Source organism: Rattus norvegicus, chromosome 1, assembly GCF_036323735.1.
Source record: "Rattus norvegicus strain BN/NHsdMcwi chromosome 1, GRCr8, whole genome shotgun sequence".
Classification (NCBI taxonomy): domain Eukaryota; kingdom Metazoa; phylum Chordata; class Mammalia; order Rodentia; family Muridae; genus Rattus; species Rattus norvegicus.
The window spans coordinates 219,085,601-219,157,689 of record NC_086019.1 but is presented as its reverse complement, the minus strand read 5'-3'; the positions used below and the strand labels follow the sequence as shown (position 1 = coordinate 219,157,689).

General features: G+C 39.2%; 2 protein-coding genes across 12 annotated transcripts; both read right to left on the bottom strand.

Annotated features, from left to right (window-relative positions):
- Positions 1 to 8,074: 8,074 nt before the first annotated feature.
- Positions 8,075 to 28,892, bottom strand: Glyat (glycine-N-acyltransferase). 9 transcript variants are annotated; one of them, XM_063286980.1, is made up of 8 exons: positions 28,673 to 28,892; positions 26,381 to 26,465; positions 22,784 to 22,976; positions 22,388 to 22,482; positions 15,262 to 15,369; positions 13,051 to 13,177; positions 9,898 to 10,069; positions 8,075 to 9,055 (listed from the first exon to the last, which is right to left on the bottom strand). In XM_063286980.1, exons 4-8 carry the CDS (start codon positions 22,466 to 22,468, stop codon positions 8,653 to 8,655), a joined length of 891 nt encoding a protein of 296 aa, XP_063143050.1. In that variant the 5' UTR covers positions 22,469 to 22,482; positions 22,784 to 22,976; positions 26,381 to 26,465; positions 28,673 to 28,892; the 3' UTR covers positions 8,075 to 8,652. The 9 variants fall into 9 exon arrangements, 8 of the variants coding, with proteins under 8 accessions (XP_063143050.1, XP_063143049.1, XP_063143048.1 ...); XM_063286979.1 differs by having other exon boundaries at positions 22,784 to 22,965; XM_063286978.1 differs by having other exon boundaries at positions 22,784 to 26,465.
- An 11,434-nt stretch (positions 28,893 to 40,326) lies between these two features.
- Positions 40,327 to 65,703, bottom strand: Glyatl1 (glycine-N-acyltransferase-like 1). 3 transcript variants are annotated; one of them, XM_039079883.2, is made up of 6 exons: positions 65,546 to 65,703; positions 55,561 to 55,656; positions 51,527 to 51,634; positions 46,072 to 46,198; positions 45,088 to 45,262; positions 40,327 to 41,757 (listed from the first exon to the last, which is right to left on the bottom strand). In XM_039079883.2, exons 2-6 carry the CDS (start codon positions 55,636 to 55,638, stop codon positions 41,355 to 41,357), a joined length of 891 nt encoding a protein of 296 aa, XP_038935811.1. In that variant the 5' UTR covers positions 55,639 to 55,656; positions 65,546 to 65,703; the 3' UTR covers positions 40,327 to 41,354. The 3 variants fall into 3 exon arrangements, with proteins under 3 accessions (XP_038935811.1, XP_038935814.1, NP_001119750.1); XM_039079886.2 differs by lacking the exon at positions 55,561 to 55,656 and having other exon boundaries at positions 65,546 to 65,693; NM_001126278.1 differs by lacking the exon at positions 65,546 to 65,703 and having other exon boundaries at positions 55,561 to 55,642.
- Positions 65,704 to 72,089: the final 6,386 nt, after the last annotated feature.

Genomic DNA, 72,089 nt, shown 5'->3' with positions numbered 1-72,089 from the left:
GGAAAGACCATCCAGAGACTGTCCCACCTGGGGATCCATCTCATATACAGTCACCAAACCAGACACTATTTTGGATGCCAAAAAGTGCATCTTGACAGGAGCCTGACAAATGCAGAGGAGGATGTTCACAGCCAACCATTGGATCGAGAATGGATTGCCAGTGGAGGAGATAGGAAAAGACTAAAGGAGCTGAAGGGGTTTGCCACAGCTTAGGAAGAACAACAATATCAACCAACCAGATATCCCAGAGCTCCCAGGTTCTAAACCACCAACCGAAGAGTATACATACATGGAGGGACCCATAGCTCCAGCTGAATATGTAGCAAAGGATGGTGTTGTAGGGCATCAAAGGGAGGAGAGGTCCTTGGTCCTGTGAAGGCTTGATGCCCCAGTGTAGGGGAGTGCCAGGTCAGGGAGGCAGTAGAGAGTTGGTAGGTGGGTGGGGGAGTACTCTTATAGAAGCAGGGAGTTGGGGGTATGGGATATGGGGTTCCTGCTAGAGAAACAGGAAAAGGGATACCATTTGAAACGTAAATAAAGAAAATATCCAATAAAAGAAGAAAAGAAAAAGATATTTTAAGTAAAATTTTAGAAATGAAACTATTTAAGACCCTCCAAATCACCTTTTTCCTTCTGTGCACATTAAATACTCAAAAAAGCTTAAGCTATTCCATTTAAAGCATTAACAAACTATTCCCAGTAGCCTACACATTTATTCAGCAAGTAGAGACAAAGCCAGGTGAATCTCCATCAGTTCAATGACAACCTATATCATGACTTCTAAGATAACTGGGCTTCCCAATAAGACCTTGTATAAAACAAAACAAAACAAAACAAAACAAAACAAAACAAAAAACAAAAACAAAAATACAAACAAAACCAAAGAAAATAAAACAGGCAAAGCTACTCAAATATTCAACAATATATGTAGCCAAGCATTTATAAGACATATGCTTGAAAACCATAAAATGCTGACATAAAATATTTTAATAAATGTAAATGCATCCTTTGTTCATGAATTGGAAAACTCAGCACTGCTAAGGAATTCCACAAGGAATTCCATTGTGATCATGAACCAGTCATCAAAATGACAGTGCCCAGCCTAGAGAAACAAACTATAAACAGGTATAAAAATGTATGTTGAATTGCATTGAGAACTTACTAGTCCTAATCATTTTGAAATGAAAATATAATAGGCTGTCCCACACTTCCCAGTCTTATAAACTGTTATGAAGCTTAAGTATTCATGATGGTTTAAATTTAGACTACAAACAAAGAAATGGACAATTGAACAGAACAATCTAAAAATACGAACCCATGAACTATAGGTTACTTAATTTCCTATCTTTACACTCTAATTTGCATATTATACAAAGATAGCAAAAATAAAAATGAAAAGAATAAATCTAATTAAGGGTAGACTTGTATTCATAGTATTTTAATATTAAAACAGCCTGGAGGCAAAGTCTTACTGAAGTACTTGTAGAGAAAATGTAAGAATTTGAGTTTAGTTTCCAGCCTCACCACAAACAAAAATCCATACTATGGTGCTCCACATTCATTATTCCAGCACAGAGGAGGTAGAATCTGGTGCAACCCTGTATCACCCTAGCATAATCAGCAAGTTCTAGGCCAGTGAATAACCTTGCCTCAAAACCAATGTAAATAGTAGAGTGAGGAACAACATTCAAGGTTGAACTCTGACCCTTGTCCATGTATGCTTGTATAACAGCAAACACATGTTTGCAGACAAATACATAAATATACTCACAAAAATAGTCAAATGAAGTATAAAGCGTAAATGTCAATATACCAATAAATGTGACACTATTAGTCACCTTATTAGTTGAATGTTTACATTATTCTAATGACTAACACAATCCTACATCTTGAAATAATGTATAGCATAATTAACAAGGATTGCTATTTGTTGTAAAATTTAAATGTTTCTTTTAACTTGTCTACTCTTATTTATTTTGTTTTATTTTGAGATTATAATACAATCACAGTCATTCTCCCTTCCCTTTCCTCCCTCCAAATCCTCCCATAAACCTCTCCTTGCTCTCTTGCAAATTCATGACTTCTCTTCTCATTAATTGTTGTTTGGGGTATGTGTATACGTAAACATATATTCTTAAATACAACCTGCTCAGTCTGTAAAATGTTACTTGTACTTATGTTTTCAAGGTTGGCCATTTGGTGTGGGATAACCAACGAGTGTTCTCTTCCCTGGGCATGAATATTTCTCCTACTCTCAGCATTCCTTAGTTGTCTGTAGTTCTTTGTACAGGATTGGGCTTTGTGGTGTCTACTTGGGCATATTTATTAGTATTGTCCTTGTTCAGCTAGTGTTTAGACAGTCGTTAGTGAGGTATTATGGATGAAGCTTCTGACATTACTAGGAGACACAAACTCACAATAAATTCCCTGGTCCTCCGAATCTTACGATCTTTCAACCCCTCTTCTGCAATGTTCCCTGAGCCTTTAAGTATGAGAGTTGTTTTCTAGCTTCGTCCACTGGAACTGAGATCCACAACTCTGTATTTTAATTGGTTGTTATTTTCTGTAATGATATCATCTTCCAAAAAGAAGTCTTTTTGATAAGGCATGAGAAAAAAATACAAAATTGCTACTAAATTAATTTTGTGTTGGCCAGCTACTGCTGGTCCTAAGGCTTAAGAGTGGTTTATTTACCCAGTGAGAGTTCATCAATTAGAAAAAATGAATTTTTCATTCATGAGTGGTTATCAATTGAAGATAGCTTCTTGGCTAGGGATGTGGGTATGTGTCCACTTCTACTCTCAACAAAGTTATCATAACAGCCAAACCTTGTGCAGGACCTGTGTTTGCTGCCTCAGTCTCTGTGTTCACATGAGCTTCAATCACAATGATTTAGAGGACCTCGTTTTCAGACCCTCTGGCTCTAGCACTCTGCCTTCTCTTCCACAAGTTCTATGAGCCCTGAGAGGAGAAAATTGATGATATCTTGTTTAGGATATTTCCAGGTCTCTTACTCTGCACAAAATTTAGCCATGGCTCTCTGTATTTCTTACCATCACTGTAGCAGGGGTCTTCCACGATGATTGCTGAGTAAGAGATTGATCTATGAGAATAGTAGAATGTGGTTAAGAATCTTTTTATGGCTAGATTCCTTTACCAGAACAATAGTATCCCTAGGTCCCTGGGTCTCAGGATCTTGGCTGAGTAAAATTGTCAAGTATGAGTTCTACCTCTGGAAGTGAATTTTAAATACAATTAGATATTCACTAGTCCTACAAGCTCTGTGCCATTATTGTATGAGTACATCTTACATGCAGGTCACCACTGTAGATCAAAGTTCAAAGGTTTGTGGCTGGGTTGGTGTTTATCTTTCTCCTTTGGTAGCATGCCAAGTACTTTCCAGTCCTCCTAGTCAGTAAGAATGAAGACTCTAAGTTGGCAACACCTTGGCTTCTCCAAGTTCAATGTGTTATATAGGTGTTGGCTTCAGCAATGTTGATCTTACCATCAATTTGTGGAGAGCTGCCAATATCATTGGCAACATGAGTTGTTGGGGGTTCCTATGGGGCCTCTTTGGTGAACAACTCAATTAGATGTAGCCCATTCATGAAACTGGTAGCTGCATTTGGTGACAAGAGATGTCGACTTGGGGCTTTATCTCCCCTGATATTTCATTATTTCCTTTAGCTCATATCCATATATGCATATAGTTTAGGTTGCTTCTATTGTATTAGGTTTCCATACAACCCTTAAAATGCCCTTAGTTTTAGCCGTCCCTCCCCATATTCTCTTGCTCCTCCCCCTCTTTCTCTTTGCTTTGACCCTCCTGTTCCAGTATCCTACTATCTATCCATAATTATACATTCAATTTACCTTCCTAGAGTAAGCCAATCTTTCTCTGATGCCCTTAATGTATGCCTAACTTTTCTCCTTAGAGATCTTCTGGGCACATTGGCCATGGAACCAGGTAGGCAAATTTCACTCTCCTTTCCATAGTACAATTCCAATTCACCAGTCTCATCACCTGCCATATAGCACATCACCCTCAGGGACCCATTCCTTCTTTCCCTTTATTCCCTAAGGATTCCATAGTTCTTCATGGCCAACTCAACTTTTCTCCCCCTAGTGGACCATCTCAGCCTACACCCTGCTTAACCCATCCCCATTCCTGCATGTCAGCTTCCAATACAGAAAGACAAGTTCTACCTGGGACCCCAGTGATCACACTTGGAAGGAAATCAAGAGCAGCCTTACCAAAATACCCACAGCCATCACATGGTCCTAAGATCCAGATAGGGCAACAGAAACTGAAGACCACATCCCTAGTTCAGGTTCCAACCAGAGGGGAATATAGAGACTGAAGTGGCCACCTAGTGGTCAGGCAGGATTTCCAGAGCAGAGAGGGAGACATCATTAATCCACCCATAAAACCTTCAACCCAAAATTTGTCTTGTCTATGCAAGAAAGAAAAACAAGCTATGCAGGGATAAAGTTAGAGTAGATACTGAGGGAACAGTCAACCAATGACTGCCCCAACTTGAGACCCATCCCATGTGAGAGAGCTAACCTCAGATACCATAAATCATACTCTGCTATGCTTGCAGACGGGCATCTAACATATTGTCTCCTGCGAGGTTTCATCTATCAGTGGATGGAGGCAGATACAGGGACCCACAGTCAAACATCAAGAGGAACTCAGTCTCATGGAAGAATGGGGATAGAATTGAGCAAGCTGGAAGGGTCAAGGATACCACAAGAAGATTCACAGAGTCAACCAACCTGGGTCCAGAGAGCTCAAGGACTCACAGAGCCTGAGCCACCCACCAGGAAGCATTCAGATGCTGGACCTATACCCCCTATACATGTGTAGCAGATGTGCAGCTTAGTCTTAATGTGGGTCGCCTAACAAATGGAGAGGACCTTGGTCTCTGTTCTCTGTCATTGGATCTCTTTCCCCTACCTGGACTGCATGATTGGAATTCAGTGAGAGAGGATGTGCCTAGTCTTACTGGGACTAGATCTCCCAGGGTGGGGTAGCACACAAGGGTTCTCTCCCTTCTCTAAGGGGAAGGGAAGGGGTCAATACAAGGAGGAATTCGTAAGGGTGGAACTGTGAGGAGGTGGAAGGGGGCTGTGATTGGGATGTAAAGTGAAAAAAATAAATTAAAAAATACAGAACATTGTCAAGAGTCTAAGAAGAGGGGGGAGGAGGAGGAGGAGGAGAAAGAAAAACAACCCGACAACAAACCATTCAAGAAGGCAAAAAGACAAGGCAAGATATCAACACTGAGACGATCATCCAAAACTTAGATGCCTAGATATAGGAATAAAAATACAGATCAAAGCAGGTAAACATATAGAAGCTCTTAAAGAGGAAACACAAAAATCCCTCAAAGAATTACAGGAAAACATAACTAAACAGGTGAAAAAGTTGAACAAAACCATCCAGGATCTAAAAATTGAAATAGAAACAATAAAGAAATCACAAAGGGAGGCAACCCTGGAGATAGAAAACCTAGGAAAGAGATCAGGAGTCATAGACGCAAGCATCACCAACAGAATAGAGAAGATAGAAGAGAGAATCTAAGAGGCAGAAGATACCATAGAAAACATCAACACAACCATCAAAGATAATGTAAAATGCAAAAAGCTACTAATCCAAAACATTGAGGAAATCCAGGACACAATAGGAAGATGAAACCTAAGGATAATAGGTATAGAAGAGAGCAAAGATTCCCAAATTAAAGGGCAAGTAAATATCTTCAACCAAATTATAGAAGAAAATTTCACTAACCTAAAGAAAGAGATGCTCATAAACCTACAAGTGGCCTACAGAACCCCAATAGATTGGACAGGGATAGGAAGTGACTCATCCAAGATCACATCACATGCCTGTGTGTGTGTGTGTGTGTGTGTGTGTGCACCCACACTCTATTGCTCTCCACCTTATTTCTTGAGGCATGATCTCTCAATAAACCTGAACATAACTGACTTGGCTGGGGATGACTGGCAGTGAGTTTCTCCTCTTTCTCCAATGCTATGGTCACAGGAACACATAGCCATACCAAGCTTTTACTTCCTTGCTGGGAATTTGACCCTAGGTCCTCTTGCTTTCAAAGCCTCTTACTCACAGAGCCATATACCCAAGCCCTAATAAGAGCTTTAAGTCTCATAGCTTGTATCTCTTTGTTATGCTCTAGGTGAATCATGTGTAGTTATTTAATCCTCTAAAACTCCATTAAATTGATTAGTCACTGTGCCCATTTTTTACATTAAGTAATTTGTTAACAAAGAAATTGGAAAAATAATTCAGAATCATGCAGAATTTCAGACTGAGCCAAACTTTAAATCCAATCAAAGTGTTATTCAACTTAAACAATGTTGATACATTTAGGTTGATTTTTTTTTATTTCACTTAATTATTGTCTCGAAATTATTGTCTCCATTTCCAAAGCTTGGTGCATGCAGTTGCACAATAGAACAATTAATTTAAAAGTGAATGCCTAGAATAAGCAGTGGATAAAGGCTGCATTTCAGCAACACACAAACAGGAAAGTTAATCCTGAGGAAAATGTATGGCTTCTGGCATGAGATCTAGGGTTCTGAGAACAGCTGCATTTGCACAGTTATATACAGACTCTTTCTTTCTTGGAGAAATTGGCTCGTAACTGAAGTTCCTTGCTTAAATGTTATCCATCATCTTATGTTACCCAACACCAACATGAAGGTAGTCTGATGCCTGCCTCCAAACCTTTCTATAAGAGTTATTGATAATGCATAGCTCACACTATAGTGTGTATTATGTGTTCATCATAATGCCAGCCAGTTTTAGCCGTAGCTCTGTTATGTATACAACAGCTCTGGGTGGATGCTGTAGACATATATGAGGATACAAATTTAAGATACAAATAGTTTGTAAATCAGGATAATCAGCTTTAATAGTTCCCCTTTAAATTTAGGAAATTATTGATGTAGCAATAAAGATGACATTCAGCATATTCTGTCAGTTAACTGGAAATGAATCTGGTAAACATGACTTCTGATTTAGACAAAAAACAAAGTCTTCCCACCATGATGATAATGGACTGAACCTCTGAAACTGTAAGCCAGCCCTAATTAAAAGATTTTCTTTCGTGATCATGGTATCTCCCCTGCCAAGTGCAGACCGACAGGAGCAGGATGTAGATCACTCCTGAGAGACACAGCCAGAATACAGCAAATACAGAGGCGAATGCCAGCAGCAAACCACTGAACTGAGAATAGGACCCCCGTTGAAGGAATCAGAGAAAGAACTGGAAGAGCTTGAAGGGGCTCGAGACCCCATATGTACAACAATGCCAAGCAACCAGAGCTTCCAGGGAATAAGCCACTACCTAAAGACTAGACATGGAATGACCCTGGACTCTGACCTCATAGGTAGCAATGCATATCCTAGTAAGAGCACCAGTGGAAGGGGAAGCCCTGGGTCCTGCTAAGACTGAACCCCCAGTGAACTAGACTGGTGGGGGGAGGGCGGCAATGGGGGGAGGGTTGGGAGGGGAACACCCATAAGGAAGGGGAGGGGGGAGGGGGATGTCTGCCCGGATACCGGGAAAGGGAATAACACTCGAAATGTATATAAGAAATACTCAAGTTAATAAAAAAAAAGGAAAAAGAAAAAAAAAGAAATGTAAACAAAGAAAAAAAAGATTTTCTTTATAAGAGTTCATAGCAATAAAACCATAACTAAGATGTCCACCAACACACTTTCCTTGACACAACTCTCTATGTTTAATAGACTTCAAGCATCAGAAGTAATGTAGCAGGAAGAGATGGGACAATAAATGTCCAGGCTTGGCTTCTGTCCTCAACTCCTACCCTGATGCATCCATATTGTACTCTCAGTAACTTACTTACCCCTTGCTGTCCTTAGCACAAACCATTTAGCCCATGCCTGTGCAATCAACTGCAGACTTCATTTAGTCCTTCAGGTTGGCAATAGGTTGGGAAGCCAAGCCTTTGAAAGCCACATTGCATCATTTTCTCAGGGCAAAGAAGCGACTGGAAAACCTAAATTAGGCTGTTACTTGGTGTCTTCTTTTGATGTTTTATATATATTGTGTTTAATCTGATAAAGTATATGATCCATGTATAATGATGTATTTAACATATCTATGAAGCACCCAACAGAGGGGCAGCTACTTCCTTAAGACATTATAAGGAGAATTCACTTGCTGATCACTGAAGGAAAGGCAATAGACAGAGGGGAATAGGCACAGTAGTCAGAAAACATACTCTCCCTATTGCTAGTAAGGGTAGCAGAAGTTTCCAAATTTTGTACTATGGTTTCTAGGAGGAGCCATTTGGAGCAGATGATAAAGGAATGTTACATAAATCCTAGAAATATGAAGGGGCTAAATTACATGAGTCCAGTACCGAAGGGTATAGGCCTGCTTCAAACTCAGGAACTTAAGGGAAGTCTAGGAGCAATCTGACAAAAAGGAGTTATGGAGATCTGTTGGCCATTCACACTGCTTCCCCAGAGCACAGACAGCAGCTCTCTTTTGCAGCTGGCTGCCATTTATTCTCTCTTTTCAATCACCTTCACTCTTTGCTCACCATCCAATTACATCCCCCGGCCCACCCGACATCATCTTGTGTTTGAGTCCAGCTTCACATAGGTACACATATCCACTGGTTCCAGGCACAGGGCATGGGGAGATGCTGCAGTGAGTAACTCATTTTTTGCATAACAGTATTGCTTTTGTCAGTGTGAGAATAAACAGGAAAGCCACGTTTCTTCATAATCTGGTCTTGTGAATAGATAACAAAGGAGACAAGACCTTGGGCCCGGTACTGAGGCACGGTGCCTCCCATTCGCATCTCTCCAGTTTGGTCCATTAGAGTCCAAGATGCAGGGGTTCCCTCAGGCCCCAAGACACAGGAACTTGGGAAGTTCTTTATGCAGCGTTCGATGAATCTCTGACTCCTCTCGTTGCCACCAAAAAGCCAGAATTTATTCACCAATGCAGCATGGGTAACATCCAAAGATGAAAGTTTAAACATCTCTTGATTGCTATAGAGGACCCAAAAAGAAAAAGCAAAGTCTGTGAGTAGAAGGGTATATGTCATCCTATCCCTATTATCTTGAGAAACAGAGCATTGGAAGCAACAAATGCAAAGTCCTGGAATATAGACAGGCTTATACTAGAGGGACAGAAAGACAAGTATGGTTGGAGGAGATGAGTGAAAATGATAAAGTTCAGAGTAGTGGACAGTGGACTTTGCTCTTATAATGATGTAAACAAGGAGGAATGTGTCCTGAATTATACTTATTCTGATCATTTTTAATTAATTAATTTAATAATTATTCTGATCATTTTTTCCTTTCCATTATGTAATGATTGGAGTGGTAGGTATGAGGAGATGGATATACACATACTGGGGATCAGAACACTGTGGGAGATGGTCCTCTCCTTTCACTATGTCCATCCCAGGTATTGAACTCACTAGCTCAGGTAGTCAACCATGTCCATCAAAACCCTTACTTGATGAACCATCTTGCTGGCACTATTATAATTACAATATTTAAAAAGCTTATTATTTATAATTCCATGTATGTTTATGAATATGTGTGAGAGAGAGACATATGTTGGTTTTTACACACTGTTAGCTACCTTCACTCTACCCCTGCCCATACACACACACTCTAGTGGACATCTTTACAAAAAGTAAATTTTATTTCTTGTGTGTGGTGGGGAGATGTGGGCAACTAAATTTAATTAGAGTTGCTGGCATGAGCATAGATGGGGGTCATCTACTAGAGCATGGGCAGCAAAGATCAGAGAAAAATTAGGGTCAGGCAGTGAGGTTAGGAGAAAGATGTGAGGAATATACAGCAGGTCTTTTCAAACTCACATAGCCTTGGGCTTGCCACTTCCTGGTGATAAATTCTTTGTATCCAGCAGGGAAGGGAACAGTTTCCTAACTGTCTCTGATACCACATAGAGGATGTTTTCTGAGTGTTTGACTTGGAGAGAATGGATGCTTGCAAGATTTTGTATTGCTTTATTCAGGTGGGACTGGGAACCTAGATGGGGTTATAAGGAAACATACAGTGAACTGATAAGGAGAGAAGCAATGGTTGGTGCATTCAGTGGGCTCTCTAATGGGGTAGAAGTGTGAGATTTAAGATAACATCTTGATTGATTGTAGCTGTGCTGTCGCTGCTGCAGTGAGAATGACCATATATAGTCATGGCTGACATATGCTCCCTGTCTTACAAAATTGAAAACACAAAAGGGAATAAAATAACTCATAGTCACTTTGTGAGCAGACTAAGGCTGGAATGAAGTTTTTAAGCTACTAGATTGTATAGATTTAATAAATCAAAGAGGTTAAGTTTTAAAATATGATAGCTCATCTTCTGAGTTATGACCTCAGTGTTACAGATCATTGAAGTAATGATTCAGGATTTAACCATAATTCCTAGTATCTGTTTCCTGGTGTACTCTACTTCTATATCTCATATGACAAACATAAAAAATAGAATTATGCAAAAAGAAGCTTAACAGTGTTAGAACTTGGACCTTTCTCTTTTTGATCCTATTACCTTAAGACCAGCTTTGTTTAAATTAACCTAGGCTATCTGGCTAGCGACACATTGTGGCATCATCACAACAAAAAGATGGCACTGACTCACAGCCAGAACCAACATCTAGACATCTGAATAGGTCTATGGTGAAGCAACAAATTTAGAGTCATCCAATAGCACATGATACATGAACAAATGTACTACAGACTGCTCACAAAGCCCAAACTGAATTGATGCTTCACCTCAGTATGAATTTTCTATTATAGCAAACATTAACTGACCTACCCCCCCATTCTAGTTTCATACTATTGATGTGACACAACACCATAATGAAACTCAATTTGAGTCAAAGGGTTTATCTGGCTTATATTTTCAGGTCACAATCTATTACTGCAGGAAGTCAGGGCAGGAACTCAAGGCAGGAACCACAGAAGAACTGCTTGCTGGATTACTCTCTAGCTCATTCACATGCTCACATTCAATTAGTTTCTTATACTCTCCAGGATCACTTGTCTCGGGATGGTACTACACACAGTGGCCTGGGCACATCTACATTAATTAACAAAGCCAATATGATCTTGGCAATTACCCAAATCAGGCAACTTTTCCCAGGTGACTCTGACTTGTATCAAGTTGGCAATTAGAGCAACCAGGACACCAGTCATTACATTACGCTCTTCCTGTTCTTGTGTTTTGGAACTGTTATTACTCTGATATTTATGTCCAAAGACACAGTCTTAGAGAGGGGCAAGGCATAAGGATCAGATAGAGAGGAACAGATACATACCAACTTAGGAAGTCTGACTCTAAGAGCATGATTATCACCAGGGTTGTTGTCACTGGTGACCTGAGACACCATGAGTTGTCAATCTCACTACTGATGTGGGATTCCAAAGGTCAAGCTTCACTGTTAGACCTACTTTTCCTAAGGATTCTGGATTCGTCTATAAAATATGCCACACATTTCTGGGAATAGGAATTATTGTGGCGGTTTGCCTCAGTTGTCAACTTGACAAAAATTAGAACCATCTAAAAGATATACCTCTGGAAGAGTCTGGAAGAGTATTAACTGAGGGAGGAAGACTAGCTCTCAAAGTGGTTCACACCTTTATGGGTAGGCAGATGAAGAGAGGTCTCAGAAAAAAGTAAAGTCTACTGTCTACCATTGTTGCTATTGTCCTCTGTTGACAGCAGACTTGGTCTCTTCAGCCTTCCAAAGTGAACACGGTACCTTCCAATCTAGCAACACTGAATTTCAATTGTCACAGTATGTACCTTTGTGAATTGGGTAGTTGTGGAACAGTGAAAAGCGCCCTAGTTCCCAGTTGAGCTAAGGCTAGAAACCCCGGAGACCCTGAAGGGATGGCAGAACACCTTGTCTGTTCCTAGGCACTAGGTCCCTGTAACTAACTGCAGCTCCCCATAGATTTATGGCTAACAGTCATGTAAGGGCAACACCCCAAACCCCTCAACATGTAGAGGATGTGGCCTGTGGTCATGTACAATCAAGACAGATCTCCATTTTAATGAGGTAGCTAAAGGCCTGGAGAGCTAAGCCAATAAGCTTTCCTTCCCAGACAGTCCTCCTTGCCAAAGGTATTTAATCTCAGGCCCACCATGAGAAGTGGTGTATGGTTTTACTCATCCACTTTCTGCCATGACAATAAATGCCTTAAAACCATGGACTGCCTCTTTTCATCGGGATCTGCCGTGGGGAGCCATGGAGAAGGCCTTGTCTATAGACTCTTCATCTAATCTCCTGTAGAAGGCCTCTCTGTGCTCCCAGACATGACATCACCAAGCCAAACCCAAGCTCACCGCTGTCAAGCCAAAGACTCTTCCTGGGGAACCAGCAGGAGCTCCCCCTTTTTCCTCTGGCCTGGGCTAGATACAGCCTGTGGGCCCCCACTCCATTCTCAGCTCTTCCTTAGCTTCCAGCGGTGCCTGGATGTCCAAAAGCCTAGGAACTCCCACAGCCCTGGCCTCCTTGTAGGCCCAGGAACCCCAAGCCATCTCCAGCTGTTTGGCGCCTCACTGCACTTCCCTACCCCTGGAGCAGTGTCCCCAGGTTTCCCTAAGGCCCAACACCCGCCCAGCGACAATGTGGGGTAAGCCCGATCAACTCCCATGTCCTGCCTCCCTGAGCAGCTGTGCCTTGTGGGAGAGCAGATGTGGGACCCATAACCTGACGGGTAGCTACTGACTTCTCTGCCTCTCCAAGTTTAGAAATCCAGTATTGGACTACATAGTCCCTTTCATGTGAACCAAGCTAAGAAGTCTCCTTTTGTTATATACAAATATTTATGTATTCTACAGGTTCAGTTCCTCTGAAGAATCCTGTCTAGCAGTTTCCTTTTTACAAATAGAAATGATGATGCACATCTGTCTGAGGATGTGGTACTTGGTGGGGGAAGCACAGAAACCTTGTGAGACAAGACACAGAAGAAGGTCACAATCCCATTTCCCATTGCTCATACTTTGAATCTGCAAATGCTGTTTCCAGTTAATGACTTCTGAGGAGCCCAGGAACTCCTGACAGTTCTCGGGGTCTTTGGAGTAGATTTGGTAAGTGTTAGTGTAGAAATCAAGGTCATCTTTCATTTCCTGTTATCACAGAGAAAGGAAAAATAACACACATTGTTTATCATTCATGATTGTAGTGCTAGTTCCACTATAGTTTAAATTTTTAAAGTTTATTTTATGTTATTATTTTATGTGTGGGTGCCTGGCCTGCATGAGTGTCTGTGCACTTCATGCATGCTTATTGTCAAGGAGGACAGAAGACGGCTTGCATTTCCTGCAACTGTAGTTACACATGTGAGCCACCGTGTATATGCTGAGAATGAAATAGGATTCTCTATTAAAGCAGTCAGTGCTCCTAAGCACTGAGCCATCTCTGCTGCTCTATATTGTAATGATTTTAAATAATAAAAGATTGTTCTTTTTATTCGTATGATCCTATTATTTCTGAAGTATTTAAATTGTGAGATCAAGATCAAAGTTTCAAATAAGGTTAGAACATTACAGAATAATATCATCTGCTACAAATGTATTACATTAACATTTAAATCAAGAGCACAGAATCAAGAACACAGACATTTAGATTTTTGTTTTTGTTGGAAGATTGAAGGAAAGCTTCTGTTGTGAGAGGAAATTTTACTGTAAGTCAGATATCTTCAGAACATATAAATCTGAACATTCTAGCATTGAATTTGGCGCAGATAATTCTGAGTTAAAAAAGGTATGTATGTAATAAAACCAAACAGGAGTACAATAATAAACATTCCCTTTACAAATTCTACAAGGTGGAAGAGGAAAACATTAACACAATTAGGGTAGAATTAAAAAAATATTTAAATAATATTAAAGCTGCAGAAGCAAACGCGTTTACAAGTCAGCAATAATATGATGTATTTTGTTACTTTAGTTCAGGTACAAAATTAAATAGTTTTACTTCAGTTTTGTTTTTACTATTAATGCGAATTTCTTTGATTGTTGAATATAGGTGCTTATCAATATCCTACTTCATACTAAAGACATAATCCATGCTTATATTTTATATTATCTTTATTTGTATGTCATACCTTTAAACTTTTGATGTTCTGAAATTATAGATCAAATTATTTATTAGTTTTATGCACATCTTGAAGTATAGACAAGGATTAAGAGTGGCAATGGTCTTCTGAGAAGGGAGATGACAGATACTTTTGTTGGATGGGCAGCACAGATTATGATTACACAAGTCAAAATGATTGTAATATGGTTATAATGCTATTGAAAGAGAGATTGTGTGCCTTTCTCTCTCTCTTTCTCTCTCTCAGTGTGTGTGTGTGTGTGTGTGTGTGTGTGTGTGTGTGTGTGTGTGTGTGCTGTACATGTGTGTAGTTATGTGTGGAAGACAAATGAAAACCTTGGGTGCCCTTCCTTAGGTGTCAACCATGTTTTTCCCCTGGACTCTATCATTGGCCTAGAACATGCCTAGCAAATTATGTGGCTGGCCAATGAGCCCATAGATCCTCCTGTCTTGTCTCCCTCACCCTAGGATTACAAGCACACACCTGGGATTTCTGAGTGGGTTCTGAGGCTCAAACTCTGGTCCTCATGCTGTCATAGCTATCACTCCCATCCTAGGCAATGTTATTTTGATTGGGCTATTGCCGTACAATTGGTCTACCATAAATTGAAATGCCATTGTGGAATATACGGTTATGTGTGTATAGCTAATTAAAATATACAGTTGTAAAACTTTTGTTATAAACCCTTTTCATCTTTCTCACCATAACAGAATAACATGTAATCAGTCAAAATGCTGTAAATAGATCTCTTTAACTTATTATTTCTCATTAACTGTAATTTTATAAGTTTTCATGAATATTATCCCAATTTTGAGTAGCACCTCAGTCTCCAGAAATTATCATTATACTCTTATACTCTTGGCTTCTATGGAATCATATCTGTTTTGAGATTATAATATAATTACATTATTTCCTTCCATTTCCTCTTTCCCATCCTCCCATGTATTTCTTTTTTTTTTCAAATTCATCGCCTCTTCTTTTCATTAATTTTTATTAGGTGTACATATGTATATTTATATACATGTATATTCTTAAATATAACACACGATAGGCTCTGTTAGATTCTACATGAATGACCACAAAAGTTTATTTGTTCCACACCTGTCACTTTACCTGTTCTTGAGGGCGGACAACCACTGTGTTAAAATCAGGCCACTTGTCTACTAGGGCTTTTAGATTGAATGGGTTTCCATGGTTCACATGATAGATGGTCCCATAGACCTGCAAGTAGGTAAGATGTTCGTTTGCTGAGAGGAATGAACCTACCTTCCGTAATCAGGATAGAAGTTATTCCCATGAAATTATAACAGTTCGTAATTACAAGGAGCTAAGGAAGAATACAGGCCAAACAATCTCACACATTATTTCTTTCAACTTCTGTTGAAAAAAATTTCAATTATGAATAGTAACATATATAATAAACAAATAAAATGAACAATTTTTAAGAACAACTTTCTCTGAAAAATCTCACACTGCCTTTAAGAGAAAGTGTATGTGACTAGTAAGACTAAAGAATTAAGCATTCCCTTATGAAATCTGAGAAGCTGAGAAAGCCACCATATCTCACTAAATGAGTTCAACGCTTGGGCTTGACCTTTGTGCAAGGTGCCAAATAAGGGTTTATTTCTACATACAGACAGCCAGTTAGACCAGCACCATTTATTGAAGATGCTTTCTTTTCCCCATTGTATAATTTTGGCTTCATTGTCAAAGATCAAGTGTGCATAAGTGTGTGGTTTTATTTCTCACTCTTTGATTCTATTTCATTGATCAACATGCCTGTCTCTGTACCCTTCCTCCTTACATGAATTAGAATGGCTAAAATCAAAATCTCAGGTGACAACACATTTTGTCGAGAATGTAGAGAAAGAGGAACACTCCTTCATTGCTGGTGAGACTGCCAACTAATAAAACCACCCTGGAAAGCAATCTGGAGGTTCCTCAGAAGATTGGAAATAGAGTCACCTAAAGACCCAGCTATACCACCCTTGAGCATATACCCAAAAGGTGCCCCACCAAACCACAAGGGCATGGGTTTTACTATGTTCATAACAGCCTTATTTGTGATAGCCAAAAGTTGGAAATAACCCAGATGTCCTACGACAGAAGAATGGATACAGAAAATGTGGCTCATTTATACAATGGAATACTACTCAGCTATTAAGAAGGAGGACATTATTAGTTTTTCAGGGAAATGGGTAGAAGTAGAAAATATCATCCTGAGTGAGGTAACTCAAACCCAAAAGGACATGCATGGTATGTACTCACTGATAAGTGGATATTAACCAAAAAAGTACAAAATACCCAAGATACAATCTATAGAATTCAAAAAGGTTAACAAGCCGAAGGGCCCAAGTAAGGATGCCTCAATCCCACTTTGGAAGGAGAAGAACGAAATCAAAGTATGTGGGGAGAGAAGGAGAGACCTGGGTGGGAAAGGCGACAGGGAGAGGAAGAGGGGAACATGATCAGGTGTTGGAGGGGAACAGGAGTGAAGCCCTGAGGGCCAGCAGAAAATATAGAAACAGACAACCTCAGAATGTACCAGAGACCTGGAAGGTGAGATACTCTCAGGACTCAAAAGAAAGGACCTTAGATGAAATGCCCTATAGTGCGGAAATGGAACTTGTAGAGTCCACCTCCAGTAGAAAGGCAGGGCATCAAGTGGAGGGATATGGTTGCCATCCCACAGTCAAAAACTCTGACCCATGGCTGGAGAGATGTCTCAGTGGTTAAGAGTACTGACTGCTCTTCCAGAGGTCCTGAGTTCAATTCCCAACAACCACATGGTGGCTCACAACCATCTGTAAAGAGATCTGATGCCCTCTTCTGGTGTATTTGAAGACAGCTACAGTGTACTTATATATAATAAATGAATAAATCTTAAAAAAAAAAAGAAAACTCTGACCCAGAATTGTTCCTGTATGAAAGAACTGCAGGGACAAAAATGGAGAAGAGCCTGAGGAAAAGGAGGACCAATGACAGGCCCAAATTGAGATCCATCTCAAGGGGAGGCCCGAAGGCTAACACTATTACTAATGCTATGGTGTGTTTTCAAACAGGGTCTTATCATGACTGTTCTCTGAAAGGCTCAACAAGCAGCTGAAAGAGTCAGATGTAGATATTTACTACCCAACCAATGGACAGAAGCTGGTGACCCCTGTGGTTGAATTGGGGAAAAGCTGGAAGAAGGAGGAGGGTGAACCTATAGGAAGTCCAGCAGTATCGACTAACCTGGACCACCGTGATCTCTCAAACAGTGAGCCACCAACCAGGCAGCATACACCAGCTGATATGAGGTCCCCAACACACATACAGCAGAGGACTGCCTGGTCTGGACTCAGTCAGAGAAGACGCACCTAACCCTCAAGAGACTGGAGGCCACAGGGTGGGGATGTCCTCTTGGAGACTGGGGGTGGGGAGGAACAAGGTATGAGATGTGGAACAGTCAGAGCATGGACTGGGAGGGACATAAAGTCTGGATAAAAAAAAGTTAAAGAATTAAAAAAATTTAAAAAGCAACCTACAAATAAAGGGATGCTAATATTTTTCTACTTTATAAAAAGGCAGTGACCAATCTGCTAGAGAAAGAGATTAATTCATTCATCTTATGTTAGATGGTGATACATTTATAGGAAAGTTTTCTTATAGAGTAGCACAAATCTGGAAATATTTTTTCTCTAAGGAACACACATGCGTGCACACAAAAGCAAACATTCGTATGTTCTTACACATGGGCACAAAGACACAGAAATATACATACAAATGAAATACACTTGAACTATCTTACACACATATAAACACTCACACAAGTATACATATTCAAACATATATATATGTATATATATATAGAAACATCACACACACATACACAGCATACACAAACACAATTTACTGAAGCTTCACTGGAGTTGACTTCATTTCACAAAAAAAAATCAAGGAACTGAACTCACCATTAGAGAAATGTAATCATTTATATCTCTACTTGACTTGGTAAACCCGTCTTTAATAAGTTGTAATGGGTTTGGAGGGGGAGGGAAAAACAGTAGGTAACCCCAAAACAGCTTGACATACATTAAGTTCAGAGCACAGACTAACTTCAAATACACTCAATATGGTTTACCTTTCACATGGCAAACATTCTTCTGAAATTGTCAGAGAGTTAGAGATTAAAAGCTTCTTTTTTAAAAAAGTTGTTTAGAAAGTCATTCAGGATACTCATATTCTTTTTGACGTGGGCTCCACGGGAATATTGCATTGAAATCCTACTTAGACAAGCTGCTTCTTAATTACAGATGTTATTAAAAGGTGATTAAATTTGTTTTTAGAAAGAAGAGAGTAAAGAGATTACCTGAATCAGGTGGGGATTTTCATCCACAGTTCAGAACTTAGATAGGGAAAAATTAGTCACTACCTCCAAGTTGAGAGTTGTGATAAATGTCTGTAACACCAGGGAGAGTGAATGCAGACATATATTATAGAAGTTATGAAGGTTAAATAAAAATCTGTAGCTCTAGGTAGAGAGCTTAACAGATTGAGATATTTTGGGCAAAAGTCCTGGTTTGATATGTTGCTTATTGATACTGGAATTGATAGAAAGTATTTGGTTTGTTTTATAAATTACCCCCCTAAAGTCCATATGGCTCGTTGATGCTGGCTAGCGAGGGTTTGTGGTTACTTTTGATATTTACCAGAACAGGAAGCTCAGATTCTCTTAACGTGGGCTCCATGGGAATTTTGGGCTAATGTCCTGATATCACAGAGCACAAAAGCCTATCAGGCTCATTGTTTAGCTTACTTCTTTTTGAAAAAATTGCTTAGTCTTCATGATGGGTGTGACTTTGAGTTTTATGGTTATATTATTACTCTGGGAGAGAGAGCAAGATACAAACTTTTCTGGTTTCAGACTAAGGAACACAGTATTTTGGGAGAAAGATTTTGTCTTTGTATTTTAAAAAGTGTGATTAGGCTCTGGAAACCTTACAGAATCATACTGATCAGATTTGATAGAGGTAGACAGCCTAAAATATTTATTCAGGAGAATCAAACAAAAAGATATCTGGATTCTAAACTTTTGTCTTGAGAGTTGTATTTTACAGAGTGTGCCTACTTGGATTCCTGGTCTCAAGGACTTTCATCTGGGTCCAGTCAGGACACATCGGCTACAACATTTGCTTCATTCTTCCTACACCCTACTCCCAAGGATATCTCAATGCCCATGTACAGCTTGAAGAAGTTATGGAGGAGTCATCGCCCCAATTCCCTGGACTTTGGGGAGGCTGAAAGTGGTTATTCTAAAGTTGTTTTTATGAGGAATTTGTAATTGGTTGTAATTTAACAGGGAGGAATTAGCTAGATTGAGTTGTACAGGCATAATCTCATTTGGTAACTAAGATAAATCATATCTTTGTTTTGATATAGAATTTGTTAAAAGAGTTTAAAAGTACAAGGTTTAGAGCCAGTCTTTCTATTGATGACATTACAAACTTCTGAGTTGATTACACATGTGAGTTAAGGGCCAAATAGCAAACATATTGTGAGAGCACTTTCAAGATATTAGGATATAAAGACAATAGTACAGATTGTCTTATATAGTAGATCGTTTTCAAAAACGTCAGAAATCCACAAAATTTGAGATTTAAAGTTATTTATCTTTTGTTAAGACATATCTGATCCTAACAGTTCCCTTTTGGCAGATTTAATGAAGAATTTGAACATCTCTACCTCTGGATGAGGCAATACTTTGTGGCTAGACAGCCACTGGACAAAACTGCCTGTTTCATCTGCAGACTAATACTGTCCAGAAAAGGACAAATTATGCAGAATAGTTTGCTGATAAACCCTGCCAAGACAGGGTGATCAGCCCTTCAAAATCTTCATTTCAAGAGTCTGTCAGTTGATTTTGGGCCAGAAGACTGAAGACTTGTGCTCACATGTTGCTAACAGGGGACTGTGCTAGTAGAGATTTGTCTCTATAACCTCTCAGTTCTAGAAGCCGTGTTAGGCTTTCTATGTGTATAGATATTTGGTCATTTTCAGATTTCTGACAGGGTTAAAGACTGATTACAGTCTCATAGCCTACCAGGCTACATACATATACATATTTTATATACATATACATATATTATTGGATAATTATCAGATAGTATACAAGCTAGCCAAGATATAATATAGATTTTAAGCCTTTCTTAAGCTAGAATGGATAATTAAACATTCTGTTTAACTGAAATAGTGATGGACTGGGTACTGAAAATATCATATGCTTTATAAATTATAGAATGGTAGTAATTGTACTCAATTTATATGTAAGTAAAAAGGCTTTTTTACTGGACAAAAATGGGGAAATGTTGTGGTTTGCCCTAAAGTTATCTGTATTTTGTTGCTAATTCCACTGCCCCAAGGACAGCTGCCTAGTCACTTTCTCAGAACTCAGGTGACTTCACCAGAACCACTTCCCCATTGAATTTGTAAAGTACAGGTGAGGGGCAGGTACAGGATAGAAGGAGGCCTGTCATTGGAGGAGAAGGAAGGATGGGCGGGAGAGAAGTTTGAAGGAAGAGGAGGAGATTAGAGGAGAAAGGAAGAGACAGGAGATAGGAGAAGGAGAGAAGCCGTGGCAGGACATTATGGCAGGTGATGTATTGACAATGTGGCAGAGATTCTGCTCTGTGTATTTACAGGTTGTTATGAATGTTCCTAAGGGATGGATGGTACCAGGTCTTGTATGTTTAAGTGGGCAATTATATCTTATCAATTGGGTCAAGGATTATTGTGTTGTGTGTTCTTTTATGTGATGGTTTGAGTGTAGGAAAGTGTGTGGTGGCAGGAGACTCTGGGCTGCCGAGGAGTTGGGATGTGTTTCTGCCAAGATACCTAGCAGGTATCTTATGGCACCATGGTGCAGACCTAGCGAGGAAAAAGACAACCTATACCTCTTATATTTATTATATTTTTACAACAACATGAAATGAACTAATTAAACATTAATATGTACCCTCAGTCAACTGTGGTGGAAAACTCCAGGAAATATTAAGGGTTGTTAAGGAGGGGTTCTTGAGAAGAAGCAGCAGAAAAACTTCAGAGAGCAGAGGGTAAAGTCCATGTGTGCACACGACTGTGCTGCAACTCACTGCTGGTGAGACATGGGGGAAAAGCTGCCCCTTCTTAGTCTTACATTTATTTATTTATTTATTTATTTATTTATTTATTTATTTATTTATTTGTGAGATATGTGTCTGTCATAGGAGTTACTTCTTTCCTTCCACCAAATGGGATTTAGAGCTCAAACTGAAGCTGTCAGGTTTGCAGGCAGGCACCTGTCTCCCAAGCTGTCTTGACTACCATAATCCATAGTATGTTAAATTACTTATTTATATCTCCATATTAATTTTTATGGAGTTAAGGTCTCACTATGTGTCTCTAGCTGGCCTCAAACTCACTATGACACAATGGCCTTGAATTCGCAGAAAACCACCTCTTTCTTAACTCCAAAGTGCTGAAATTAAAGTTAGGTACTATCGTACCTGACTGCATCTCCATATTCTTAACCAGTGACATAGAGAGAGTAGAAAATATATTGAAAAGAAAATCATAAATTAAGTGGGAAAATTTGAGATATAGGTTTGCTCAAAATAAAATCACATAGGAATTTGGGAGATGGCTCAGTGGATAAAGTGCTTACCATACAAGGGTGATGATTAGAGCTCAGAGTTCTAACCCCTGTACCGACAAAGAAGCCTAGTAGTTCTTATGGCCTACTTGAATCCCATAGCTTGTGAGGCACAGACAGGGAAATTTCCTGGACAACCTGACTAGCTACACTAGCTGAATTGCTGAGCTCCAAGTTCATCAAGAGAATCTATCTCAATAGATAAGGTGGAGAGTGATGAAGAAAAACACTGGACATAAACCTTGGGACTCCTTGTGTATACACACTTTCTATCTATGCATGTACATACCATACACATCAATCTTACTACATATGCATGTATATACACACACATCAATCACACCATACATGTACACACACACATATTAGTCACACCGTACAAGCATATATATTCACACACATTAATCACACCACACATGCATACATACACACACATTAGTCACATCATACATGCATGCATATTCACACACATATCAATCACACCATACATGCACACACATAGTGAAACATAAATGTTAAGCTCTTTTGCATACACTTTATCCTTGTTGCCCTTAGCATTTTCTAAGTCACCTTTAAGGATTCAGGAAGGTACTTCTTCAAGGATTTCTCCAGCATTTGTAGCATCTGTGCACCTTGTAATGGAACAATCATGATGACACTTTAGCCTAAAGAAATAATAAGTGGACATTCATTAATGACAGGGACAAATGTTCTGTATAAATAGCCAAATCTCCCCTTCAATAACATCCTTACCAGCTCCAAAGAAACATAAGACTTTCAGGGAACACAAGAGTCACTCTCTGACTTCTCAGTTCCCCCTTCTGCCCTTGGATTCATTGTATACTGAATGAATTCTATTCTTTTGAGTTTCTGTTGTATCAGTGTTTCTTCTGGTGGAGTGGTTATTCCTGCCTGTCAACTTGACTATATCTGGAATGAACTACAATCTATAATTGGAAGGCTCACCTTTGATCCTGATCTTGAGACTGGGAGATACAAGTTTCTGACCTGGATCTTGACATGGAGATCTTGAAGCATAGTGGCTATGAATCCCAGGAGACTAAGGCAAAGAGTTCAAGGTCATCTGGGACAAAGCAAGTCCCAGATCCAGGCGTGGTGGTACACACTTTTAATCTGGAACACACCTTCTGCAGGAGACCTATGTAAGGACATTGGAAGAAGGAAGATCCCCCCTCTTCTTCGCCTGCCTGCCTTGTGGGACTGAGCAACTGCTAGATCCTTGGACTTGCATTCACAACTGCTGCTGACCATCGTTGGGGAGTTGGACTACAGACTGTAAGTCATCAACAAATTCCCCTTACTATATAGAGACTACCCATAATTTCTGTGACTCTAAAGAACCCTGACTAATGTAACTGGCATCTCCAGTAATGGTGTTACTCAGGAAGTCCCCTAACCTTGATTTCATAGAAGGTAGATGGGATGATGGCACCATCTGGCTCACAGAGTGTTTATGGGGCTGAATTGAGTGAGTAACTAACATACAATATATCAGAAGAATCGGTCATGTAAGCAATGCTCTACTGTTTTATTTTATTGCCAGTGTTCCTTTTCCTCCTCTTTCTTCTCATGTGAGTTAATATTGCATGACGTTTTGATCTAATTTTTAATGTAGGGTTCTTTGACATATTTTAGATATAAACAAGAAAGTTTTATAATGGTTGCATTCCAATGGCTATTCTCATCCTATCATTTTTCTGTGGTTTTCATGTATAGTTCTAAGCCTCATCCTTGAGTCTATGATATATACTAGAAAATACTATGTAAAGGCTTACAAGGTGGCTCATTGAGAAAGATGCTTGCTAATGATTAAGTTTGATCCCCAGGATCCACGTAGTAGAAAAAAGAGAATCAATTCCCATAAGCAAGCTCTACTTTTACTTCAACTGGATGTTGGAGTATGAGCATCATCTGCAATCAATCAATCAATTGATCAATCAATATTGACTCACCACATCATGTTGGTCCCATAGCGGCCTAACTATTTAGAAGGGGAAAGAAATGTATGTCACAATGTTATGTAATGAAATAGTGATATTTGGAATACAGAAAAATAACTTCTCAGTAAAGACAAAAAGAAAGTACACTGGAAAGAATTAGTATTGAAACTGGCCAACAAGGCAACTGTGTGGGTTTTTAAAAGCAGGGAAAAGTTTTTCTGCTTTTGAGCATTAGGATCTAGATTTATCTTTCTACATAAAATAGTCAAATAATATTCTAGTCTGATTTTGGTCATCATGGTAAAACATTCCAACCAAGTGCAATGAACCAAGTTCAAGAAATGAACGGTTTTGTTTCAACTTTCAAGTTACTGTCAAAAGCTGAGGAAAGTCAGGGCACAAACCCAAGCAAGAAATTGAAGCAGAAACCATGGAGAAATCCTGCTTGATGACTTGCTAACAGGCTCATGCTTTCTTATCCATTCCATGACCAATGCCCAGGGAATGGTATGGCCCACAGTGAGGTGCCCTCCTTCATCAATTAAGAGTAAATGTTATTTACCATAGACATGCTCACAAGCCAGTGTGATCTGAGCAGTTTCCATTAGATGATTTTAGACTGGGTTGAAGGTTGGCATACAAGTTGCCAGATGACATAGTAGTATGATCTTGGAGAAAGGAAAATGACAAGAGGCTAGAAATGTTGGTTTACTTGCCAAGCTCCTTGTCTAGCATGTATCAGGCTCTGGACTCTGTTTCCCACAACCAATTGCATCAGCTTAATTTTTAAAGAAGTGTACAGTTTCAGTCACTTGGGGAAAAGCAAAGTCACTGGGGAAAGAAATAACTTGAGTATATGGAAATTGGAGTTTGAGTGGTGTGTGTGTGTGTGTGTGTGTGTGTGTGTGTGTGTGTGTGTATGTGATTTGTGTGTGTGAGAGAGAGACAGAGACAGACAGACAAAGACAGAAAGACAGAAGAGAAAAGAAGAAAGAACACTAGCTAAAACAATAAATAAAAACAAAACCTAGAATAAAAAAGCATTTTAAATGACCAAGACAGAACTCATGAAACTGAAAACAATGGAACATTTAACACAAAAACACACAGCATGTGATTAGCAGCAGGTTAGACAGGGACAGAGAAAGAACAATAGTCAAAGACATTGTTGACAGTATCTACAGAGGAGCACAGAGAGGGAATTTTGAGACTCTTAATTGTAAAGATAGGGAAAGGAGTTTCAGCACTTAAACTGCTCTTCCAGAGAACCCAAATTCAGTTTACAGCACTCTTATCAGCACACATTGGCCTTTACCTCCAGTTCCAAGGGATCTGACATCTCCCTTTCACCTACATGGGATCCATTCATGTGACACATGAACAAACACATTTAAATAAAAATAAAATAAAATGTTGCTTACCTACAAATATTTCTAATCAATCATGAAACCCTCATGTTCTAGTTATGGGACAGGGATGATAAAATTCACGTAAGTGTAAGCTTACTATTAATAGAAAGCTAAAGTTAACAAGACAGAATACCTTGGCGTAGGATAAAGAAATAGATCAATGGAATAAAATCAAAAGTCCAGAACAGGCTGCATAGTTGTAAACAGAAGTTCTAAGAAAAACACCACACCTACATTAAATACTCCACAAGACTGGATGACTAATCAGAACTCTGTGGCTGTGGAGAACAGAGATATTGTAAATTCAGAGTCAAAATTATCTCTAGCTATCTTTAGAACTCTTGCAGCCACACATTTCTTACTGCTGTGTCTGATCTAAGACTCTTTTGATGTGTTAACTGTCGGGAAAACTTTGGGGACTGTTATTAATGTAGGAGACTCTGACATCTTCGAACCCAAAAGCTATGATTGTAATCAGATAGCAACTGAGACCTATAGCAGAAATGGCTCCATTTTGCTGTGACCAAGCCTATATGATGTTTTCACTCACACACGTGGAAATTGCTTTGACTTATGACCTTTAAAGTAATGTGACTAAAGGACTTCATGAAATGTCTTCTATGTCAGAACATGTTATTTGTAACATGAATTGATGGTCCCAGATCATGGACACATATTTGACTCAATAATTCTCTTTTACTCCCTTTGAAGTGACAGCTGTATTTTGCACGGACACTGTGATTGAAGACTTCTAAGCAGTTGGGTGAGGTACAACACTAGACTTTCAACAGTTGGTGCCGATTGCCATTGCTAAGTAGTCAGGGTGACTACTATTGGGTTCAGATAGTGAGAAATTTTCCACTGTGAGTTTTGAGAGAAAGACTGAATCGACTTGCTCTTATACTTCTTTCGGTCCTCTTGAGTCATTAATTTAAACAAAGCTTCCTATTTTATTTTCTGTAATTTATAGTCTTAGATTCTTCTTCAGTTGGTATGATAAATGATTTCAACAAAATTGACTGAGAGGGGAATATTTTTGTTTTGGTTCCCTGATCAGGATACAGTGCAACATGGTAGGGAAGCCACAGCAGTGGGAAAGTGAAGCAATGATCTCATTATATCCACACTTAAGAAGCAGAAAACATGTACGGTGCTTAGTTCTTTTTCTATACGTACAGCCCAGGATACCTTACCTAGTCCCATCCAGAATTAATTAACGTAATCAAGATAATCCGCACAGGAATACTCCAAGGTCTATCTTCCACATGGTTCTAGTTTCTGCCAAAATGACAATACCAACCACCACATTTAAAAATTTAAGAAAACAATGTTTTAACAGAAAAGTAATATCAGATAAGGCCATTATATGACCATAATGTAGTCAGACCAAGACCAAGAACAATGAACCTAACATCGTATCTAACAATCAAGTTTCAGCAAAGACCAAAAGAAAGATCATCTGTAAATGTAACCAGTACCGTGTCCCAGGCAACATATCTAGTTCACATGCAGCTGTTACTTTTTTTTTCTTTCCTTTTTTTCCGGAGCTGAGAATCGAACCCAGGGCCTTGCACTAGGCAAACGCTCTACCACTGAGCTAAATCCCCAACCCCTGCAGCTGTTACTTCTATACCTTCCATGTTGCATGAAGAAACATATTAGAATCACACAAATTATGGCAGGGCACAAGCTGGAGTTGCAATAGTCCCCTTGGGTGCTTCTCCAAAGCTCTCATCTCAAGGCCCACACACATACTTGTTGAAGGTACACCGTACTTCACCTAGCTTGTTTCTCTTGCAGGGACAGAAAAGAAACCCATTTCATCAGAAAGGCAACAGCTAGAAGTTGTCAACAGACTGAACCACTAAAGAATGAGGCCATTCACTTTGACTTCCCAAATCTTAGCACTGTCTCTTTCATGGGCTTTCTCAGCACCACTGGCTATACCAGGAGTTACATGAGACTAAGATGCCAGTATAGCTTTATGTTAAATCCTTGATGTGTGAAATCGCTGGGTTTTGTGCATGGTGTGATTTAGAATCAATTTTGAGGAAGTACCAATCATGGAGCCCAGTAAACAGGATGGATTCAAAGCCATGGGATTCATATGCCTATAGTGACATTTTTCAAGAAGCCTGACACACTGTAGTCAGTAGCACTGATCAACTTATAAATGAACTCTGGAGTTGTTGACCCTGCCACTCCAGGAGTGGAAATTAAAAGGATGAAAGAATTGTAAAAGAACAGAACAGCCCTAAACAGAAGTTTATAAAGTTACACAAACACAGGTATAAAACACAGTTGAATAAAATTTCAGCTTTCAGGTATAGGGGAAGCAATCTTAAATATAAGCTAACAAAATACCATAACTCTACAGCATTGACCCCATACCTGCAGGAGTGATATACAGAGAGAAAGTATCAAAGTACAATCAAAACGTTCAGTACAGGACATAAAATAGCTTCTAAATAACACAAAAAAAAAACGAGTTTTAAAGAAAAAAACAGGTAAATTCAAAATTAGGCTGCCTTCAGATGCAACCTTGAACATAAAATTTTCTTGCCATTTGACTACTAATTAAAACACTGTGGTATGAATTCTCGCTTTCCTCTCTGACTTTAATTTTAATAGTCCTCTTGTCCATCAGGTGCAGAGAAACCTACCTACCTGTAATGAAAATGGGAGGAGTGAGCACAGTGACGTTGTACTTCCATACGGTAGGTCCTATATTTACCCACTTCCAAAAACCACACAAATATTTCCACACTTCCTTGCACAAAAGAAACATCTAAGAATTTTCCATAGCACTTGACAAAGTACCTTTTACAGAAGACATGCATGCCATGTGTTTCTTCAAGTGAAATTAGTATTTTTCCCTTAGACATTTTTTGGTACATATTCTGGGATTCATGTAGTATGATCATTTTTATATCATTCACTTGAGAGGACAAAAATGTTAAAAAGCAACAATGGACTTCTAAAAATCACATTGTTATGGTGTGTGTGTGTGTGTGTGTGTGTGTGTGTGTGTGTGTGTGTGTGTGTTGTCAAAGTGAAGCAAATGACATTTATGTCAATAGATATGGATAATCTTGTTTGTATGTTTGGCTAGCACAGATGACACCCTGGCCTGGAAGAGGGCTCAGCAGGTAGAGGTGCTTATGCATAAGTTCGGTGATCCAGGTTTGATCTCCAAAGACCACAAAAAGATGGTAGGGGAGAATCAACTCTGTAGAGTTGTCTCTCTACTGTCCTTCACAAATGGTCTGTAGCACATGTGCCCCCAATAAAACAGAGAGACAGACAGACAGGAAGACAGGCAGAAGGATGATAGACAGATAGATAGATGATATTTTTGAAGAACAGCTAGCATGTATTCATTTTCTATCACATACAACCATTTTATGATCTAGAGTTCTTGTGTGTTCATTTGGCCTCCAAACTCATTCATCCTACAGATCTGCTACTCTGAGACAAATCCTCACCTGGAAAGCTGTCTCAACAGTCTTCATAAAAATGGACTTCTGGGAGGTGAAGTCCCTTCCGATACAGTAGGTTCAGTGAGAACCTGAAGAGTGAGTGAGCTTTGGTGTCTCTTCCAGAAATTAACTGAACTGAGACCGGAAATGTGGACCTTGCTCTAAGTACACTGACAAAAACTTCTGGTTGTCAGCTCTCCAGAATCTAATCCTTCCTTCCTTTGCTGGTCTCCTGCTTTAGGAATTGGCTCTGCAAGATGAGGGTGACATTTGCCCTATGAACTTCTCTCTTCCAAACATCACCTTGCTCTTTGTCCCCACTTGCCATTAATATGCAAACCAAAGTTACCATGAGCCAGCAGGGTGGAAAGGGGTAGTTAGGTAAGCAATACCCTCTTTCTTCCAGTTCCTGTGTGTGTGTGTGTGTGTGTGTGTGTGTGTGTGTGTGTGAATATTTTATTTTATTGGATTTTCAGTTTACATTTCAAATGTTATCCCCTCTCCCACTTTCCCATCCATAATCTCCCTATCCCATCTCCCCTCCCCCTTCTTCTGTGAGGGTGTTCCCCTTCCTTCCCATTCTTATCATTAAATATCTGCAACAGCAAGAAGGCAGGAGGTCTGATTCATAAAGCTCAACATTATATCTCTCATTATATCTCTTTTTCTATGCATGCCAGAAAGAGACTTGCCTGCAGTGTTAACACAGTAAGAATCCCTTTTTCTCAGGGCAAAATGTAGTTCTGCTCTGAAAATTTTGAAGATACAGTTAAATTTCCAAGGATTTAGTATAGAGACATCTTAACCTAATATTAAGGCAAATTTAAATCTATTTATTTACGTGATATGGGGAAACAACAGCATGTGCAGAGGACAGAAGACAGTTTGTGGGAATTGGTGCTCTCACTACAGGGTTCCCTGGACCAAGGGAACCAAGCTCACATTTTCAGACTCACTGGCAGGCACCTTTACTCTCTGGACCAAACAACTAACTCTTATTATCGCTTTTATGGAGAGAGAAAACAAAGACTATTTAGTCCATAGATCTTTTACTGAATTTTATTTTTAAAATTCAACAAAAGGGCTTTATTAAATTCCCATTTAATACATTTTGACTTTTTCACAATAGTAAATGATCTTCTATATTAGCTTCCTCTAGTTCCCTTTCTTATCTCCTCCTCCTTTTCCTTTTCCAAATCTCCTATCATACCTCTGTTTTATTCTCACTTCTAGCTTCTGGATATGACAGAAAATACTTATCTTTAGGGCTCTGCCTCTTTCACAGATGACCTCCATCCAGTTTTGCACATTTTCTTATAAGCAAAGTAATTATATTTCTAATTATCACTAAATAATGCTTTCTTGTAAGTGTATATAACACATTCCCCTCATCCATTCATTTATTGATGGCTACCTTGTCTATTATGAATAGTGTAGTCGTAGATACAGGTATGTAGGAATCCGTGTAGTAAGCTTTGATTCTTGGGTATGTCCCTGAAAATAGTTTGGATGGAACATGTGGAGTTGTTTTTAGTCTCCTCCAGAAACATCCAGATTGAATTCTGTGATGGCTGAAGTAGTTTCATTGATCCCAGCAGTGTATAAGAGTTCCTTGCTCACTTCATTGTTGACAGGAATTTCTGTTTAATTCCTTGAAGTAGCCATTTTAACTGGAGTGAGATGGAATCTTTATGTTATTTTGATTTACATTTTCCTGATGATATAGGCTTTTTTAAAAGTAACCCGTCAACACATATTAATACTTGCTCCTTCTCTCTAAGAACAGACAAGATAATTAAAAAGTTTTCAGTCCCAGATCTTCCACTATGGAGGGAAGTTTGACAATCTAGGGTCCTTTGGATCAGTACTATTTTCCCAGCTACTTGAGGCTTTTGCTAAGCAGAGAAGAGATGCTCAAACTAGAGGACCAGAGAAGGGGTAGGTAGCTATTATCTACATAGATAGCAAAAAGAGCTTGTGTATTCTTTCATTCAATGGACTGGCACTATGCAAGCTTACACATCTTTTTTAGTTTTTGTTTTTGTTTGTATTCTTTTGGAACCCTGGGTCTTCTAGGTACATGATCAATTCCCATTCCCATCATTTGTGGTTTGAAGCCATTATGACTGGCCTTGACTTTCTTTATAACAAACTACATTGAGTTGTTTTGTTACCATCAATAGTGTAAATCCATCAATAATGTAAACCACAAAGGCTGACTACAACAAAGGAGTCGGGTTCAGTTTATCCTAATTCCAGAAGCAGACACTTTCTCTTCTATCTTCTTCAGCTTACTTACTTAAATATATAGATAGTCAAAAGACAAGGAATGTGTTCACTGCCCTCTTCCTTTGGACATGCCTCTTAATTCTTTGATGATTGGGAGGCAGGTATGTTGGGGGAATAAATGCAGTTGGAGAGAGGGACTTGGGGCAGATATTATCAGTGAACATTGTATACATGAGTGAAATTTTCAAAGAATAAAAAAGCCTGTAGGCTTGGGTATGGAAAGGGAGAGCTGTTATGCATGGTTTTTAGGACTGTTGATTGGTACAGATGCTATGGGAAATTGTATGGGTATTTTAACATAATTTGTAAAACAAAATTACTAGTTCTTTTATTGTACTGGACTGTTTTAGCTATGCTGGGTTTTTTATTTTGCCATAGGAAGTTAAGAATTGCTGTTTCAAGGTCTATAAAGAGTTGTCCTACAATTTTGATGGGAATTGCATTGAATCTGTAGATTGCTTTGGGTAAAATGGTGATTTTTAATATGTTAATCCTACTAATTAATGATTGAGGAAAATCTTTCCACATTCTGATACCCTCTTTAATTTCTTTCTTCAGAGACTTGAAGCTATTGTTATACATGTCTTTCACTTGTTTGGTTAGAGTTCAACCACGACATTCTATATTATTTGTGGCTATTGTGAATGGTGTTTCCTCATTGTCCTAAATTTCCCTAATTTCTTGCTCAGTTCATATCACGTTTGTATAAAGAAGGGCTACTGATTTTTTGAGTTAGTTTTGTATCTAGCTACTTTGCTGAAGGTGTTTATCAGCTGTAAGAGTTCTCTGGTAGAATTATGGGGCCACTTATGTATACTATCATATCATCTGAGAACAGTCATATTTTGATTTCTTCCTTTCCAATTTCTATCTTCTTGATCTTGTTTAGTGAAAACAATCCTGTATAATAAAATAACTTTTGGAAGTGTCACTATATTTGATTTCAAGCTAGACTACAAAGAAGTAGTATTGAAAATCACATGGTATTGGCAAAAAACCAAAAAACCAAAAAAAAACCCCAACAGATTTGTTGATCAATGGAATCAAAATAAAGACCCAGAAATAAACCCACATACCTATAGACACTTGATTTTTAACAAAAAAAGCCTAAATCATACAGTGGAAAAATGAAAGCATCTTCAATAAATATTGTTGGTTTAACTAACCGGATGTTTGCATGTACAAGAATGAATAGATCCATATTTATCACCCAGCACAAAACTCAAATCCAAGTAGATCAAAGACCTCAACCAGATATACTAAATCTCTTAGAAAAGAAAGTGGAGAAGAGCCTTGAATGCATTGGTATAGGAGATAACTTCCTGAAAAGAACACCAATAGCTTAGGCACTAAGATCAACAATTGATAAGTGGAACCTCATGAAACTGAACATTTTCTGCAAGGCAAAGGACACCATCAATAGGACAAATGTCAGGCTGCAAATTTGGAAAGGATCTTCACCAACTCTTTATCTGACAAAAGACTAATATCCAAAATCTACAAAGAACTCAAGAAAGGAGACACTAACAAACCAAATAACCCAATTTAAAAATGAGGTACAGAGATAAATAGTGAATACTCAACATGGGAATCTCAAATAGCCTAGAAGCATTTAAATAAATGTTCAATATCCTTAGTAATCTGGGAAATGCAAATCAAAATGACTCCGAGATTCCATTTTATACAAGTCAGAATAGCTAAGGTCAAAGAACTCAAGTGACAGCACATGCTGGCAAGGATGTGGAGCAAGGTAAACACTTCTCCATTGCTCATGGTAGTACAAACTTGTGCAACCACTTGGAAATCAATTTGGTATTTTCTCAGAAAATTGGGCATAGTTCTACCTCAAGACCCAACCAGTCTTGGATATATATACAAAAGATGCTCCACCATAGCCCAAGGACATTTGTTTCACTATGTTCATAGCATTATTCACATAGCCAGAAACTGGAAACAACTAGATGTCCCTCAAACTCCCTCCAAAAAGATATAGAAAATGTGTTACATTTACATAATGGAATACTCAGCTATTAAAAACAAGGTCATCATGAAATCTGCATGCTGACAAGAGCCTGATATAGCTGTCTCCTGAAAGGCACAACCAGAGCATGTCAAATACAAAGGAAAATGCTAGCAGCAAACCATTGAACTGAGAACAGGATCCCCATTGGAGGAATTAGAGAAAGGATTGAAAGAGCTGAAGGGGATTTCAACCCCATAAGAACAACAATGCCAACAAACCAGAGCTCCCAAAAACTAAACCATTATCCAAAGACTACATGAACTGACCCCTGACTCCAGTTGCATATGTACTAGAGGATGGCCTTGTTGGGCACCAATGGAAGGAGAAGCCCTTGGTCTGGCCAAGGCTGGACCCCCTAGTGTAGGGGAATGTCAGAGGGGTAGAAAGGGGAGTGGTTGGGGAGGGAAACACTTATAGAAGAAGGGGGGGCGATGGGGTAAGGGGCTTTTGTCTGGGAAACCAGGAAAGGGAATAACATTTGAAATGTAAATACAAAATATCCAGACCGCCTGGTCAGGTGGGCACTCCTGAGGCTGCAGAGCGGAAGAGACCACCAACACTGCCCAGCCCTGCCCACATCCCTGGCCCAAGAGGAAACTGTATAAGGCCTCTGGGTTCCCATAGGGGAGGGCCCAGGAGCGGCAGGACCCCTGCGCCTGAGACACCGCCGGAAACTGAAGAAGACAGACAGGATAAACAGTTCTCTGCACCCAAATCCCATGGGAGGGAGAGCTAAACCTAGAGAGAGGCAGACACGCCTGGGAAACCAGAAGAGACTGCTCCCTGCACACACATCTCGGACGCCAGAGGAAAACACCAAACGCCATCTGGAACCCTAGTGCACGGAAGCTCCCGGAAAGGGCGGCGCATATCTTCCTGGTTGCTGCCGCCGCAGAGAGCTCGTGGGCAGCACCCCGCGAGCAACTTGAGCCTCAGGACCACAGGTAAGACCAACTTTTCTGATGCGAGTGACCTGCCTGGTGAACTCAAGACACAGGCCCACAGGAACAGCTGAAGACCTGTAGAGAGCAAAAACTACACGCCCGAAAGCAGAATACTCTGTCCCCATAACTGGCTGAAAGAAAACAGGAAAACAGGTCTACAGCACTCCTGACACACAGGCTTATAGGACAGTCTAGCCACTGTCAGAAATAGCAGAACAAAGTAACACTAGAGATAATCTGATGGCGAGAGGCAAGCACAGGAACCCAAGCAACAGAAACCAAGACTACAGGCATCATTGGAGCCCAATTCTCCCACCAAAATAAACATGGAATATCCAAACACACCAGAAAAGTAAGATCTAGTTTCAAAATCATATTTGATCATGATGCTGGAGGACTTCAAAAAGACGTGAAGAACTCCCTTAGAGAACAAGTAGAAGCCTACAGAGAGGAATTGCAAAAATGCCTGAAAGAATTCCAGGAAAGCATAAATAAACAAGGAGAAACCCATAGAGAGGAGACACAAAAATCCCTGAAAGAATTCCAGGAAAACACAATCAAACAGTTGAAGGAATTAAAAATGGAAATAGAAGCAATCAAGAAAGAACACATGGAAACAACCCTGGATATAGAAAATCAAAAGAAGAGACAAGGAGCTGTAGATACAAGCTTCACCAACAGAATACAAGAGATGGAAGAGAGAATCTAGGGAGCAGAAGATTCCATAGAAATCATTGACTCAACTGTCAAAGATAATGTAAAGTGGAAAAAGCTACTAGTCCAAAACATACAGGAAATCCAGGACGCAATGAGAAGATCAAACCTAAGGATAATAGGTATAGAAGAGAGTGAAGACTCCCAGCTCATAGGACCAGTAAATATCTTCAAAAAAATCATAGAAGAAAACTTCCCTAACCTAAAAAAAGAGATACCCATAGGCATACAAGAAGCCTACAGAACTCCAAATAAATTGGACCAGAAAAGAAACACCTCCCGTCACATGATAGTCAAAACACCAAATGCACAAAATAAAGAAGGAATATGAAAAGCAGTAAGGGGAAAAGGTCAAGTAACATATAAAGGCAGACCTATCAGAATCACACCAGACTTTTCGCCAGAAACTATGAAGGCCAGAAGATCCTGGACAGATGTAATACAGACCCTAAGAGAACACAAATGCCAGCCCAGGTTACTGTATCCTGCAAAACTCTCAATTAACATAGATGGAGAAACCAAGATATTCCATGACAAAACCAAATTTACGCAATATCTTTCTACAAATCCAGCACTACAAAGGATAATAAATGGTAAAGCCCAACATAAGGAGGCAAGCTATACCCTAGAAGAAGCAAGAAACTAATCGTCTTGGCAACAAAACAAAGAGAAGAAAAGCACACAAACATAACCTCACATCCAAATATGAATATAACAGGAAGCAATAATCACTATTCCTTAATATCTCTCAACATCAATGGCCTCAACTCCCCAATAAAAAGACATAGATTAACAAACTGGATACGCAACGAGGACCCTGCATTCTGCTGCCTACAGGAAACAAACCTCAGAGACAAAGACAGGCACTACCTCAGAGTGAAAGGCTGGAAAACAACTTTCCAAGCAAATGGTCAGAAGAAGCAAGCTGGAGTAGCCATTCTAATATCAAATAAAATCAATATCCAATTAAAAGTCATCAAAAAAGATAAGGAAGGACACTTCATATTCATCAAAGGAAAAATCCACCAAGATGAACTCTCAATATCTATGCCCCAAATACAAGGGCACCTACATACATAAAAGAAACCTTACTAAAGCTCAAAACACACATTGCACCTCACATAATAATAGTGGGAGATTTCAACACCCCACTCTCATCAATGGACAGATCATGGAAACAGAAATTAAACAGAGACATAGACAGACTAGGAGAAGTCATGAGCCAAATGGACTTAACGGATATTTATAGAACATTCTATCCTAAAGCAAAAGGTTATACCTTCTTCTCAGCTCCGCATGGTACTTTCTCCAAAATTGACCATATAGTTGGTCAAAAAACGGGCTTCAACAGGTACAGAAAGATAGAAATAATCCCATGCGTGCTATCGGACCACCACGACCTAAAACTGGTCTTCAATAACAATAAGAGAAGAATGCCCACATATACGTGGAAATTGAACAATGCTCTACTCAATGATAACCTAGTCAAGGAAGAAATAAAGAAAGAAATTAAAAACTTTTTAGAATTTAATGAAAATGAAGGTACAACATACCCAAACTTATGGGACACAATGAAAGCTGTGCTAAGAGGAAAACTCATAGCGCTGTGTGCCTGCAGAAAGAAACAGGAAAGAGCATATGGCAGCAGCTTGAAAGCACACCTAAAAGCTCTAGAACAAAAAGAAGCAAATACACCCAGGAGGAGTAGAAGGCAGGAAATAATCAAACTCAGAGCTGAAATCAACCAAGTAGAAACAAAAAGGACCATAGAAAGAATCAACAGAACCAAAAGTTGGTTCTTTGAGAAAATCAACAAGATGGATAAACCCTTAGCCAGACTAACGAGAGGACCCAGAGAGTGTGTCCAAATTAACAAAATCAGAAATGAAAAGGGAGACATAACTACAGATTCAGAGGAAATTCAAAAAATCATCAGATCTTACTATAAAAGCCTATATCCAACAAAACTTGAAAATCTACAGGAAATGGGCAATTTCCTAGACAAATACCAGGTACCGAAGTTAAATCATGAACAGATAAACCAGTTAAACTACCCCATAACTCCAAAGGAAATAGAAGCAGTCATTAAAGGTCTCCCAACCAAAAAGAGCCCAGGTCCAGACGGGTTTAGTGCAGAATTCTATCAAACCTTCATAGAAGACCTCATACCAATATTATCTAAACTATTCCACAAAATTGAAACAGATGGATCACTCCCGAATTCCTTCTATGAAGCCACAATTACTCTTATACTTAAACCACACAAAGACCCAACAAAGAAAGAGAACTTCAGACCAATTTCCCTTATGAATATCGACGCAAAAATACTCAATAAAATTCTGGCAAACCGAATCCAAGAGCATATCAAAACAATCATCCACCATGATCAAGTAGGCTTCATCCCAGGCATGCAGGGATGGTGTAATATACGAAAACCATCAACGTGATCCATTATATAAACAAACTGAAAGAACAAAACCACATGATCATTTCATTAGATGCTGAGAAAGCATTTGACAAAATTCAACACCCCTTCATGATAAAAGTCCTGGAAAGAATAGGAATTCAAGGCCCATACCTAAACATAGTAAAAGCCATATACAGCAAACCAGTTGCTAACATTAAACTAAATGGAGAGAAACTTGAAACAATCCCACTAAAATCAGGGACTAGACAAGGCTGCCCACTCTCTCCCTACTCATTCAATATAGTTCTTGAAGTTCTAGCCAGAGCAATCAGACAACAAAAGGAGATCAAGGGGATACAGATCGGAAAAGAGGAAGTCAAAATATCACTATTTGCAGATGATATGATAGTTTATTTAAGTGATCCCAAAAGTTCCACCAGAGAACTACTAAAGCTGATAAACAACATCAGCAAAGTGGCTGGGTATAAAATTAACTCAAATAAATCAGTAGCCTTCCTCTACACAAAAGAGAAACAAGCCGAGAAAGAAATTAGGGAAACGAAATCCTTCATAATAGACCCAAATAATATAAAGTACCTCGGTGTGACTTGAACCAAGCAAGTAAAAGATCTGTACAATAAGAACTTCAAGACACTGAAGAAAGAAATTGAAGAAGTCCTCAGAAGATGGAAAGATCTCCCATGCTCATGGATTGGCAGGATTAATATAGTAAAAATGGCCATTTTACCAAAAGCGATCTACAGATTCAATGCAATCCCCATCACAATACCAATCCAATTCTTCAAAGAGTTAGACAGAACAATTTGCAAATTCATCTGGAATAACAAAAAACCCAGGATAGCTAAAACTATCCTCAACAATAAAAGGACTTCAGGGGGAATCACTATCCCTGAACTCAAGCAGTATTACAGAGCAATAGTGATAAAAACTGCATGGTATTGGTACAGAGACAGACAGATAGACCAATGGAACTAAATTGAAGACCCAGAAATGAACCCACACACCTATGGGCACTTGATTTTTGATAAAGGAGCCAAAACCATCCAATGGAAAAAAGATAGCATTTTCAGCAAATGGTGCTGTTTCAACTGGAGGTCAACATGTAGAAGAATGCAGATTGATCCATGCTTATCACCCTGTACAAAGCTTAAGTCCAAGTGGATCAAGGACCTCCACATCAAACCTGATACACTCAAACTAATAGAAGAAAAACTAGGGAAGCATCTGGAACACATGGGCACTGGAAAAAATTTCCTGAACAAAACACCAATGGCTTATGCTCTAAGATCAAGAATCGACGAATGGGATCTCATAAAACTGCAAAGCTTCTGTAAGGCAAAGGACACTGTGGTTAGGACAAATCGGCAACCAACAGATTGGGAAAAGATCTTTACCAATCTTACAACAGATAGAGGCCTTATATCCAAAATATACAAAGAACTCAAGAAGTTAGACCGCAGGGAGACAAATAACCCTATTAAAAAATGGGGTTCAGAGCTAAACAAACAATTCACAGCTGAGGAATGCCGAATGGCTGAGAAACACCAAAAGAAATGTTCAACATCTTTAGTCATAAGGGAAATGCAAATCAAAACAACCCTGAGATTTCACCTCACACCAGTGAGAATGGCTAAGAGCAAAAACTCAGGTGAAAGCAGATGCTGGCGAGGATGCGGAGAAAGAGGAACACTCCTCCATTGTTGGTGGGATTGAAAACTGGTACAACCATTCTGGAAATCAGTCTGGATGTTCCTCAGAAAATTGGACATTGAACTGCCTGAGGATCCAGCTATACCTCTCTTGGGCATATACCCAAAAGATGCCCCAACATATAAAAAAGACACGTGCTCCACTATGTTCATCGCAGCCTTATTTATAATAGCCAGAAGCTGGAAAGAACCCAGATGCCCTTCAACCGAGGAATGGATACAGAAAATGTGGTACATCTACACAATGCAATATTACTCAGCTATCAAAAACAACGGCTTTATGAAATTCGTAGGCAAATGGTTGGAACTGGAAAACATCATCCTGAGTGAGCTAACCCAATCACAGAAAGACATACATGGTATGCACTCACTGATAAGTGGCTATTAGCCCAAATGCTTGAATTACCCTAGATGCCTAGAACAAATGAAACTCAAGACAGATGATCAAAATGTGAATGCTTCACTCCTTCTCTAAAAGGGGAACAATAATACCCTTGGCAGGGAAGAGAGAGGCAAAGATTAAAACAGAGACTGAAGGAACACCCATTCAGAGCCTGCCCCACATGTGGCCCATACATATACAGCCACCCAATTAGACAAGATGGATGAAGCAAAGAAGTGCAGACCGACAGGAGTTGGATGTAGATCACTCCTGAGAGACACAGCCAGAATACAGCAAATACAGAGGCGAATGCCAGCAGCAAACCACTGAACTGAGAATAGGACCCCCGTTGAAGGAATCAGAGAAAGAACTGGAAGAGCTTGAAGGGGCTCGAGACCCCATATGTACAACAATGCCAAGCAACTAGAGCTTCCAGGGACTAAGCCCCTACCTAAAGACTATACATGGACTGACCCTGGACTCTGACCTCATAGGTAGCAATGAATATCCTAGTAAGAGCACCAGTGGAAGGGGAAGCCCTGGGTCCTGCTAAGATTGAACCCCCAGTGAACTAGACTGTTGGGGGGAGGGCAGCAATGGGGGGAGGGTTGGGCGGGGAACACCCATAAGGAAGGGGAGGGAGGAGGGGGATGTTTGCCCGGAAACCAAAGAATTATTATTAAGTATTAAATAAATTAAAAAAATCCAACAAAAAAAACCTGGTAAATATTAAGATCAAAATCCATACATAAATGCAATGAACTACAGTTTGTTAATAATAATTATAGTACTGACCACTCTCTTCTATGTCTTTTTTTTTGCTGTTCAGAAAAATCTGTATTCTATAATATTGAATATATTTAACAATTTTTCTTTAATATATACAGAAGTTTTCTTGTCTGTAAAGCGTTACGGTGTAAATACCTCAAAGTTAACTAACTGCATCATCTCTTCAGTGAATGACTATTCACTAAACCAACTACTTAAAATCCCCTACCAGAAAAAAATCTTACATAATTTGTGTGTTCACATTTTCACAAAATTGTATCATGTTCATTATTTTATAGTACCCATTATTTGTGTATTTGTTTATTATTTTGATTAGAGCTATTATTTATCAGTAGTCAACAAAGTTGTGTAACTTACTGTAAAAATGCTCAAGACCTTTATGTAAAGTTGCATATAAATTTTTATGTATTTGCATATAAATTTTGCACAACTTTGTGTATTCCTTTAAAAAAATTACATATCACAGGGTAATAATATCTTTTACAATAACTAGTTCCTACCATTTTCCATAAAGTGAATTAATGTGGGGGATGAGACAGCTATCTAAGAAAAGCCCTATGAGACAAGCTACACAGAAAAAGCTAACACACAATTTCAGCTGCATATTTAAAACAACAAAATGGTAGTCACCAAGGTTAAGGATGAGGTATATGTGTGACACAGAATTACAAAACATTAGACATGTTAATAAGGAAACCTAGAGATCTGCTTATAACATGAAAAACATAATAACGTTGAACTGTATGAGATTAATACTAAAGTTTTTCTCAATGTCAAATCAAAATATGGTAATTATCTGAAGTGATGGATCTGTGAATTTGTTTCACTATCTACCCATAATTCCAAAGCCTCATGTACACACTTAACATGCACAATAAATTTTCTTAAAAATTAGTTTTCCAGGTGTCATCCAACTACTGCCATGTATTTATTCATGCATTTTTTGCATGGTTATTAAACAGAGATAAAAGGTCTTCCAGTGAAGCAATCATTTCAAAGTACCTGTTGATGAGAAGTATCCTAGGTCCTAAACAAAGGAGTGCTGGAGAAAAGCATATACTAGTCCCCCATCAGCACCACATCCCAACAAAACTGATTATGGGCAATAATCCACATGGGGATAGTAATGTGCAGCTGAATACATGTGTCACTGATATCCAGAATGTAGAAAACTGAACAACGATGGTGGCTCAGCGGAGAGGTTTGGCCATTACAGGTCTGCTGGATATAAAAGGTAACATGAGGGCAGGGATCATGGTATAGTGTTAACTATTCACACTGCTTCCCCAGAGCTTAAGCAATGGCCATTCCTTTATTGTTCATTATAATATGTATTTTCTTAATGACCACTTTCCTCTCCTCCAGATTTATTATGGCCTACCCAACACAGCCTTGTGTTGAGCACCAGAATCACAGAGGTGCACAATTCCACTGATTCCAGTCACAGGGCATGGGAACATGGTTTAGAGTATGACTCATTTTCTGTATGACTTTGTTGGCTTTTTCTGTGTGATTATACACAGGGTAGCCACGTTTATCCATAACCAGAGTCTGAGCATAAATGATGTGAGAGATAAGGCCTTGTGCCCGGTAATCAGGCACTGTGCCCGCCATTCGAATTTCTCCAGTTTGGTCCATCAGAGCCCAGGACACAGGAGTCCCTTCAGGTCCCAGAAGACATGAGCTAGGAAAGATCTGGATGCAGCGCTCAATGAATCGTTGGCTCCTCTCACTGCCACCAAACTGCCAGAATTTATCCACCAAGGCAGCATGGGTAACATCCAGTGATGAGAGTTTAAACATTTCTTGATCACTGAGGGAAAAAAAAGAAAAAGGGCAACCCTAAGTATTATATACAGTGTGAAATACTTGTCCCTCCCCCACAAAAGGCTATTGTGAGGCATGAGAGCACCAGTAATGGTATGCGTCAGCTCAGCACTGTCTGGCTGGCCTTGTAAGACTAGGCAGATAACCTAACTTAATGTTTTTCTGCCTCCATGTTATCCTCTTTAAAAGGGATGGCTAATAGTCATTTTTGTCAGAAGACAGAAATTAATATTATAAAAGGTTTTGTCTTACAAGTACCCAGGACAGTATCACAAAAGCAATTAAATCTTTATAAAAACTCTGTGCTATTCTCAACATTGTTCTGACCCACTTACCCTCCACAGAAAATATAGTAGATGACATCATAAGGATAGAAAACATGGATGAATAAAAAATAAGTACTCAAAAGCAATAAGCAAAACAAGACTTTAGTATCATGAAATCATCTCTCTCTCTCTCTCTCTCTCTCTCTCTGTGTGTGTGTGTGTGTGTGTAGATCTGTGTGTGTATAGATCTCTGTGTGTGTGTGTAGATCTGTGTGTGTATGTGTGTGTGTAGATCTGTGTGTGTGCATGTGTCTGTGTGTGTCTGTGTCTGTGTGTCTGTGTGTGTCTGTGTGTCTGTGTGTGTCTGTGTGTGTGTAAATCTGTGTGTGTGTAGATTGTGTGTGTGTGTAGATCTGTGTGTATGTATGTATGTGTGTGTAGATCTGTGTGTGCGCGTGTGTCTGTGTGTGTCTGTGTCTGTGCGTCTGTGTGTGTCTGTGTGTGTGTGTAGATCTGTGTGTGTCTGTGTGTGTGTGTAGATTGTGTGTGTGTAGATCTGTGTGTATGTTTGTATGTGTGTGTGTAGATCTGTGTGTATGTATGTATGTGTGTGTGTGTAGATCTGTGTGTGTGTGTGTGTGTGTGTGTGTGTGCATGTGTTTGTGTAGATGTTGTGAGCTTTTCTCAGTCTTGCTCAGCCTCACTTACTAAATCTGGAGTTCAGCAATTCATTAGCTGTCCAGTGATCTTGGGTGATAGTTTTTACTCCACCACAGCAGTACTGGAAAAACCAGCACAATATCACGTCTGGCTTTTCATGCATATTTTAGGGAATTTTAATTCAAATTTTCAGAACTGCATACCAGGTACTTTAACAGATTAAGCCTTCTCCCTAAACCTCACAGCATGAAATCTTCAATATTGGTTTCTGAGAATCCTTTGCCATATTGAATATAATGGCCAACAATGTGGTACACAGACAGCTCCTTCTGTGTATATCAAAGCAAGAGGACTCCTGCAGTGAGGTAAATACTCTACTCAGGATGCATAACCAGAAGGTCCAGACTCTGGTCACAGTAACATCCTTCATCATCCTCATGGCAAGCAAGCCACTCCACTGTAAGAGCCTACTTTCTGTTATGAATCATAAAATAAAGTTAGAGATTTCTTGACTATCCCCCGAGAAACAGACTTAGTGCTACTCTGGGTGAGAAGGTGCTCTCTGGGTTGCAATGCCTTTCACAGTGTGAGGAAATTCACTCCAGGCTCTCTGAACCACAGGGCCTGTGGAATTGAGCATCTGTATGTCAAGTTCCCATCATCAGATTTCACTGCTGCTCTGTGCTATTCTAGAAATCCACAGGGAAAATACAGACTTTGCCCAAATGTTCTTAATTGGAAAACATTTTCTCTGTGAAGTAGATTGATTAAATGCATGTTTATTAAGAACCACATCAATTGACATGCTAGCATGAAAAGCGAAAAAGCTCATGGTGCTATACCTTTAAAGAACTACACATATCCAGGCATTGTTACTTTTAATCCCAGAATTTGAGAGGCAGAGACAGGGGGATTTCTGTGAATTTGAGGCTGGCCTTGTCTACAAATCAAGTTCCAGGTATAGCCAGAACCAGTATACAGAGAAACCCTGTCTCACAAATCAAACAAACAAACAAACTGCAGTCAACTAACAAACACTAAGAGCAGAAGAGTCTTCCCTAGAAATAAACCTCTTTATAGCAGTTGGTCAGCTCTGAAATCACATACATACAAGTAACATTAAAGAGATTGAGCACATTGTATATTGTGTAATAGTAATGGTTAAAGAAAAAGAATCCATAGATGTGAAAAGGAGCAAACAAGGCACAAGAGGAAAGGAAGGAAATTATTATATTGACTTATATTGAGAATCTCTCCCTGAACAATACTAAAAGGATCCTCATTCTTTAAAAAAACCTTACATTTGTTTATGTATTGTCAGGGACACATGTGTAGAGGTCAGATGACAACTTGTGAGAGTAGGTTCTCTCCTTCTACTATGTGGGTCCTAAGCATTGAACTCAGGTCATCTTACTTACTTGAAACTCTTGCCTGTAAGGAATTCTGAATCTTGTAGGCAGCTTCTAGCAGCACATTGGTAGGTATATTTTTTTTAAAAAAAGATGTTTCTAGCTATTGAAAGTACAATAAAGGAAATGAAATGTCTCATAATAATTGTATCTTTTGACGGAGACCTCTGAAAAGAAGTCATAAGGGAAATAAAATGAGACTATGAAGAAACAATGGCCACAAAAGAGGAGAGGAAAATGTGTGAATATTGGAAGGGAGGACATTTCAAACAAGCTTAAAGCAAATGCACTCTTCCAGAGGCATGTGTGAACACATGAGGATCAGGTTGCAGAAGGACAGAGCTTCTGGTGCGAGGGGGATAGATGTCCAACAAGGGATGAGTCTATGTCTTATGGGGACCAGAGTAAGTTTGAACTTCATCAAAATGTACTGAGTTAATTAATGACAGGATTAGGGAATAGTTCAGTCAAAAAAGTGTTTGCTGCACATAGAACATGGGGTCCTCACTCTGATCCCCACACCCCATGTTTTTTTTTAATTGGGTATAGAAGTACAAGTCTGCAATCATAAATAGCTCTGGTGACAGTTGTATTTCTGGACCTGAGTGGCCAGACAGCCTATCCAAAACATGTGAATCTCAGTCTCAAAAAAGCAAAGAAACAAAACCACAAGCTGTATGGTGCTCAGGAAAACAATACTTGAAGTTGTCCCTTCACCTCCACATGTGTGTATACATACTTATAAACACACCAACAAACACACCAACAAACACATATGCACAAACAGAAGAAATCATGAAAACAAAGACTGGTTAAAACCTGAAAACGATTAAAGAACGGTGGCATTTGCAGAGACAGAGTGCACCATCTGTTACATTTTTTTTTAACAATCATGTTGGAAAAGGACTGTGTAGGAAGAGAAGTTTGGAGCTACTTTTATGAGAGATGTAGGTGGACTAAAGCATCTTCCATCCAACTCACATAGCCCGGGGTCTGCCAGGGTTACGATCTAAGTTCTCTGTATCCTCCAACAGGAAAGGAACCAGTTTCTTTGCTGTCTCAGGCATCATGTAGAGAATACACTGTGTTCTCTTGACCTTGACCTTCTTACCAGCTGCAAAGTCCGTTATTGCTTCGTTTAGGCTGGATTGTGAACCTAGAAGGGAGTGAAACAGGCAGTAAGTAACTGTCCATGTAGATCGAAGAAGTGGTCCAAAGATGTATATAAGATTTAATCAGAAAACTTTGCCTTGATTGTACCTCCTATGTGTCTGTTCCTAAAGTTATTCCCTGGACATGTTTATTCTCAGGTATGGCAGAATACTAAAAAAAATGCCACTATGTCTCCCTCAACAGAAGGAGCATATTCAAGTAATATCCAACCTTGTTTGAGTATGTTATATGCCCAGGCATTGATCTTATGCCTCACGTAATCCTGTCATTTATTCTACATTTTAGGATCTTTTAGTATCAGAAATTTTTTTACATATGAAGATACTGAGTAATGGAAAGGTCATTTGCTCAAGAGTCACAACTTGGAGGCAGAACCAGGAAGTCCCCTGTGGCTTTAACTTCAGAGGGCATGTTTGTAACTACATTTGATATACACCTTGGTGACCTGGCAAGTCACAATAAACTGCTATTCTTGTAATGGAATGTGTCAGAGGCCATACCTTGTCTCCTATCTAGTTGTCCTCAGAGCTCCTGAATTCATATTTGAAATATCAGTTAACCAAAAACTACCTAGTTTGCTGTTTCTTCTAACAATGCTATAGTCTTCAATATTTGAAATTGAATCCACTGTAGAGGTGATGGAAGACAGTCCAAGGAATGACCATTAGATTGGGATTTGGAAGTTCGAAGAAATTAAAAGAGGTGACAGAGCGAGGTGCTAGGACAGAGAGTGATCCTAGAGATGTGCACACAGAGGGTCACAGCAGCAAGCACACATCCCGGTCCCCTTACTTTGGATCTGCAGATGCTGCTTCCAGTTGATGACATCTGGTGTGCCGAGGAATGCCAAACACTGCTTAGGATCTTTAGAATAGATCTGGTAAGTGTTGGTGTGGTGATCAAGGTCATCTGCCATGTCCTATTTGGTTGGGCAATGTGGAATAAATAATATGACTGTATCATGTAATTTCAATATTTTAAAATTTTATTACACTCTTTGACCTATTATTTTTAATAATTAAAACTTCAGGTATATGTATATGTATTTGCATATGTATAATGCATTTAGTCATGTTCACCCACTATGTCATTCAAACTCCTCCAAACTCATCCTCCAAACTCCTCCTCTTCTCCAACTTTACATATATTTTTAAATGACCATTGAATCCAATTGGTGCTGTCCAAATGCATATGGATGCAGGATCACCTACAAGAATATGGACCTTCCCTTCCCTCAGCAGCCATTAGCTTCAACCAGAGCAGAACCTCTTTCCCAACCCTGCTGGAAATTTCAAACTCATGAATGGAACGTAAACAGTGATGTTGTCTTCACATGCCAGCACCACTCCTTAATTTACAGGAATGATTTTTATTAAACTTTATTATGTGTTTTGTATGGGTATCATTGTGATTTTAAATCAATTAAGGATGGCTTATGAAACATTCTTTCCTAAGTTAGTAATACTCAGGAAAAAGAAGTGAGAAGGTCAAAGGCCTTGTAAGAACGAGTCTTCTTGTTCTGAAGAGCCTCAAAACAATTGTGTGCTTTATTTCCACCTGTGTGTACAGCATATTTGTCCAAGAACGTGGGGTGTGGATGGAGGTCAGAGGGCATCTTTGACCAGGTGAGAGGGCCAGTTATCACCTTCCAAAATGAGACAGGGAAGTTTCTTTGCTGACGCCACTGCCAGTCTAGCTGCTTGTAAAACTCTAGAAATTCCCATCTCCCAAGTTCTACCACCCTGTAAGCATGAGGGGATTATATACATGCACTGCAGTGTAGAGCTTCATGGAGCTTCTAAGGATCTGAACCCTAACTCCTCAAACTGGCACAGAAAATATTTTACCCCTTGAGCCTTCTCTCCAGACCATACATATATGTTCAAGATGACAATATTGAAGTTGACAAGATGATTATATATGTGTATATATATACACATATATACATATATATGCCATACAAAAATAACACCTGATATCTTTAAACTGTAAAGCACAAAGTACCATCTTTTTTTTTTAAAAAAAAAAGGTTATTTCTGGAAAAATCATAACACAATTTCTTCAAAAATCTCTTCTCAAAGTTTATAAATGACAGCTGGAATTTTTTTGAAGTTAAAGGAAGGGACTGAAGGACAAATATTCAACTTGGTCAGACTGGCCAGAAAATATAGCATAGCAATGCCCTTGCAGCTAGGCAATACTACAACTGACATCTGAAAAACAAATATTATTCCATTTTTATATTTTGAGTAAATTTACTTTATATTTTATACTGTTTATGGTGAGTTTTTTTAACTGGATGTTTTCTTAATTTACATTTCAAATGTTATCCCCTTGTTTCTCTCTGCCAATCCCCTATCCCATCCCCCCTTACCCTGCTTCTGTGAGGGTGCTCCCCCACCCAACCACTCCTGTCTCACTGCCCTAGCATTCCTCTACACTGGGACATCAAGCCTTCACAGGACTAAGGGCCTCCCTTCCCTTTGATGCCAGATAAGGCCTCTTCAGCTCCTTCCCCTAACTCCTCCATTGGGGTCCCTGTGATCAGTCAGATGGTTAGCTTCAAGCATCCTCTTCTGCATTGGTCAGGATGTGGGTAGGGTTTGTAAAATAATAACTGCTATTGTATATGTATAAAGAATATGCAATATTATGAAAATACACATATAATAATCACAATAATAATAAATATTTACTATTATACTGAAGTCAATTAGCAGACCTATTGTCTCACATAATTATTATTCTTTCACTGGAAATAGTAGCAAGAAACTAATTTAGCAGAAAATACAATAAAATTTCATGTTGCACAGTAGATCTTTGAGCCTCTTTGATGCCTTATGTATGTATCTCCTCATTCACCACCATCAGTTACATAGTTCAATCACCGTTTTGCTTTCTATACATCTGATATTTTTATTTCACATTAAGTGAGAGTATTTTTTCCTGTGACTTCCCAATTCAATGACAACATCTTCCTAGTTAATCTATATTTTAGAAAACAGTAAGCTATCATTTTTATGCTAAGGAATAATAATCAGTTCTGTATATTGATATCTGTGCCCATTCATCTATCTGTAGGTTCCGAGGTTATTATTTCTGCATTTTATGTATTATAAATACTACAATACATGTAGCAGTATAGATACTTGTGGTGCTATTTCAAGACCATCTATGCCCAGGAGAGGGATTACTAGGACAAATGACAGATCTTCATTTGTGTTAAGGTACTTTCCTCTTATAAGTAGACTCAAGAAGTTTTGCCAAAAAAAGTAATACATTTTGTCAAAAATTTATTTTTTGACAAAAATAAATGGCCATGTCATACTGTGACGGACCACATCTGCTCATTTGCATAGATTATGCCAACTTCACAAGATAGTTAATATTTTATCAAATATTGCATTAATATTCATAGAAAAATGACTGGCAATTTTCTTGTCTTTTATAACTACAAAAGTGAGAGTGATTTCATAAAATACACGAAGAATTCACCTCGTTCTATATTTTGTAATAAACAATAGTAAACTAGGCGTGGTGCATGTTGGGCATGTCTGTAATCCCAGACTTGTGAAGCAGATACTGAAGGAACAATAATTTAGGGACAGGCTGGAATATACAATGATTCCAGACCACGCTGGACTAGTGCTGATCCTTCTTGAACGTTTGTAGTACTTAGCAATAAACCATTTGCTGTTATGCTGTGGCTTGCTTAGGCTTTTTGTTGTTGTTTATGTTTTCTATATTTTTAAAATTTGTACATACAATATATTTTTATATATTTTATATATTTTGTATGTAGTCATACACTATTCATACAATACTATGTATTCTATTAAATATATTTTACATACAATATATTCTTTCTCCTCCCAGATTCTTTTCATGTCCTCACTCATCCAACTTCATTCTCTCTCTTTCTCTCTCTCTCTCTCTCATCTCTGTCTCTCTCTGTCTCTCTCCTCTCTCTTTGTCTCTCTTCTCTCTCTGTCTCTCTCCTCTCTCTCTGTCTCTCTCCTCTCTCTCTCTGTCTCCCTCCTCTCTCTGTCTCTCTCCTCTCTCTATCTCTCTCCTCTCTCATCTCTGTCTCTGTCTCTCTCTCTTCTCTCTCTCTGTCTCTTTCTGTCTCTCTGCTCTCTCTCATCTCTGTGTCTCTCTCTGTCTCTCTCTTTCATAAAAAGCCACATGAAAAGGATGAAGATCAAAACAAACAAATGAACAACAAAAAGAGAAAACAATGACCAAAACAAACCCAAAATGCGTGCAAAACAAAACAAAACATAAAATACCCATGGAGTCTGTTTTGTGTTGCGCAAGTACCAGCGCCCTATCCTGGAGTGTGGTTAATATAACATGCCATTAAAGAAAATAGGTATTTCCCTTTCCCAAGAAGTATCAATTGCAGATAGATCATTAATAAGGGTTGGGACCTTTGTCTGCTTTCCATGGTGGGGTTTTGTCTGGCTTAAACTGGTGCAGGTCTTGTGTATGCTGTCATAGTCTCTGTGAGTTCATATGAATACCAGCCCTGTTTTGTCTGGAAGATGCTGTTTGGGGGGATCACTTTCTACCTCCTCTTTGGAAAGATGTTTGGAGGTTTTTATTGCCTTCAGTTTCTATTTGGTATTGGTCTCTTCAGCTTTCTATTTGCTTTCCATTCAGTCTTTGGAGGATGTATCTTTCCAAACAGTTTACATCCTTTGGATCACCCAGGGAGAGGCATATTCACAAGATCGAGTTCCTCATGTCTCCGTTCATTTATGATGTCAGCTGTAGTACCTTCACTTTCACTCCATTCGCTTGTATCTTCTCTCTTTTCTCCTCAAACAGGTCAAAAATTTACAAGTTTTGTTTATATTTTCAGAAAGCAAACTTTTTTAAACAACATTATTTCAGTGAATTTTGTATTCTCTGATCTATTTCTTTTTGGATACTTGTTATTTCTTTTCCCCAACCAATTGGGATCTAAAGTGTTCTTTTTTTAGTGTTTGGTAGAATGTAATATTAACTATTTATTTGTGTTCATTCTTTCCCATATAAAATTGTCAGGAACTTCCCCTTACAACTGGTTCTTTAATATCTATTTTCAGAACAGCATAGTCTGAAATTATTCTTAATATGATTTTAATTTAGTGTGTGGAGTATTATGGAGAGTGTTTTCACGAGTACTAGAGGAAATGTGTGCCCTGCTGTGGTGGGAAGGAAAGTTTGGCGTGTTTTAGGACTGTTTTGTTTAAAATTTAATACAAAAACAGTGTTCATAGTCATTTTGTGCCTTGTTGACCTGTCTACTTCTTGTTGAAGGTGAGGCATTGATGCCTTTTACACTTATTGAATTGATATGTTGTTCTTACTTTGTTAATATTTCTTTATATGTTTCTAGTATTCATAAACTACTTTTTTATTTCTGTCCATATCCAATGTGTTTTTTCTGAAAGTGAATGTAGTCTCGTGTATGCACCCTATACCTGGGCAATGTATTATTGATTTTTAAAATCTACTCTTCATCTTTAGATTGAGAATTTTTTATTAAAAATGATTTTTTAATTCCTCTCTCATATATATAATATATATCTCAGATTATAAATTGTATATCTGTAATCTCCCTTACCTCCCTTCTCTCCACTTCCTCCAGGTTCTCCCCATCCTTTTCCCTAGATCAACCCTTCTCTTCTGCCTCCCCTCATAAAAGATCGAGCTTCCCAAAGACATCAGCCAAATACTGCACAACAATCTACAATAAGACCAGGCATATACCATCACATCAAGGTTGGACAAGGGAAACTAGTAGGAGGAAAAGCGTTGCAGAAGTAGGCAAAAGAGTCAGAGACAGCCAAGAGCCTCCCCCCACCCTGCTTCTCACCACCAGGATCTCACAAGAACACCTAACTATTCAGCCATAACATATATGCAGGGGACCTAGGTCAGACACCTATAGGGTTCCAGATCTTTGTGAGGTCCCATTTAATCCATTTACATTTGAGGATAAGAAAGGAACTTATTACTCACATTTTGTAATTTATTTCTTCTTTTTTGTTTTTAATCTCGTTCTTTTCTTCATCTCTTATCTCTCTTTGTGGTTTTTCAATTTAGAGTTCATGTGCTAATCTTGTTTTCATCTAGAAGAGGGACCCTGGCATCATCAGGGGTCATCTTTGTTTCCTTATAGCCTGCACATTTCCAGGTTCATGTTAAACATAGAGCAATTGTAAACTTAGAGTCACATTCATTCCATGATATAACTTACCTGCTCCTGAGGACGGACAACCACTGTATTAAAATCAGGCCACTTGTCCACCAGAGCCTTGAGCTTGAATGGGTTTCCCTGGTTCATGTGGAAGACAGTCCCATAAACCTAAATATTTCAACAACTGAATGTCAGCTCATTACAAAGGAACAGTAAAAGCCTTGCTTTTGATACCAGAATAATGTTGATTTCTATGAAATTAGTAGGTATAAATCATATAATACCTAGTTCTAGTTCAGTCTTAAAGTAATATTTTACTATTTCAAAGTAGATAGAATTTTCAAACAAAATTATGAGACTATTATATAGTTAAGTATGCAGATAAATTAAATTAGTAATAATTCAGTCTTATATCATTGAGTTTTCCTATAATTTTCTATTTACGTATATGCACATATAAATGTATAAACAAGAGACTTTCCTAATATGTATGAATTTCATGTATGATATATAAAGACATGTTTTCATGTCAATAAACAGAAATTTACATGTTTCCTTAATTGCCTAATATTTAATATTTAGGATGAATTTCAGTTGATGTGTGTTAAACTATTCAATATTCACTGTTTAGAAAGAGACTGTTTCTAGTTATAATACCTGTATCTTTTTGCTACTTGAGACTTTAATAATATTGATTTAAAAGGACTACAAAAATGTTTAATCCTCTACTCATTTTGCATGCAAACATACTAACTTCTGACTTTATTGAGCTTCTGGATATGGCCCAAAGAATTTTTTGGTCAAAGAATTTAAACCTAGATCATGTGCTCTGTCATTTTGATAGGTGCCTTTCCTGTCTAATCAGAAGGAGCAATGACTTGGGATTGCAGAAAACTCACGTGACTTAGTCTATAAATGACATCTATGCAGGTTGTCAGAAAGGCTGCGAAAGTAAATAGAAAACTATGATGGTCATATTTCTCATCCTCATACTCAGTGTAATAGTTGTTTTAGACATATCTTTTTCCTATTGTCTAGAAGAATCTAGGTATGGCAGTAGTTAACAAAAGAAAATGTAAAGTAACAGGAGTCCCTATCTAATGCTTTGGCAGGTTGATGTTTGATAGGAATTTTTGGTTTTTTGTTTGTTTTGTTTTATGCTATTGTAAATGGTACTTATTTTAAAATTTGGACTCTAATTATTCATTAATTGCTAATATATACAAATAAAATTGAGTTATATTACTTGTATATTGATCTTGAATCTTTTAACATTGTTAAATTTATGTCCAGAAAACTGTTTTGTAGACCCTTTAGATTATCATGACCTTTGAGATCACACTTTTTTACTTCTTCCCTCCACCAATAGGTATTACTTTATTTTTCTTGTCTTATATGATGGTTAGGTCACCAATGCTTCATTAAATAAGATTAATGAAAATGGATAATATCACTTAGTTATTCATCTAAAGCAAAAATATTCCATTTCTTTGCTGTAAAGGAGCTGTACATCATGCCTACATGCTTTTTGTCAAGTTCAACAAATTCTCTTTCTTCCTACTTTGCTGAGTTTCATATTCATCAAGATAGTATATTTTGTCACATTTTTCCTTACCTATTAATAAAGATCAAGCTAGGTGTGGTGTTGTACACCTGTAATCTAGGCACTCAGAGGAATGATGTGAAATGATGGTGAGTTAAAGGCCAGGTTGGATTACTTGGTGATACTGTGTCTCACTAGTTGTGGAGGTTTATACCTCTAATTGCAGCATTTTTTAGTCTGAAGCAGAGAATTGCCATGAGTTTGAGGCCATTGTAAATTACTTGTAAGTTGTAGGCAGTCTGGGCTACACTGTGAAATTCTGTCTCAGAAAACAAGCAAAAAGTGATTATATGATTTTTATTCAGTAGCGTATGGGCATGGTGATTGTATTGATTAAGCATGAATCAAATTTAATCAAGTCAAATTTAAATGTCTTGATATCTTGATAGTATTTTTGAGAATGTTTGTATTATGTTAATGATGAGTTTAGATCTATAGTTTTCTATTGATACACAATTTTGTTTTTGTTATTAGGGTAACTCTGACTTCATAAAATGAATTTGGGAGCACTCTCTGTTACACACCCTCAGTTACACGCTGACTAATGTTCTGTGTGGTTGGTATTATTTATTTCTTATGTATGCTATATAAGTATCCAGTAAAACCATCTAGAGAAAGCACTTCCTTTGTCACAATGTTTTCATATACATATGTAGGCTATTGAGATTGTATATTCTTGTTTAACAAACTTTGTTAATTTGTGCTTTTCACATAACAAAAGTGTATCTGAAATCTATGAATACATTGTCAATTACCCAACATTCCTGTTATGTTTATGATGTTCATTGGGTTTTTAGTGACGCTTCATGTACTTCAATTAGGAGATGTTTATCTTCCCTAATCTAGATCAGTATGGTTATAACTTTATTTCCTTAAGTTTTTATCACTCAGATTCATTTCTTTCTGTTGCATGTTTTTCCTTTTACGATTGACTTTTCTCTGCTTGCAAGTGAGTTTATTTGTTCTATATTTTTTTCTAGTTTCTGGGGTAGGAACCAACCAAGTTAAGGCTATGTATTTCCCACTAATCAATGCTTCAGTTGCTATTGTACCTCCATTGTGACTCAATTACCCTAGACCAAATTCCCTTTTTATTTTATGCATAGTTTATTTATTACTATTGTAACCATTTGCATACAATTTACATGTATAATTTTCAATTTTAGCTTTAATTCCTTGAGTGCATTTATGCACATGTGTGTATGAAGGTGTGTGTGATGTATACAACGATATGTCTGCAGAGGTGAGAGAGCTAGAAGAGGATATTGAGTGTGCTGCACTGTGACTCTCCTTTACTTTGACCCCTTGAGCCAGGGTCTCTCACTGAATCTGAAGCTAGGCTAGCAATTAGTAGTCTCTGTCATCCTCCTGTCTCTTCACCACAGAGCAGTGGTGGTATAGGTGTACATGGCCATGGGTGACCTTTTAGTTGAATGCTAGGGATTCCTTACGCCCTTTCTTACACACATAAAGAAAACACACTCACTCACTGAGCCATCTCCATAGACCCCAAAGAACGCATTTAATATGATTTGAATAATTTTAAATTTCTGGTGTGTGTGTGTGTGTGTGTGTGTGTGTGTGTGTGTGTGTGTGTGTGTGTGCTGGGGGGATCTGTGTTAGATCCTTTGAATACTTGAATAGAATGTGGAAAGTATTCTTTAAGAGGCACTTAGACAGTGAGCTCCTAATGTTTCTTGGATCTTCACTCTGTTTATATCTTTCTATCACATTTACAAATGATGAAAGGAAGAGTATTACCCTCAATTTTACTTGTAGGTTTATTATCCTTTCAGTTTTACCAGCTTTATTCTCATGTGCTGAGTCTTCATTTCTATGAGTGTAATTTCTACCTGGTTATGTGTCCTCTGAATAAATTAACATGTTCACTGTAATACAAAGATATTCCTTATCCCTAGTAATATTCTAGTCCATTTGTAATATATTTAAATAGTTATGGGGAAATCTATCTTATACAAAGTTATTGATTCATTCCTAAAACATAATTTTTTGCTTAACCAAAATTATATGTAATTCTTTGAGAATTGGCAAAATAGGGATTGATTTGTTATTTGTTTTGAGAAAGAATCAGGTGGTTAATCTCTTGTCAGACATGTGGTCAGTTAGGAAAATATTAAACATCAATGCACTTGCTTTTGTCAACTTGCAACTCTGAGAAACATCCAGTGTTATATAAGACAATTCCTGTGCGAGCACAGGGGAATGTCCTTGATTCAGCAAAGATCATCTAGGTCAAATCACCACACTGCCATTCACTATGATGTGGTCCTGCTTTGTCACAACAGAGCTTTATTTTCTCTTTAGTTAAATGTGTATAGCTTGCATCCCTTGCCTTGGGATGACATCGACTAAATTTTAGGCCACAAAGTCAATACCTGACCCAGAACACAATTCAGTAAGTCTTCTTTTCCTTCCCATCTTTTTCTTAGACACTTAATAGTCCATTTCCCTGAGATCACTCTGCATTCACCTTTAAGGACTCAGGAAGGTATTTCCTTAAGGAGCTCTCCAACATCTGCAGCATCTGTGAACTTCGCAAATGGAGCATCTTGATAGCTACCTTATCCTAAAAGAATTAAGAAATGTTAAAGATATCTACTGTGAAATAGTGTTGTCTATGTATGTGGTGATAGTAATAAGAATGGCCATCTTAGGCTCATAGTTTTGAATACGTACTCATTAGAGAGTGGAACTACTTAGAAGGATTAGGAGGTGTAGCCTTAATTGGAAGAAGTATGCCACGGGCGGTGGGCTTTGAGGTTACAGAACCCTAAGCCAAGCCTAGTGACTTACCCTTACTGTCCCTGCTGCCTGTGGACCTGGTTGTAGAACTCTCAGCTACTTCTCCAGCACCTTGTCTGACATTGTTAGCAGGTCTATTTCATAATTTGAGGTAGATTCCTACTGTTTTGTGGGTGCCTCCTCTACTAAACTTCTCACCGTGAGGAAGAAGGTACAGGTACCTTTGTCTAAAGTGATCATGAACATCATCCTTTCATGTTCCCTGCCATGATGACAGTAGGCTAAATTTCTGAAACTGTATGCAAGCCCCAATTAAATGTTTTCCTTTATAGGAGTTGCCATGGTCATGGTGTCTTTTCACAGCAACACAACACCAACTAAGACAATACATGAAAGGGAAGCTATACCTAGGAAATCCCAACAATATGGTTACTAAAACAAGACCTAAAAACGATGACAATGTCAACTGACATGCTAGTGTGACTGGAGGAATTCTCACAGGGAATCTCCCTAGATGAAGCTCTACAGATGATCAATGGCTGATAAGAAAGGAGGAATCAGTCATCTCCAGTAATGAGTCCCCTCGATAGGTTACCCTATCACAAGAGTTCAGCCCTAAACAAATTCGAACAACATTAAACAAATGCAGAAGGTTATGTTTACAAATTTCCATATATATGGCCAAGCCTGTGTATATACTTAATGATAATAAAGAGCAAGAGAGCATGAATTTAAGAAAGAGTTAGTGTGGGGCCTGGGGGCATGAGAAGAATGAGGGGGAGAGGAAATTATGTAAACATAGCACTCATATAAGCAAGTTTCTAAGACTTGAAAAAGTAAATCAAAGAATGAGAATAACTGGAAGACATGAAGACATAATGGGCAGTTCTAGTTCATAATGAGCTATTTTCCTGCTGTTTCATTTGTGCCTTTTCTACTAAATTTCTCACTACATGGAAAAATGAGAGGTGCTTCTGTATGACATGATCATGGACATAATTTTTCAAACTTAAAAAATATTTCTGAAGTTTCTATTTTCATTTTTGTACCATCTACAATTCTAGCAATAAAGGGTTTAGGAAGTTAACAAATCTATGCTCAAAGCATATATGGGCAACTTTTGCTTGTGTGTGTGTGTGTGTGTGTGTGTGTGTGTGTGTGTGTGTGTGTGTGCGCATGTGCGTGCGTGTATTAATATTGAAGATTGAACCTAGGTCTTTATGCATGCTAAGCAAGTACTCTACCTCTCAGATACATACACTACTTATTCCATTGTGTGACTCTTCTACACAAATACATGTATATTTGAAGCAAATTTAAAAGGATTAAGATGCTCCCAGGTTATCTGTGTCACAAGCTCATCGTAAATGAAGTCATTATGTACTCAGCTCTATATGCGTGCTTGCAATCTTCTGCCTAACTTATTGCCTAAGTGAATCACATTTTTTCTTGATATTAACAATAATGAAAAACAAAAAGTGCTTTCTTTGAGCTCTTCCATATGGATTATAATGATGCTATAGTGAACCACTAACAGTTGATGGTATTAAAAATTTACATATAAATAAATAAATAGATCAATAGGTAGATGGATGGATGGTAAATAGGTAGATGATTCACAGATTTTAGATAGATGATAGGTAGATAGATAGATAGATAGATAGATAGATAGATAGATAGATAGATAGATGATAGATATTCTTTAACCTTGATACATTCCTTTTCTACATAGAAGGAGTAGCAATAACTTATATATGATAGAACTTACCAATTTTTAGCAAATCATTTTAATACTTTTGGTAATTGTCTACATTTATATAATCAGCATTCTAATAATACTGCAGACCATTTCCACACTATCAAAATGTTCATTTCATTTCCATCAATCCCTTTATCTGACTCTTTAGCCCAAGAAATCATCAGTAGTTTTCTGTCTCTAAAATTCTCCTTCAATAATATGTGAATTATACAATATATATTTATATATTAAATCTATATTAACATCGTGTTGTGTTTTTCAATATATGGTGTATTAGAACATATTTTGACAGTACATATTTTCAGCAGTACATTTACCAGTGGATAGTATTCGTGTATGCATGAATCAGAGCTTCTTTATCCTTTAATCTTCCTATGGACCCTTGGTCTGTTATGATTTATAGGAAGTCATTAGTAAAATAATTATGCTAGTAAATGTACACATTCATGAGATCATCTTTCATATCTAGAGCTATATTGTGCATATTTGACTTCATACGTAAGTGCTTGTCTTTTGTCCAAAGTGAATGCACAATAACTTTAATATAATGTAATAACTTTATAATGCAAGAATCTTATTGTCACTTCTCCAAAATAGTAAGCACATGTCTATGCATTGATAATCAAGAATCATTAGTAAATCATTAGCTTTTCACAGTAAAACACACAGGGCTCGCTACCAAGGTAGGTCAAACAGTTAAGGCCAACATATATTTCAACAGATCAACTTTTCAAGGGATTGGCTATGCTGAATTGTACCTAAGCACTGTGAATCAGCAGAAAATGTGGTTTTTGAAATCCTCACAAGGGTCCATGTTAGTTGATTCTGCTGCTCCTCCTGGAAGACCAATATAATCAACTATCCTGGACCCTTGGCACTCTCAGAGACTGAACCACAAACCAAAGAACATACACAGCCTGGACCTAGGCCTCCCCACACATGTGTAAGGATGTGCAGCTTGGTCTTCATGTGGGTCCTGAACAACAAGTGGGGGCTATCTCAAAAGCTGTTGCCTGTCTGTGGGAAATGTCCTAGTGGGGGGCTGCCTTGCCTGGCTCAGTGAGAGAGGGTTTGCCTAGCCTTGTAGACTTGATTGCCAGGGTGGAGAGATACCTTGGAGGACCCTACCTGCTCAGAGGAGAAGAGGAGAGGGGAATGGGCGATAGATTGTAGGATTGGGTGACCAGGAGAGGAGCTATGAGCAGATTGTAAAATAAATAAGTAAAAAAAACAAAAAAGTTAATACAATATACAAAAAATAAAGTGGGTTAAATCTTTTAAGTCTCCATGGCCTTAAACCTCTGAGGAGAGGAATCAAACAAAAGTCACACAGATTAATCATGAAATAATCATAGAGTCTCCCTCCACCTGCAAGTTATGCTGAAATTTAAAGGAGACAGATCTAAGAGATGGGGGGATGGCGTGCAAGGTGCCATCTTTGCTAATAAGGACACCTTTGTCTTATAATCAAATTAATAATTGCCCGTGTTTGTGTTTCTGTTCTCTTTAAGTCACATCATCTGTATGTTATAAAGTAACTTCTTATCTATCTCTGTCAAAAATAAAGCAAGAGAGCGAGCAAGCGGGCAAACAAAACAGGGAAATCCTTGCAACCCAATCTGTATTTGGTAAACAGCACAATACAAGGACCATCGTTCCATGAGTCAAGTGGGTCTCCATAGGCCCTCCATGTTCACCTAGGACAGGGATAAATACAGACCATCTAAAAACCTCATTCTTTGCTTCAGAAATGATGAGCTAAATTCATTATCCAAACAGAAACTAATTATTAACCAAAAAGGTCAAACTTTCTACTTCCCCTGCTGAGCACACAACACCCCGTTCCCCTAACAGCTTCCACTCCAATAGGCAGAGCTCGGGGGGACATGTTCTCGGATCCATGATGGATGTGGCTGCGCTTTCCATGACCCTGCACAAAGTTCTCTATGGCTCTGCTGATTTCTGTTAATAGCTGAACTGTTGTCTCCATGAATCTGTAAGAACAAAGTTTGTGTTAACCAACTTGACCCGGCTTCAGTTAATGTTCCCCTCATCACCTGACTGAACTTTGGCCTACTCTCAGTCTGAGTCAACACTCTCAGTTCAAAGCCTCCTCTGTGCCATGAGGACTTGCCATAGGCTTGCTTTGAAGAAAACAAGAGAGTAACTGCTTAAGAGAACAAACCTCTTCCCTGCCTCTCAGATGTTTGCAGATCCTAGGGTCTGAGATGCCTCTGTTACAATTGTCCCTTCCTCCGGCTGTGCAATAATCATGTACGTAAAAAATCTCCTCTTCTTACCTAAGCTTTAAATTATATCTTCCTTTGATAAAAATGCTACAGCCTCATTAAAAGTTTACTTTGTCATCAGCATGAGAATTCAATGTCTATATGTTTTTGCATTCATTCTTTCACATAATGAATCATGGATGAGCACCAACTGTTTTGGGCATGAACTAATTTTGCTCTTGTTGTTGTTGCTGTTGTTGTTGTTGTTGTTATTGTTGATAAACTTTTAATAAGTCCAGTCATTATCCCCCTCCTGGTCCACCCTCTGACAGTTCCTCATCCCATCTCTCCCATTCCCTCCTCCCACCCCATCCCACCAGACCTCCCCACTCCCTGGGGCCTAAAGTCTCTCAAGGGTTAGATAAGTCTTCTCTCATTAAGGCCAAACCAGGCAGTCCTCTGCTGTATATGTGTTGGGGTCTCATATCAGCTAGCGTATGCTGCCTGTTGGTGGTTCAGTGTCTGAGAGATCTCAGAGATCTAGGTTAGTTGAGATTGCTGGTCTTCCTATGGGGTCACCCCTCCTAAGCTTCTTCTAGCCTTTCTCTAATTCAACCAGAGGGGTCCCCAGCTTCTTTCCATTTGCTGGGTATAAGTATTTGCATCTGACTCTTTCAGCTGCTCCTTAGGCCTCTCTCTGAGGGCAGCCATGCTAGGCTCCTGTCTGTAAGCACACCATAGCACCAGTAATAGCGTCAGACCTTGGAGCTTCCACTTGAGCTGGATCTAAATTTGGGCCAGTTATGGACCCCCTTTCCCTCAGACTCTTTTCCATTTTTGTCCCTGCAGTTCTTTTAGACAGAAACAATTCTGAATCAGAGTTTTTGACTGTGAGATGGCAATCCCATCCCTCCACTTGGTGTCCTATATTTCTACTGGAGGTGGACTCTACAAGTTACCTCTCCCCACTGTAGAACATTTCACCTCCCTCTGAGTATTGATCTTCTTTCCCCTCCCAGGTCTCTAGTACATTGGCACAGGGGCAGTGGGGGGTGGATTTTCTAAACAGAACTCCAATGGCTGCAAGATCAAGAATTCGTAAATGGGACCTTATGAAACTGAAAAGCTTCTGTAAGGCAAAGGACATAGTTAATATGACAGATCAGCAATCCACAGATTGGGAAAAAGTCTTCACTAATCCCACATCTGTTAGAGGGCTAATATCGAAAATATATAAAGAACTCATGAAGCTAACCTCCAAAAACAAACAAAAAAACGACAAAAACAAAACAACAAAAACAAACAAACAAACAAAAGCCTAATCAAAAAATGGGGTATAGAACTAAACAGAGAATTCACAAAAGAGGAATCTCGATGGTCAAGAAACACTTAAAGAAATGTTCAAAGTCGTTAGAGATCAGGTAAAAGCAAATCACATGACCCTGAGAATCTACCTACTACCAATTAGAATGGGTAACACGTTGTCACAAGTTGTCTAGAATGTAGAGAAAGAAGAACACCCCCTCCATTGTTGGTGGGATTGCAAACTGGTACAGTCAGTCTGGAAATCAATCTGGAGGTTTCTCAGAAAATTGGAAATAAATGTCTACCTGAAGACCCATGTATACCACTCTTGGGCATAGATGCAAAAGATGCCCCACCATGCCACAGGGGCATGTGTTCCACTATGTTCATAGTGGCCTTTTTGTGGTAGCCAGAAACTGGAAACAACCCAGATGTCCCACAACAGAAGAATAAATACAGAACATGAAGTTCATTTACACAGTGGATTGCTATTCGGCCATTAAGAACAAGGACATCATGAATTTTGCAGGCAAATAGATGGAACTAGAAAATATCATTCTGAGTGAGTTAACTCAGAACCAAAAGGACATGCATGGTGTGTACTCAGTTATAAGTGGTTATTAGCAAAAACAAACAAAAAAAAGTACAGGCCCAGGATACAATTCACAGAACTCAAGGAGGTTAACAAGCTGAAGGGTCCAAGTGAAGATGCCTCAATCCCCCGACTTGGAACAGAGAAGAAAGAAACCACAGGAAGGGGAGGGAGGGAGGGACCTGGGTGGAAAAAGGGACAAGGAGGGGAAAGGGGAAACATGATCAGGTACTGGGGGTAGGGAAACAGGAGTGGAGCCCTGAGGAACAGCAGAAAGAATAGAAACAGGAACCTCTGGAGGTAGGAGGTGGGAGGAATCCTATAGAATGAATTAATTTTTTGAGGTTAAACAAAACTGTCTCTAAAGTCCCTTCCTTCTTAGGGTGGACCACAGAATAGATTGTGTGAATGTGTGAGTCAGTGTGAATGGAGATCAGAGAGATTGACGTTGAGTATCTTCTGCATTTTTCCTCAATCTTATTCTTTCTTTCACTCTTTCTTTCTTTCTCTCACTCTTTCTTTCTCTCATTTCCTTCCTTCTTTTCTTCTCTCCTCCTACCTCTCTCTATATATACATGACCACACATGTGGGTATAGCATCCATGTCCATGCTCATGATCATATCTGTGTTTGCATATGTGTGTGAGTAGAAGTGCCTGTGCCTACCAGAAGGCAATCTTGTCTGAGGCAAGGTTTCTTGCTTCTTCCTGTTCATCTGCCAGAGTAGCCTTGTGAGCTCCCAGGGTTTCTCTTGTCTCCGCCTCTCAGTTTTCCATTGGCATGCTAGAATTTCAACTGTTCTGTGAATTCTAGGGATCTGAATTCACAGGGATTCTCTGGTCTGGTCTTCATTCTTGCCTTATAAGTACTTTATGCACTGATAAATTTCTTCAGCTCTGGGAACATAGTTTTTTGAAGCAAGAGCTATGAGGAATTTCCATCAATTCAGTTATAATCCCCCAGTGATTCCCCTGTATATTCCTTTCTTGCACTAAGATGATAGATGTATGTTGTGCGTGCCTTCTTAGATGGGTGCTGAGGATCTGAAGACCTCATGCTTCTTCAACACATTCTTCAACAACTAAGCCATCTCTCTAGCCCCAAGAACAAATATTTGGAGATAACATTAGGAACAGCAATTTCTGTGTTTGTTCTTGTGTGTTTTGTGATTGGGTTGGTTGTTTTCACTCATTTCGTTCCAAAAAGCAGTAGATCTAGGTTCCTGACAATTACATCATTCTCCTCTCAGATCTGTATCATCGGGACTTCCCTGTCATTCTTGCTGTGTATGTGTTCAGCTTCACTAAAAAGGAAGCAAAAGGATACCACTGAAGAAGCCAGAGTCTGAAAGGACAGATTTGTCTATCCCCTTTGAGTTCTTGTTTACATTCTCTCGTACTTCATGTCCATTTCTCTTTTTCCAAGTGCTTTCTCTGAGTGCTTCCATCTCAAGCATCAGGCAGGAAGAAGCAGCCATGTAGGAACCTCTTAAACAGCGCACAGTTGCATAGGGCTAAATTATAGTGACAAATTTCCAACTACTGGTGCTATAGATGCCATCATTTTAATCAGTTTACTTGGGGGGGATGCATGCCATGTACACATGGAGAAGCCAGAGGACAAAATGGGAGTCAGTTCTCTTCTTTTACCAGGCAAGTTCCAACTCAGGTAATCAACCTTGGTGGCAAGCACCTTCATCCAACAAACAGCTTTGCCAGCTCCTTTCTATTTTGAAATAGCCTTTGGCATGGAATATTTTCTGTTAACTGAAAATATCGTTACTGTTTGTTCTATTACAGGGTAGCGTTTGTAGCCTACTCACTCATCTTTACCCTAATCACAAGATTTTCTTGACTCTTACTCCATCTTAAAAGAGACCTATGGGTCTGATGTTCACACGGTGTATTAACTAAGTAACATAAAATGGTATTTCTGCATTACGACCTATGTTTCAAATAGAAATTGTGAAATGGTTGAATTGTAACACTGAGTGAAATGATCGAACAAAGTCTGTGACCAATGACCATGTCAAGTGTTCTGCCTGAGCAGGATTTCACGAGAAGGAGATGCTTGGTATAAAGTCTGCAGGGACTTCCAAGGTTGCAAAACAGCAATTAAGCAGAGTAGGCCGTTAAAAAGCACACTAGTTACCATACTCCATGGAACTACTGGGTATCTTGTTAGAAGCAATGAAGAAAAACCATCTTGTTGGACTTGAATAGTTGTTAGACTTTGGTGTGTGGTTTTCACAGCTCAGCCTTTCAAGACAAAACCACATTTGTCCTAAATCATTTCCCTCTCTGTTCCTTCTACTTTACTGGCAATTATAAATGGCCCTTGACCTGGTTTTGGTGTCCATGAACTAATTTATCAGCTGGCTTCTTCCCTGTTTGCTCTGACTTCCAGATCTCTGGTCAGTGTGTTCAGAGACTTCCCGTCTTTAGTTTGACCCTTTAGAACACTGGTTCTTTGCATGGTTGCAGAGAATAAACACACACATACACACACACACACACACACACACACACACACACACACACACACACACACATACACAGTGCTGGCAAGTTTGCTTCTATTGGCTCCAATGACCAAAGATCTCACCCTGTCTTTAATCTTGTTGCTTTAACATGTTGGGAAATATGTGGACTAACGAGACTCTCTGTGTGACCCTTTATCTGTTTGTTCACCAACTACAATGGACAATGGCAGGTCTTTTTCACTGACCCTTGTACTCTCTATGTAGAAAACACTCTTTCCTTTTTTTTTTCTGTTTCTTTATTCTTCTCTCATACAATACATCCTAACCGCAGAAAAAGTCCTAGCCAGAAGTGCAGAGGCAGAGTGGATTTGGAAAGGTTCGTATTCGTTTTGTTTTGCTTTGTTTAAATTTGTACTCTTTTTCAGTGCTGGTGACAGAACTTCAGAAACTGTATGAAATAAGAAGCAAACTGAAGTTTGATATTAGAGTACTGCATGAATACTATCAAGTATTCCTGAGTATATTTGGAACCAGCTTTCTGCATGTGTACACCCACACCCTGAAACAGAAACATTGCTCAAGTAATATAGGAGAAAGGGAACAGGAACACATTGGTGAACTGCCATTGCTGGCCATGAGCAAAGTCCTCTTGTAAATGGCATTTGGAGACTCTTTATGAAACCACTTCTGTGTTTGATATTTATCCAAAGAACACAACTCATGTAAAAAAGGTCTCTATGAAAAAGATTGTACAAAACAGAGACATGTCACACTCTACCTACATTCATAGATTTGGTGGTAGATATTTTTAACTAGGAATCCTTAGTAATAGAGTTGTATTATAGATAAGGGTTTGTAAATGCATATCTTTTATGGTTTGGGTAATCAATTCACATTTTCAAAGTGTTAGTATCTTTGTGATTTTATGTAGGAGATTCATTTATCTGGATATTAGTAATTCAAAAGCAATCTATAAAACATGTGCGCGCGCACACACACAGTCTCAAATAAATATTACCTGAATTAGCACACTTCTTTCCAGTCTCAAATACACAGATCTACAAATAGCTGGTTTCAGTTTCTTCATATTTATTTATCAATTCATAATAAATCCTTCCTCCACTCAATCAAGAATTTCTCACAGATCCCAGCAGATTGCTCTGTATTTGACGGTTCCCTAAATCTTACTAAATAAAACACCTCCTTTCTTCCCTTACAAAATTTCCATAACCAAAGAGTTCTAACAATTTCTATCGTGTCCATCAGGAATATTTTGAATCATCCCCTTCAGTGGAAAGCCGAAAGAAGATGAGGCATCCCCAAGTGTCATTTTCTCCTGGTCCTCACCTGCAAAGTTGTCTCTGTCAGTCTCTACAGAAGCCAGCTGGAGAAGCAGCAGCAATAGATCCTGTCGATGAGGCTTACCCTCAGAGTACAGGGACTAAGGGGTGCTTTGATCTGGCTTCTAGGAAACCGTTAAGCGGAAGTTCTTAGAACATGTGTACTAAGCTATGCAAACTCAAAACACTGTCATATCAGGCCCCTCCCTCTAGGGTCCTTGTTCCAGAATCTGCTCTGTAACTCAGAAGTTAACTGTGTACATTTGGGGCTCTTTCCCAAAAGGCTGGACACCTTTTTCCTCCAAGAAATCTCATTCACACTCAGAAACCGAGCTGTGAAACCAGCTGACCAGGAGTTAGGGGCTATGTGGTTATACACATGTGATGGAGTATTATTTAGCCATAAAGGCATAAACAGCTATCATAAATCCTGACTACATTGTACTAAGTGAAAATAGCTAAACACAGGAGAGAAATGCTGTATGATCCCACTTATGAGATAGGTGTACAGGAAGCAAATTCATAGACACAGAAGGTAGAATAGAGGTTACCAAGATCTGAGGAGGTTAGAAATTATTGTTTAATAGGTAAAGAGGTCACGTTAGGGAGTTATGATATAGTTGGGGTGTAGATAATAGGGATATTTGCAAAATTCTGTGAATATATTTAGCACTACTACATGGCACACGTACAATAATTAAAACAATGGTATGCAGACTTTACAACATGTCTGTGTGAATATATGTGAATATATATATATGGGTATATGTGTCCACAGAAAACAAAACATAATACATCCCTTTTCTCAAGGGTCGGTATCAATTAGTCTCATATAAATACACTTTCTTTTTCTCAGAGTTGCAGGTGATCATTGCTACTTAAATGTAAATGTGTGTGTGTGTGTATGTGTCCATATTCCTCTGCATAGTGGGGAGTGCTTATGCCATTGTGTATACATATGGAAGCCAGAGTTGGGTTTCTTCCTCCATGGCTCTCTACCTTGTTTTTTGAACCTGAGACTTTCCAATTTGGTCAGACTGGCTGGGCAGAAGTCCTCGGAGCTCCTCCTGTCTCCCCCTTCCCAGTGCTGGCATTACAAGCGTGCTTAGCTGTGTCCCGCATTTATCTGGGTACTGGGGATGACATCCTAATTACATGGCAGGTACTCTACCAGCAACCCTCTCTCAAGTGTAAGCGCTTAACTAAGCCACTTTAGTCAATGGTTTGCTGGTCAGTGATTTGAACACTGCTCAGTTTTGCTAGTGTCCAGTAAGATACAGAAATCGAAGGCAACAGTAACTCCCATACCTCACTTACCTTGTGATTTTTAGCACAGCAAAGTTTGGATAGCTCTTCAGTTTTTCTTTCGCACAGCATTATGAACATTATAAAAAAATCCCACTGAAGCACTAAAAATTTGAAATCAGTTCTTTGGGTTCAAAATTTGATGTTAGTACCCCTTAAGTGACTCCTCTGAGTAATAGCATCCAGCAAGAAGTCTGGGTATTGGGGTAACTGAAAGCTTTGCAACTATGTTCCAAAGGGATTGGGAAGATGAGAGGGAAGGGAGAAAAAGGAGGAAGGGAAAGGAAAATTATTTTTAGACTTAGCTTTAATGCTTGCATAATGATCAGAATTATGATGCAGAAATTCATGATTTATTTAACCATTTTTCTGTTTGGAACTTTACGACACCCCAAAATCTTGCTATTATTTTAAAAGAACAACACAAAAGGCATCTTTGTATATACACTCAGTTTTTCATAGTTTTATTTTTTAAATAGTTTATTTTTAATTAATAATTAACACACAGGATTAGATGTATTGTGCCAGTTTCAGACAAAATTTATTTTGTTGAATCGCCTCATCTCTCTTGTCCCCCCATGCCCTCACCCATCACTGTACCTTATTCACACCCTCCCTTTCCACATTCATCTCCCCTTTGCTCTCCCTCCGCTTCTGCAACACTTCCTTTCCCTCCTTGTGCACTCTTTTTGGATTTCAGAGGCCACAATCATGGAATTCACTCCAATTTATATACAGACAGACAGACTTTATAAGCTGGGATCCACATGAGAGATGTGCTGTCTGTCTAAATCTGGAGGGTTTTGTTTGTTTGTTTGTTTTGTTTTTTATCTAATTCCCATCTTCATTCTTTTTCCCGGCATTACATGATTCCTTTTCCCTTTGCAGCAGAATAAATTCCATTTATATATGTGGCACATTTTCCTTATCCATTCATCTGTTGGCTCCCTCTAGGCTGGCTCCATTCCTTTGCTATTGTGAAAAGAGCACCAGTAAACGTTGATGTATGGGTATCTCTGTGGTAGAATAGAATATATATTATGTATATATAATATAGTCACATACACAGAAGTATATCTGGGTCATAGGGAAGTTCTGTTTTTTAATTTTTTGGAAACATATACTAATTTACATAATGGCTGTACTAGGTTACATTACCGCCAACAGGGACTAATACTTCCTCTTTCCTTACATCCTGAACAGCACCTGTTTTCTCTTTTCTTTATCGTAGTAATTGTCACTGGGGTGAGATGGAATCCAAAACAGAGTGTGGCTTCAATTCTCATTCCCCTCGTAACTAAGAATGCTGAACACCTTTGTAATCCTTGGTGTCCATTTGTGGTTCTGCTTTTGCAAACCTTATCTCCCATTCACTGACCGATTTATTGGTTGGCCACTTTGGAGTTGAATTATTGTGGTTCTTTATATATTCTAGATGCCAAGCCCCTGTCTGAGGCATAGCTGGCAAAGACATTCATTCCACACTCTGCAGGCTGAGTTGAAAAATGTTCACTCTGCCCTGAATTCTGTGGACAAAGGGAGCAGCTTCTCTGCCAGGCATTCCAGAGCCCCGTCTCCACTCCCCACTCCCACCCCCACCCCCTACCCTAGCCTTTTACCACATCTGGGATGCTCCACCTCTGGAATCCCTGCCTCCAATTTCTCCTCTCAGTAATTTTCCAGCACTTTTCACACACTAGCCTGTAATTAGAGACTTGGGATCCCTATGGCTTCCCAAGTCTTAAAGCTGTCAGTGAAAAGGCAGGGTCCATAGAAGAGGGCCAGAGTCAACCAGGTTAAAGGGAGGGGGAGGTCTATGGTAGCCACAAAGGTGCTGGAGGCAGAGCAGAGTCAGCTAAGGTGTGAGCAGTCAAGGGGCTCCACCAGTATCTTGCTGAAGAGTCAGCATTTCTTGGGGGGCTGTTAAGCCCTAGAGTTCCTGCACAAAGGGCCACTAGAGGCTGAGTGGGCATAAAGGGGTCTCCTGCAGATGGGCTGAAGCTGGGTTTGCATAAACTTTAAACTACTTGCAAGGACATTTACTTGGAGGTGGTCTTGGGATCATATGAGATTTAGGTTAGGAAAGCACCTGCCCTCAACACCTCAACACCTATCACTGACATCAGTAAGCAAAGCTGTCCACTGAGTGAGTTACAGTGGACAGACCAGGGATGTGGATGGCTCACCCGTGTCTTGGCAGAACTGGTTCATGGCCTGCAGGTCGATGATGTAGGGGGCAAGCTGGCTGTCCATCTGGCCAGCACCACGTTGCGCCCCCCGGCGCAAGGACCAGCGCACACTGCCTTGAAATAGTGGCTCACAGCAGGGCTGTAAGGACGCCCGGAGGCCATGTTCTTTCAGCCATTCCCACACCACTAGGGTCCAGGGCTGAGGTCTGGAACATGCAGAGCCCTGGTCCCGGCTCTGCACACCCGGCCTCTGGAGCCACCGCCTCCCCGGAAGCCTCAGCCGCGGCCTAACCAGGAGTCCGCATCCACTTAGGTACCGGGACCCGGACCCCGGGGCCGCCCGCCTCCGACTGAGCGCCGCCCGGCTCCGCACCGCCGCAGCTCGGTCAGCAGGTTCAGGCAAAGGCCCGGCCCTACGTATTCGCCATCCCGCCTTGCAAACCCACCCGGGGAGCGCAACCCGACCGCGACGCTACACCCCCCCTCGCACCAGTTGCGCCTTGGGCTTGGCTGGTGACCGCGTGGATCGCGCCCCACGGTCACGCCCTCTGCCCTCTCTCCGCAAGGAGCAAGGCGACCGCGTTGGCACAGCTCCCGGTCCCTGCTGCCAGTGGCTGCCAGAAGTCGCCCCTCCCTGGCAGAGCGCCAAAGTGAGCTCCCGCCCGCGGAGTTTCTCTGGTCCCCTGGTGCAGAGAGCACGCGCGCCCTTCTGGTCCCAGCGGCCACCGCCGCGACCCAAGTTTGCAGCTACTAACTTTCTGTCTGTTTCTTTTCAGCGCAGCGCCGGCAGTATCCGCGGCCCGGGTTCCTACAAGCGTGTCTCACCAGGGCTTTTGCCCGCACTGACAAACCCACACTGACGCACACGCACACGTACAGCCCCACTCCTTCTTCTTCTGGCCGCCTATTACCTCATCCAGGCCTGAATCCTGGAGGTGTGTCAAATATGCAAAGCCACGCCCCCCGTCAGCTTGCATCAGCTCCCTAGAGCTTTCATGCTCTCTGCTGGTCAAATGCCACACAGCTGTAACCACTGAGAGTCAATGCCAAGGGATACAAGTGTTTATGGTATAACCTTTATGCTGTCCATGCAGAAATCAGAGCAGGACGAAATGTACTACCTGTTTGAAAGCCAATACGAAACAAAGAAATAGACCCCTATATTTGATGTTGTCTAATATGTGTACATGCACAAAATAGGTTTAAGTAGACCTACCCCCAGAATTGATTATTATGAAAAGCCTAGTGCCAGGTGTGAGTTACCTCTTTAAAGCTGCCCACAAAACCCCCCCAAAGCATTACAGGCTATTCCACATCTCTTGGTTACTGTTCAGAACTTGATAAGAACTTGATACAGTTGTCCCAGTTAGGGCTGAGAACTCTGTTTTATTCTCAACACTTTGACCAAGTATGAGTCTCTGCGTTGATTAATACCCACTTTTTAAAAGAAGCTTCTGCCTAGGTCTATGGGCATAAACATAAATATTTAAAAGGAAGTCTGAGCAGAAGACGGTTTAGGAAATAGCAGCGACATCTTCTACCCTAGGATCTAGGACCTCCCCAACCATTGATTTGGAGCCAGTTTTCTAGTCTGATTGTGCTGTTTCTCCTTTTTACCCAATAATGTACTCAACATCTAGTCTCTATCTCCTCATATCCATTGTCGTTGTCCTCATCGTTGTCGTCGTCATCATCATCATCATCATCATCATCATCATCATCATTGTGTGTATATGGAGGGGAGGACAATTTTGTAGTCAGTTCTCCTTTATCATTATGAGGGTCCTGGGCATTGAACTCAGGCTATTTGGTGTGTGGCAAGCCAGTGAGCCATTTTGTGAATCCTATTATAGGTATACTTTATTTTAGTGTTCCTCTTAGGGGTGTCATGATATGTCTTGAGCTTTTAATAATATGAACATGCTGTATGTTAATAATAGTGATGTTTAGTGTTTTCCTATGTGAGTACTTGATTTCTGCGTCTTCTTTGTGAAATGTTTGTTCATGTGTTTGGATACTTTTTAAATATAGTGAGAACATTAAAAATTATCCTCCATGAAAACCTTTGGATACTTGACTTGAAAATATCTTCTCTCAAGCTGGGGCCTCATCACCCTTAACAGGGTTTTGCTTTTCACAACTTTCTGACTTCCATTTTCTGTATTAAATGTAAGAATTTCTTGACCACCTCAGATTTGATGACTTTTCTGTTTTCCTTATAAGGCTTATGATTTTACAATTTATATGTAGATCTATAATACGTTTTAAATTAATTATCTCGTGAAAAATGATCTGTCCCTCCCTCCCTCCCTGCCTTTTCCCTCTGTTGAGATTTTGAGGACTTATCATTATAGTGTGATTTATGGAAAATTTTTGTCTGAATTTCTTTGGTATCTTTGTCAAAGTCATCTGGAAATATTCCTGTGAATCTATCCATTTTCAATTTCTCTACTCAATTCTATTGATATATGTGTTCACCTCCTCTCGGTAGCATATACTGTTGACTCACAAACAAAACTAAAGTACGCTGGGCTCACGTGCTTTTTATAAAATCAATAATGAACTAAATCACTCATTCATCAGTTACAGCAAGTTTCTGTGGCTGTTGCTCAAGGACTTTTAAAGGAGATACATGGACAAACCTGTATTCTGCAAAGAGCCTTTCCCTTCCTTTTTAATCCTCATGTTATTTATTTCTTGTATTACATCAGCTAGGACTTCTAGTATTGAATTGGAGTGGTGACAGTAAACATCATTGCCTCTTGTTTGATCTTGGCAGGAATGCACTTAGGTCTCCTACCATTGCATATCAAAATGGGCATAGGGTTTTTGAAATTCTTTATCATCCTGGGAATTTAAGTTCTATTTCTAGTTTGCTGACAGTGCTTGTGACACTGTTTAATTTTGCCAATGGCTTTTCTGTATACAGTGATTTGATCACATGACTTTATCTCAGTTGCATCTCTCTGACGCTGTCCATTCCCTTTATCCTGAATTTCTCCTGTGTTGGCATCTTCTATGGTGTCATGACCCAAATCTCTCTTCCTTGGCTGTCTG

Bases quoted from the DNA above. Each gene is read 5' to 3' on its own strand.
- Glyat (XM_063286978.1), bottom strand. From the start codon at position 22,468: ATGATTGTTCCATTACAAGGTGCACAGATGCTACAAATGCTGGAGAAA. The intron at 13,178-15,261 runs GTAAAGTGACAG...CTGTGATAACAG, and splicing joins TTGTCCGCCCTCAAGAACAG to GAAATGAAAGATGACCTTGA. The intron at 10,070-13,050 runs GTATGAGCAATG...AACCCCATCTAG, and splicing joins ACAGCATTTGCAGATTCAAA to GTTCCCAGTCCCACCTGAAT.
- Glyatl1 (XM_039079883.2), bottom strand. From the start codon at position 55,638: ATGCTCCATTTGCGAAGTTCACAGATGCTGCAGATGTTGGAGAGCTCC. The intron at 45,263-46,071 runs GTAAGGGGACCG...ACTCCCTTCTAG, and splicing joins GCAGCATCTGCAGATCCAAA to GTTCACAATCCAGCCTAAAC. The intron at 41,758-45,087 runs GTGAGTTGGATG...TTTTTCCCTCAG, and splicing joins CCTGGCAGACCCCGGGCTAT to TGATCAAGAAATGTTTAAAC.